The following is a 53,048-nucleotide window of genomic DNA, read 5'->3' as shown; positions in this document are numbered from 1 at the left end:
AGAACACGTTCTCATTTACAATTGTGACCTGGCTGAGTGTAATATGTTCCTTGTTAGAAATAATGGGTTTATCTTCAGACAGGCTTGAATGATGTCTCTACCCAGGGAGGGGAAAGACCTTGGGTTGGTTGCAGATAGTTTAACAGGTGGCAGACAGTAAGGAGAACGCTAACTATACTGCCATTGTATCCGAGAGGAGGATGGACATTAAAACCTATGACATCATCTTTATTATATAACCTGATGTAAAATGTATTATGATCAGTACTCTCGAGAATAAACGCTATTGATTGATTGATTTTAAGACTGGTTTCTGTCCATTTTATGCTGATAAGTATCTTACAAATTCTTATGTATGGGCAGAGTGTTTTAATTGAATTGGTTGATAAACATAGGAATTAAATTCCTTTAACAGTGGGGTGCTGGCCCAGGTGGGGCCAGAGGGGGAGAGAGTGGTGGCGTACTTCAGCAAAACATTGGACAAACATGAGCGCCGCTACTGTGTCACCCGGCGGGAGCTCTTGGCTGTTGCGGCTTCCGTAAAACACTTCAAGTACTACCTGGGTGGCCTGTCCTTTACTGTAAGGACTGACCACTCTGCTCTCCAGTGGCTCATGTCTTTCAGAGAGCCAGAGGGGCAGGTGACACGCTGGTTGGAGGAGCTTCAGCCGTATGACTTTACAGTGGTGCACAGGGCAGGGGCACGCCACACCAACGCCCTGTACTGTAGACGGCTGCCGCCACTGTGAGCGGAGAGATGGACGGGAGAGAGAGCTGTGTGCAGAGGAGGGGGTCTGTGCCACAGTGTGTCGGGCGAGCGGGCCTGTCTGCTGTGAGCTGCAGACTGTCGACGTGGCTGATTTGGGGCAGCAGCAGCGACGGGACACAGACCTACAGCCAGTGCTAGTGTGGGTAGAGGTGCAGGTGAGGCCACCTTGGGAAGAGGTTACAGCGCTCTTACTCGCGACCAAATGTTAGTGGTCAAAGTTTGAGCGACTGCGGCTGACTGATGGCGTGCTACAGCGGGCATGGAAGGAGTCAGCTACGGGAGAGGAGAGGTGGCAGGTGGTGGTTCCAAAAGCATTGCGGGAGGCTGTGCTCCAGAGTACTCATGGGGGGGTGGGGACTGGACACTTTGGGGTCACAAAAACACTGCGCTGCCTCCGTCAGGGCTTTTACTGGGGGCAGCACAAGAGGGATGTGGAAGACTTTTGCCGCCGCTGTGATAACTGCACAGCGAGAAAGGGCCCCCCAGGCCGCTCTCATGCTCAGCTCCAACAGTTCCCAGTGGGGGCTCCCATGGAGAGGGTGGGAGTGGATGTAGTTGGACCGTTCCCCACCACAGACAGTGGAAAGCGCTGGCTTCTCATGGCCATGGACTATTTCACAAAATGGCCCGAGGCCTATGCTCTGCCTGACCAGGAGTCAGAGACCATCGTCAACGCCCTGACGGCGAGGATGTTCATCAGGTTTGGAGCTGCAGAGTCCATCCACAGCGACCAAGGCAGAAACTTTGAGTCCTGTGTGTTTACCACCATGTGTGAGAGGCTGGGTATGCACAAAACCCGCACTACTCCTCTCCATCCTCTCCATCCAAGTGATGGCCTTGTGGAGCGCTTCAACAAAACGCTTGGACAGCAGCTGGCCATCGTCTCTGCCAAACACCATTGTGACTGGGACAAGCACCTACCTATGGTCCTTATGGCATGCCGCTCCGCCGTCCAAGACTCCACCTCCTGCACGCCTGCCCTCCTCATGCTGAGGAGAGAGATCCGCAACCCTGCGGAGATGGCGTTTGGTCGGCCCCTGGATAGCCCTCATGTTCCCCCGGGGCCGGAGTATGCCCGAAGACTCCAGGACCGCCTGGAGACAGCCCACACCTTCGCCAGAGAGCAGCTGGTGAATGCAGGTGTGAGCGCAGAAAAGGAACTATGACGTGCCCACCCGGGGATGGCACTTTGTGGCTGGGGAGCTGGTCTGGGTCTACAGCCCCCTAAGGAAAAAAGACAGATGCCCCAAGTTGGACAGTCACTGGGTGGGACCCTGCAGCGTCCTGGAGAGGGTAGGGGAGGTTGTTTACCGTGTGCAGCTTCCTCCCAGGGGGAGAAAGGTGGCACTGCACCGGGACAGGTTAGCCCCATACAGAGGGGCCTCTGCTCCCCAAACCCCAGGGACGTGTGCAGCTTCTGTGTAAAGTTGGGTTAATAAACCGTCAATTCGTAAACTCAACCCTCTGTCTGAACAATTGTTCCTTTATGATCTAGTCAGGTCATTATAGTATGGAACTGCTGAAAGATAGCCATGTCACTCTGGTGATTGTTTGCACTGTCTGCAGCTTGATCAATGCACGTTTCCTACAGGCAGCACACTCTTTGGCTAACGTCCATAGCTAGTTTACCTTGGTCATTGAATCGCTTGTCCACACGGTAAGAAATATATTTCACACAGGTTGACTCTTCGACGTGTGAGATATGCTTATTGACCTCTTCAATTGTTTCAAAGACAGCTTTGTCGCTCTTTTTTGTTTATAATCTGCTACCAATGCATATAAACAGTCATATAAACATTCAAAAATGTCGCTAGCTAAACTAAAGCGGTAATGTTTGCGATTATTTAATTGTTTCACGACCCGCCTTCTTCAAATTGTGGTTTCTCATTGATGTAACGCGAGATCCGTCATTAAAATGGAAACAAACGATTGGCTTCTATTCGAAACTAATCAACCATTTTCTTACACGTTATTAGATTGCGACTCAACCACGTTGAGGACAACAGACGCTTGACGGTACCGAATTTAAAATCTTTTTGTAGCAATTTTCGTCAATGTTTCAACAGAATACAATTCGGGTTACAAATCGTATATTTTGCCACTGGCATAGAAGTTATACTTTGTCGAGATCATGAACTTAGTTATCAAGGACAAGACTACTGCATGTACAACCGCTTGCATCAGGGACCAGTCAATGGTCCTCTTCACAGTCAAGACACAGCAGTGGTCCGATTTAGCCAGTTGCTTTCAGGCAGTATCTAAGAGATGTACCTCTAGATAAACAATTCTCTACCACAAATCACGTCTGCAGCGATTCCATTGGGAAGATTCAGTCAAAGCATTACCACTTGGTTTACACATGCAAGGTAATGGATGAGATTTTAAATGGAAGATCAGTCTTTTTCACATCATGTATCTACAGTGACAGTCATAGCATGATTTGGCAATCAAGATTTGGTTGGTGAGGTGATCAAAACACTGGTACTCAGGGCCCGTATCCACAAAACATCTCAGAGTAGGAGTGTGATGGATTTTTATTTGTATTTAACTTTTATTTAACTAGGCAAGTCAGTTAAGAACAAATTCTTATATACAATGACAGCCTAGGGTCAGTGAACAAAGCCCGCGAACAGGAATATTCCAAGTTTAGACAGAAGGGGGGAGTCAGATCGCTATGATCGCCAGGAACTTTACTTTTGGTGTCTATTTTTAATTGTTGCGCTACTGGTGCTGCCTGTTGATGTTAGGTAGGCAGCTACAGTAGCTGAATGATGTTAACATCTTCGGGTTTTGTTTCATTACATGTATTTTATTTCATCTGGGTGCTTGTGTCACCTACTAACACCCTGGTACTACCCGTAGCTCCCGTTCTCCTCAGTCCGAGAAAACAGTGAGACAAAGGTATGTGTTGCTCATTACTCCTTTGTAGAAGTCCATAACGTGAAATAAATAAAACATCCCAAGGTTAATGCTGTATATATTGTTATAAGGGAGTGTGAGACTATTGAAACATGTAACTTTCAGAGTTTTATTGTTGTTATTAATATAGTTGACAGAGTGCTAAAAGTGCTGCTGTTGCTAGCTAGCATGCCTTTCTGTGATGCAGACGGTTAGATGAGCTGCCGGCTGGTGCTGGCGTTGCATTATGGGAGATGTAGTTTGGTCCTTTACGGTATGAATGTAATAGAGGCGATTTCACACGGTGTAACTTCTTTATGTTGCAGTGTTTTTGTACATGAGTTGTTGTATTTTGGTACTGTCAACACTGAAAGCACCAAGCAATGTATTGGGGATGTGAGACAGGATATGTGTTTTACCTTTCTTCATGCTCCTGTGTAGAACAACTTGTCAGATGGTGCATTGGAGACTGATGTGTTCCTGTCCTGTCTTTTCACAATACTATTGCAGGTATGGTTCTATTGTCTAAGAATTAAGATGATACATTCTTTGTATTAAGGACTCGTTATTATTTTATAGTATACATTATGGCTTTATGTATGAGTGTGATGTGTGAGTCCGAGAAAACACAGAGAGAAAGAACAACTTGTCAGATGGTGCATTGGAGACTGATGTGTTCCTGTCCTGTCTTTTCACAATACTATTGCAGATCAACATAAAAGCCTAAAAGAGAGCCGTGGTGTCGCTCTTCATTTCTTGGTCTTCCTGTGGTACATAAGAGACCCGCTACATATATATATGTACATGTGTTACGCACGCCTCTGAGAAGAGGGAACGCAACTCCCTGCTACAACTCAACTCTCTGAAGTGCAAGAGGTATGGACTGTAGGTGCGAGCAAGGATGACACAAAAGCAGATTTTACCGTTTACTTGGATTTATTTTCTTACACGGTAATATGGGGAAAAGGGGCTGGACGGAACCAAAGCAAAGAAAGTAAATGTCAAAGTTCCCCCTCTCCTATCTAACCTGCCTACCCACTTAACTTACCTAACTTAGCACCGTCTGGTGCCCTAACCAAAATACAGGGGGTGGTCCGCCCAGGTCTTACCTAGTGTGCCTAGACAGTAAATATACTACGGGTATATGTATGCCCGCGGGCCTCTTGCCTAAGCACTCCCAAAGTGCCTTCTCCTTCCCCCCTGGGAACACATGAAACAGAGTAATTATTAATGATTTCACAAACACTCAAACACAGGACATAGAAAAACTGCTACCAACAACAACAGTACATACCACACTTTCTGATACACAACCAACACTATATCACAATCTAATTTCTCTCTCTCTCAATCTCCAAATCTCTACTCCTTATCTCAAATCTCTACTCCTTATCTCAAATCTCTACTCCTTATCTCAAATCTCTACTCCTTATCTCAAATCTCTACTCCTTATCTCAAATCTCTACTCCTTATCTCAAATCTCTACTCCTTATCTCAAATCTCTACTCCTTATCTCAAATCTCTACTCCTTATCTCAAATCTCTACTCCTTATCTCAAATCTCTACTCCTTATCTCAAATCTCTACTCCTTATCTCAAATCTCTACTCCTTATCTCAAATCTCTACTCCTTATCTCATCTCTCTCCTCTCAATCTCTCTTGGGCAGAACACTGGCTTTTATCTTCAGGTGGCAATGGTGATTAGAGTCAGCTGCTTCTTGACGAGGGGGCGGGGTCAGCTCCAATCACCAATTAGCCTGGGGTTGACCAATCAGCTGGTTGGGGAGTACTTCAGGAAGCCATCTCCTGAAACACACACACTAAAATACAAAACAGAACACAGAAACGTAACAACATGTATGGTTGTCGTTATTGTGATTTGTGTTTTGTCCTATATTTATATATATATATTGTAATGAAACAGGCAGGGAGCAGGTCTCGAACCCTCGACCTTCTAACCCGAAGTGCAGCACGCTATCGTCCAGCACGCTCGTCCGGCAGAGTCGATTTCCGCGCTTATAAACCCAGGGTCGTTACAATATATATATATATATATATATAAATAAATATAGGACAGGACAAAACACACATCACAATAACAATCCATCACGCAAAGCAGCCACGACTGTCAGTAAGAGTGTCCATGATTGAATCTTTGAATGAAGAGATTGAGATAAAACTGTCCAGGTTGAGTGTTTATTTGCAGCTTGTTTCTGTCTCCTGCTGCAGCAAACTGAAAAGATCAGTTTAGCCTTTTAGATAATAATGAATACGATTATATGGATAGTTTATAAAGTTCAGATTCACCCTGACTCTTCTAATAAACTGTATCATTATTTGACTGTAAATGATCTGTATGCAGGTGTGCTCAACCAGGTCAACGAAGAGGATGTCTAAGGTAGCTTATCATAAAGGTGTCCTAGTGACCTGCCCAGGATGTGAAAAACACCACATTATTGCTGACAACTTGGGTTGGTTCTCTGATCTGAAGGGAAAGAGGTTGGTGGCCAAGTTAATGTTGGTCTGAACATTTTACATGCATGCATTCTACAGTCGTGGCGAAAGGTTTTGAGAATGACACAAATATTAATTTTCACAAAGTCTGCTGCCTCAGTTTGTATGATGGCAATTTGCATATACTCCAGAATGTTATGAAGAGGGATCAGATGAATTGCAAAGTCCCTCTTTGCCATGCAAATTAACTGAATCCCCCAAAAACATTTCCACTGCATTTCAGCCCTGCCACAAAAGGACCAGCTGACATGTCAGTGATTTTCACGTTAACACGGGCGTGAGTGTTGACGAGGACAAGGCTGGAGATCACTCTGTTGTGCTGATTGAGTTCGAATAACAGACTGGAAGCTTCAAAAGGAGGGTGGTGCTTGGAATCATTGTTCTTCCTCTGTCAAGCATGGTTACCTGCAAGGAAACACGTGTTGTCATCATTGCTTTGCACAAAAAGGGCTTCACAGGCAAGGATATTGCTGCCAGTAAGATTGCACCTAAATCATCCATTTATCGGATCATCAAGAACTTCAAGGAGAGCGGTTCAATTGTTGTGAAGAAGGCTTCAGGGCGCCCAAGAAAGTCCAGCAAGCGCCAGGGCCGTCTCCTAAAGTTGATTCAGCTGCGGGATCGGGGCACCGCCAGTGCAGAGCTTGCTCAGGAATGGCAGCAGGCAGGTGGGAGTGCATCTGCACGAACAGTGAGGCGAAGACTTTTGGAGGATGGCCTGGTGTCAAGAAGGGCAGCAAAGAAGCCACTTCTCTCCAGGAAAAACATCAGGGACAGACTAATATTCTGCAAAAGGTACAGGGATTGGACTGCTGAGGACTGGGGTAAAGTCATTTTCTCTGATGAATCCCCTTTCCGATTGTTTGGGGAATACGGAAAAAAGCTTGTCCGGAGAAGAAAAGGTGAGTGCTACCATCAGTCCTGTGTCATGCCAACACTAAAGCATCCTGAGACCATTCATGTGTGGGGTTGCTTCTCAGCCAAGGGAGTGGGCTCACTCACAATTTTGCCTAAGAGCACAGGCATGAATAAAGAATGGTACCAACACATCCTTCGAGAGCAACTTCTCCCAACCATCCAGGAACAGTTTGCTGACGAACAATACCTTTTCCAGCATAATGGACCACCTTGCCATAAGGCAAAAGTGATAACTAGGTGGCTCGGGGAACAAAACATCGATATTTTGGGTCCATGGCCAGGAAACTCCCCAGACCTTAATCCCATTGAGAACTTGTGGTCAATCCTCAAGAGGCGGGTGGACAAACAAAAACCCACAAATTCTGACAAACTCCAAGCATTGATTATGCAAGAATGGGCTGCCATCAGTCAGGATGTGGCCCAGAAGTTAATGGACAGCATGCCAGGGCAGATTGCAGAGGTCTTGAAAAGAAGGGTCAACACTGCCACTATTGACTCTTTGCATCAACTTCATGTAATTGTCAATAAAAGTCTTTGACACTTATGAAATGCTTGTAATTATACTTCAGTATTCCATAGTAACATCTGACAAAAATATCTAAAGACACTGAAGCAGCAAACTTTGTGGAAATTAATATTTGTGTCATTCTCAGAACTTTTGGCCACAAGGATATGTATTATCCCTATTTATAGTGATTTGCACAGAAGAGAAATGGAACTGCAGTCATAAGTGAATCCCGTATTAATAGGCTGTAACGTTTGTGTGGACTAAAGGGCCCTACACACTTCACGCAAATGCAGCTTCATTTTCTCACACAGTTGTAGGTACTTGAGTTTTGGAACAAACTATATACGATGCTCCTTCGCTCTGTTTGCATGAAGTGTGTAGCCTCCTTAAGACGAGTATTATTCCTGAATATTTTTATTTATTATTCATGTTTTTTTCCCTACAGGAACATTGAGGAAATCCTTGCAGCGAAAGGGGAGAAAGTGAAGAGGGTAGAAGAAGAGGCGGCCTTCGAGATTGTTATAGATGAGTCCGGCAAGGATACAAAACAGACTGCTCAAGATGCAAAGAAACCTTCACCAGAGTCTGATGACTCAGGGAAATCATGACTAACGCTCTGTGGGTGTGTGTGCGCGCATACATGCATTTGTCGATGGACTGATCACAACAAGGACACCATTCTCTATGAGGGAGAAATAGCTATTACTAAGTAAATGCAACACTTCTTTTGATATTTCTATCTCCATATTGTTTTCATAAGATATTGATCATTTTTTATCACACTATTTTATACCAACTGAACACTACTGCCAGAATATTAATTGGGTTTACACCAATCTTACTACTACTGCACTGATCACAATCAAACAGAAAAGGCTGATGCTTGCAATTCATTTTTATTGTAAAGTTGCATGATATAAAGCAGGAAGAATTAACATCCAAAAGCCCATTTAGGGCCATGGCAAACTGTCTATCATAGACCCTCTCCCTCTTCCTCCATGGTGTCCTCCAGGAGCTCATGAAAGCAATGCTGTCAATCCACATGGAAGCAGAACATAGAGTGCTCCTGTAAAACAATTATCCCATCAGGAATGAATCAAACAGTCATTGAACGAATGAGATTCACAGTAATACATTTGTCTGAGAATTTTCAATCATGAACCCCAGTTCTGGAGCCCCTATCCTCTCATCACAAGCCCAAGCACTTACCTCATCTGCTCTTCTGTGTTTTCCTCTTCCTGCGTCCCTCCCTTTCATCCTTTCCTATTGATGCTTCAACAGATAAAGTGACCTCATATGCCACAATCTGTTTCAGGAAAAAAACATCCGAAAGCCCACTCACATGAGGTGAATAATCACATGAGATCAGGAATTGTAGTGTTTGAGTTGAAAGACATTGCATAAATGCACGTCTATCAACACTAATACAGTTGTCTACAGAGAACAGGCGTTGATAGTAAACACTTACCTAATGTAGTCATCCAGCTGTGCTCCTCCTCCAACCCTCCCATCATTTCCAATTGATGCTTCAACAGATCTGTTTCTTTGGCTGCTCTTTTCATCTATCTCAGACTTGAACAGGCTTGGAAAGAGGACAAAAGGAAACCAAAGCAACTTTAAAAGAGAAGTAGAAGAGGCAGACTTCAGTTCTTTTTGACATGTCTGTTGGCTCTTTTTCCTGTGCTCTTGGTCTTCTCCTTTTCTGCTCATCCTTAGTTTTTTAGATAGTTATTTTGTCCATCGGAATTCTAGTTCAATCTCCTCTCTTTTACTCTTATAAAATGTTTTCACCTCTTTTTTCTGGGTCTCTGTTTATCTTGCCTCCCCCCTTGTGTTTTTCATTACTTTCTTTTGATCCACTCAGCTGTGAACCAATCACTGATGAAGGGGTGTAGACTTCGACTATCAAACTTTGACTTGCCTCAACAAAAAAATTGGTGAAAAAAACCTACCGAACACCAAAATGAACAAAAACTTCACAAAATGTATAAGCTTAAACTGTTTCGACTGGGAAGCATGTGACAGCCTTTTAGGAAGGTGGACGAGCAAAATCCCCCATCGTAGTACGGATGAAGCCTGAGCTGGAATGTGAAGCTAACTGAAGCTGTCACGTTCCTGACCTGTTTTCCCTTGTTTTGTATTTCTTTAGTTGGTCAGGGCGTGAGTTGGGTGGGTTGTCTATGTGTGATTTTCTATGTTGGGTTTTTTGTGTTCGGCCTGGTATGATTCTCAATCAGAGGCAGCTGTCAATCGTTGTCCCTGATTGAGAATCATACTTAGGCAGCCGGGGTTTCACGTGTGGTTTGTGGGTGTTTGTCTACCGTGTTAGTGTTTTCACCACACGGTACTGTTTCGGTTTTTCTGCACTTTGTTTATTGTTTTGTATTTCAGTGTTCAGTTTTCGGTTTTAATAAATCATCATGAGCACGAAGCACTCTGCATATTGGTCCAATCCTTCTCGCCTCTCCTCGTCCGATGAGGAGGACGAAATAGACAATCGTTACAGAAGCTGGCTAGATTTAATAGACCCTGAGTAGATCTAGCTTGCTTCTTGCTATACCACTCTGGGAACACCCTGGACTTACGACATGGGCTCTATGCTACATTATGGACAGTACTGTTCACTACTCTATACTATGGATGCACATGACCACTGTCTATACTGCACTATACATGAACACTAACACTGTCTACATGGTTTCCCACAGCAGATATTTATTTTCTGTCATTGGGGAGCCCACCATCATAGCCAAGATCCACAACAAGATATCAGAGATGGGCCAGAGAACACATAGGACTGAACTAAACATCCAGAAAGTCTGACCGCTCTACAACTGTGGCTGTATGACATGCCATACTCTTTTTGACCAGACGGCATCAGATACATGGCCTACACATACTAAGACAGAGGAGCGCTGTTTTGCTGTCTCAGATGCTTTTTTCTGAGGTTGATGTGTCTTTCTGTCAATAATGTACAACTGCAGCCCACATTTCGGGGTGTTCCTGCATGAGGGCATTCCTGCATCTGCTACATTATGCACAGTACTGTTCACTATATGCTATGTATGCACATTAACACTGTCTATACTGCACAATCTGTTGTTGAGGTTGATGACTTAAAAACAAGTGGTCACACCTGCATCTGTTCTGGTGACACAGGAGTTTGAAGTGGAGGGAGTACAGGGCTTAGCATGTCAAGGAGGCTAAAAAAAGATTTTGACTTGGAAAAGTTGAATATTTTCAGGAATTGGGTAATTGGTTAAGGGAGGAGGATTGGAGGAAAGAGAGAGGAGGTTGAATAGACTGAGGGAGGCAGAGTATGGGTTTGTATCTGTTGAAGATAGCAATGACAAGGGAGAGGGTATGACGAGGAAGATTGGTATCAAGTTCAAACAGAGTGGGCCGGACACCAGTTTGAGTTCTGGAGGTGAAATGGAAGGGGTAGAAGGTGTTGTGGAAGTTGGGTGGAAAAGATGGTGGGTGCTGTTGAGTCGGTGAAGGTAACCCTGAGTGGAAGTGTCTGGTGCGAGAGAGGCAGGTTTAGGTGGCCAGGGTCATTGTAGTGGAGAAGATGTTGTATGCAGAGGAAGTGGAGGGTTGATGAAGGGTGAGGGATTCTGAGAGGATCCCTGTGAATAGTAGATCTTTGCCAGAACAGAGGGATAGGCCAATGAGTGATATATGTTTCAGTGAGGTTGGCTTAGCATTCATAGCAATTGTTATCAGCTGTACCGCAGAGATGACACATAAGTCATAGAAAATAGATGTTGTGGTGGCAGCTGCAGAGAAGAACTTGGGGGTACGAGATTCGATTTCAGAAGAGTTACAGTAGTAGTGTCTCGCTCTCTCGGGTCGTTGGCCTGGGGTAGGATAAGACAGGGTTAAAGTAGTGGAATAAGGTGATGGGTTTTAATGAGTGTAGGGTTAGTTAGTAGGGTCATTAAATATATATTTGTATGGATTTTTTCACGTTTCCCCTTATACCAATTTGTATAACAGAGTGTAATGGATTCATACAATAGTTCAGTAGAGGGCGATAATTCAACATATTGGATGCCAACCGTCTTTAAACCTCACCGAAGAAGAAGGAGAATGCACCTGTTCTTTTGTGATTGTTGCCCTGCCCACTATTTGACTGGAAGGAGAGCTATTGCACACATTTGTTTGTGAGGTTTCTTTGATTGTTTCTTTTTTCCAAATCTTGGGGGACAATTGTTGCTGCAACATGGTTTGGTTTCTGATTCTCATCTGGTTTGTCCAAGGTAGGACCAGTCATTTTGTTTTTGTGACATCCTGCTTTTGAGTGTTTTCCATTTGATGTAGGGCAGGCGAATCGGTTCTTCATGTTATGTAACATGTATTATGTTACCTTTGTGTATTTCAGTGGGCAGTGTTCCGATCACCAATTTCACAAATGCTACTACTTCAAATGCTACTATCCCTGCCACAGGTAGGCAGGCCTGCATTTGGGACCAGTCATTTTGTTAGGTGATAGGCTGAAAGCTAGGCCTGTTATCTGTTTTCCATGTTATTATTTAATGTAGGCCAGCTGTACTGCAAAACTGTTATTGTACTGTTCCACTTTGTAATATTTAATTTCTTTGTTTCAGTAGACAATTCTAAAACCCCCATCAACAATTCTACAAATGTGACTTTCTCTGCCACAGTTAGGCCTATACTGTGATTTTCAAGTCAGTCACTTGGGATGATGGGGCCCAAAGAAACAATTCAATCTGTTGTCTTCAAGTTTATGGCTTGTCTATCAATAAACATAATGATATTACAAAATGAGTTTGTTCCCAATTCCTTTTAGGATCTACTGCCTCAATGGGGACACGCCACAGACAAAATGATTGGGTTAAAATGCCTGAAACTAGAGAAGGTAACGCATTCATTAGATGAAGAGCACAATCCTGGACCTCTACCATGAGGTCTGGACTTTAATGGCACTGGAGGTAGTGACTTGTAACTAGTACATGTCATGTCAGTGTGGTTGTTTCAGACCCTTTCTCTCTGTTACAGAGGACTTACAGTTTGACCTTGCTATCATGGAGGGAGACATTCTGGTTTCGTTGAGTTTATTATCCTTGCTTTCTGTCCTGTTACTGCATCTTTTAGGCTGATGAATCAGATTGATACCACCTTCTGGTATACACAGTCTGAAGCTAATGACTGCAAAATCATTCAAGCCAGATTGTTGAACAGAATTACATTTGAACTTGCTCTACCAGTTGTCCATGGTGTTGGTCCTTCAGATGGTTGAAATTTGAGCCAATATATCCACAGGAAAATATACAATGCATGCATACTAACTGAAGTGCCAGGCGATAGAAATTTCAACTTCAGTACCGCCACAGTTGTGTTAACAGTACTTTCCTGTGGATATTTTTAACCTTCTGAAGGATCAACACCACGGACCACCATTAGAGTAAGTTTCAATGTCATTTCATTCAACATTCTGTCTTGTAAAGAAACCTTAAACGATTTTGCAGTCATTAGTTTCAGTCTGTGTATACCAGAAGCTGGTACAGTGCCTTCCGAAAGCATCATACCCCTTGACTTATTTCACATTTTGTGACCGTCTGAATTCAAAATGGATAAAATACAAATTCAAACCCATCTACACAAAATACCCCATAATGACAGTGATAATGTTTTAGAAATGTTTGCTAGTTTATTGAAAATGAAATGCAGAAATATCTCAACTATTCGCATCCCAGAGTGAATACTTTGTAGAAGCACCTTTGGCAGCGATTACAGCTGTGAGTCTCTCTGGGTAAGTCTAAGAGCTTTCCACATCTGGATTGTGTAACTTCTCAAAATTATTCAAGCTGTCAAATTGGTTGTTGATCACTACTAAACAACCATGTTCAGGTCTTGCCGTAGATTTGTCAATACTGTAACTCGGCCACTCGGGAACATTCTGTCTTCATGGTAAGCAACTCCAGTGCAGATTTGCCCTTGTGTTTTAGGTTATTGTCCTGCAGAAAGGTGAATTATGCTCCCAGTGTCTGGTAGAAAGCAGACTAAACCAGGATTTCCTCTAGGATCTTGCTTGTGCTTAGCTCATTCCGTTTCTTTTTTTATCCTGAAACTCCCCAGTCCACAACGATTACAAGCATACCCATAACATGATGCATCCACCACTATGCTTGAAAATATGAAGTGGTACTCAGTAATCTTTTGGATTTGCCTGTCATTACACTTTGTATTCAGGACAAAAAGATAATTGCTTTGCCACATTTTCTGCAGTATTACTTTAGTGCCTTGATGCCATCAGGATGCATGTTTTGGAATAATTTTATTCTGTACAGGCTTCCTTTTCACTGTCAATCAGGTTAGTATTGTAGAGTAACTAAAATGTTGTTCCATTCTCAGTTTTCTCCTATCACAGCCGTTAAAGGCTAACTGTTTTAAAGTCACCATTGGGCTCATGGTGAAATCCCTGAGCGGTTTCCTTCTTCTCTGGCAAATGACTTCGGAAAGACACCTGTATCTTTGTATGGACTGGGTGTATTGAAACACCATCCAAAGTGTAATTATTAACTTCACCACGCTCGAAGGGATATTCAATGTCTGCTTTTTTACCCATCTACCAATAGGTGCCTTATGCAAGTTATTTGAAAACCAATAGGTTGCTGTAGTTAAATCTGTTTGAAATTCACTGCTTGTTCGAGACCTAACAGAGAATTGTATGTGTGGGTTACAGAGATGAGGTAGTCATTCAAAATTCATGTTAAACACTATTGCACAGTGAGTCATGCAAATAATAGATTTATTGTGTGACGACAATCTCAATTTAAATCGTAGTGGGCGTTGCCAATGGCACGGTTTAGTTTATTTTTGGTGATTTTATTTATTTTTGTTCTAAAGGATCTTAAAATATATATACACTGCTCAAAAAAATAAAGGGAACACTTAAACAACACAATGTAACTCCAAGTCAATCACACTTCTGTGAAATCAAACTGTCCACTTAGGAAGCAACACTGATTGACAATAAATTGCACATGCTGTTGTGCAAATGGAATAGACAAAAGGTGGAAATTATAGGCAATTATCAAGACACCCCCAATAAAAGAATGGTTCTGCTGGTGGTGACCACAGACCACTTCTCAGTTCCTATGCTTCCTGGCTGATGTTTTGTCACTTTTGAATGCTGGCGGTGCTCTCACTCTAGTGGTAGCATGAGACGGAGTCTACAACCCACACAAGTGGCTCAGGTAGTGCAGCTCATCCAGGATGGCACATCAATGCGAGCTGTGGCAAGAAGGTTTGCTGTGTCTGTCAGCGTAGTGTCCAGAGCATGGAGGCGCTACCAGGAGACAGGCCAGTACATCAGGAGACGTGGAGGAGGCCGTAGGAGGGCAACAACCCAGCAGCAGGACCGTTACCTCCGCCTTTGTGCAAGGAGGTGCACTGCCAGAGCCCTGCAAAATGACCTCCAGCAGGCCACAAATGTGCATGTGTCTGCTCAAACGGTCAGAAACAGACTCCATGAGGGTGGTATGAGGGCCCGACATCCACAGATGGGGGATACAGCCCAACACCGTGCAGGATGTTTGGCATTTGCCAGAGAACACCAAGATTGGCAAATTCGCCACTGGCGCCCTGTGCTCTTCACAGATGAAAGCAGGTTCACACTGAGCACATTTGACAGACGTGACAGTCTGGAGACGCCGTGGAGAACGTGCTGCTGCCTGCAACATCCTCCAGCATGACCGGTTTGGCGGTGGGTCAGTCATGGTGTGTGGTGGCATTTCTTTGTGGGGCCGCACAACCCTCCATGTGCTTGCCAGAGGTAGCCTGACTGCCATTAGGTACCGAGATGAGATCCTCAGACCCCTTGTGAGACCATATGTTGACACATGCACATTTGTGGCCTGCTTGAGGTCATTTTGCAGGGCTCTGGCAGTGCACCTCCTTGCACAAAGGCGGAGGTAGCGGTCCTGCTGCTGGGTTGTTGCCCTCATATGGCCTCCTCCACATCTCCTGATGTACTGGCCTGTCTCCTGGTAGCGCCTCCATGCTCTGGACACTACGCTGACAGACACAGCAAACCTTCTTGCCACAGCTCGCATTGATGTGCCATCCTGGATGAGCTGCACTACCTGAGCCACTTGTGTGGGTTGTAGACTCCGTCTCATGTTACCACTAGAGTGAGAGCACCGCCAGCATTCAAAAGTGACCAAAACATCAGCCAGGAAGAATAGGAACTGATAAGTGGTCTGTGGTCACCACCTGCAGAATCAATCCTTTTTTGGGGGTGTCTTGCTAATTGCCTATAATTTCCACCTTTTGTCTATTCCATTTGCACAACAGCATGTGCAATTTATTGTCAATCAGTGTTGCTTCCTAAGTAGACAGTTTGAATTCACAGAAGTGTGATTGACTTGGAGTTGCATTGTGTTGTTTAAGTGTTCCCTTTTTTTTTTTGAGCAGTGTAGTCTACAAAACATTAGGAACACCTAATATTGAGTTGCACCCCCCTTTGCCTTCAGAGAAGCCTCAATTTCAGGGCATGGACTCTACAAGGTGTCAAGCATTCCACAGGAATGCTGGCCCCATGATTTCCTCAATGCTTGCCACCATTGTGCCCAGTTGGCTGGTAGTGGATCTCTAATCCAAAATAGCTCGTTCCATCTCATCCCACAGATGCTTCATTGGATTGAGATCTGGTGACTGGGCAGGCCACTGCACTAAGCTGAATTCACTGTAATCTTCGTGGAACCATTCCTGGACAATCCTAGCCTTTTGGCATGGGGCATTATCCTGCTGAAAAAATCAATTCACAGATGGATACACTGCTGCCATGAAGGGATGCACCTGATTTTCAATTATGTTCAGACATTCAAAAGTTATCATGGGGCCCAACGTGTGCCATAAAAAGGCACCCCACAGCATCACACCACCACTACCACTCACCAGCCTGCAATGTTGACAAATATCATGATGGATGCATGTGGTTTTCTTCATACCCTAGTCCTCACATCAGCGTGAAATTGCAAAAAAAACGGGATTCATCAGACCAGATGTTTATCCAATTCTCCTGTGTTTCCAGTGTTCCATTAGTCCACTGCAACAATTTTTTTTGCTGAAAGAAGTGGAACTCTGTAAGGTTGTCGGCTGCCATACCCCATTTGTGTCAAGGTTCTACGAGTTGAGCATTTTTTGGGTCTTTGGGCACAAATGTTTCACTGGACTGTCAATTGACTATAACTGTAGCCCGTCTGTTGCTCTGAACAATTCGTGTCACCCATTTTCGACCACTGGACTGCCATTGGCTGGATGTCCTTTGGGTGGTGGACCATTCTTCACACACGGGAAACTGAGTGTGAAATACGCAGCAACGTTGCAGTTCTTGACACACTCAAACTGGTGAGCCTGGTCCCTACCATACCCTGATCAAAGGTATATTGCTCCAATCTTTTTTTTTCTTCTACATACTTAGTCTGGTTTTAGTCATTTAAGTTAATACTGAAATAGTTTTACCATTTTAGAATTTAAAAACATTCATAGGGGAAATGCAGAAATAACAATTTAATTAATCTGAGGCCTATACTCTCTAGCGACAGCTGGATTTAAGACTAGGTGTTTTGTCCTACAGGAAGACCGATTTAGCTGTGAAGTCACTTTGGCCTGAGAATGAAGGCGTCACTTCTATCCCCTACAAGATCAACGATTATCTGGGTGAGTGTCGAATACAGTAGGAGAGATGAACACTGTAACACTAGATGTTTTCTAATATAGTGAGAATGATATGCACCGTCTAATGGTAGATCGTCTCTGATCCATACAGTGGACAGAAAGGAAACTATACTAGCAGCGTTCAAGATGATTTCAGACCAGACGTGTATCCTCTTCCACGAAAACACCAATGAGATGAACTACATCGAGTTCATCTCTGGGACAGGGTGAGTCCAAAGTGGGCACATTAACACATTCTCTCCTTCCCAGCAGTTTACAGTTAACTCACAACCTCTCCTTCCTTTTCCTGTGTTCAATCCTTTATTTTTCTCTCTTCCTGTCATATCCTCTCTTTCTCCTCCATTTCTCTCCTCCCGCTTCTCTCACCTTTATCTTTCTTCACTTAACTCTAGCTGTGCGTCGTATGTAGGTTTTCAGGGCGGGGCCCAGTCTCTGTACTTCGGTAGAGCCTGTAGCGTGGGGAACCTGTGTCATGAGCTGATGCATGCACTGGGCCTGCACCACGAGCACACACGGCCAGACCGTGACCAATAGGTCACCATACAGTGGGACAATGTGGTCCCAGGTAACTCACAACATACTAAACCACCTCACGGGCATTGCATGTGGATCAGGGGCAGGGCTGGTCAATTTGTCCCATGGAAGAGCTGCAGTGTGCAGGCTTTTGTACCAGCCCAACACTAACATACCAGATTCAGCTTTTTGTGGTCTGGAGTGAAGACCGTATAGAATAACTATTGACATTTAGTATTTTATTAGGTACTGCCTAAGCAGCAGCTACTCTTCCTGGGGTCAACACAACATGAAATGCTATATAACATTTAATAGACAGTACAGCACAAGGACAGAACAACATTAGTTTAAAATAAGTATAGTCTTTCATACATTTATGCCTTAACGTTCCATTTATCATGTACTTATTAAAACGGAAATACTGCAGCCATTCATTTCCCCATCCATTGCAACCCTTTTCTCTACTGTTGAAATGTCTTTGTCTAAGCAGGTCCTGATAGCCTAATATCATAGCAGCCTTGAATCCTGACATCCTAATCTCACAGCACCAGTTCTGTAAACACCAGAGAGAATCTTACACCAGTAACCATCAGTGTTCTTCAGTTTGAGACCAATACTATGCATAACTATGGATTTTATAGACTCATTTCCAATGATGTAGAATTTAACTGAATTTGTTTACTCCTGCGAATTTCCCCTGGCGTGACTGCAGCAACCTTGTTCACTAAATTTACCTGACGCGAATAACTCTACATTGTCATCTACAGTTACCACCTGTAATGGGTATCCTGGTGTAAAATATACCTTTTACAGTTGCCACCCGTAATGGGTATCCTGGGATAACATGTAAGCTCGTTTTTGAGGGCAGTGTTGTTACATTACCACCCGCAATGGTTTTCATTAGGTAAGATTAAATATTCATGCCTTGAATCCTGTAGAGTTTCCTCCTGCTAGAGGTTCAACCTAATGGTTTCCATCTCAACTTGTCTACATTTCCATTTTCATTCCCTTATATCACATTCACACCCAGCAGTGTCCACCAGTCACATCTGCCTCTTGTAACTCTTAACTTCCAGGAAAAGAAGATAACTTTAAGGTGAAGAAAGGAGACACTCAGGACCTGCCCTATGACTACGACTCCATAATGCACTACGGAACGTCAGTCACACTCCTCTCCTCCTTATTCCCACTAAAGTCCTAATTTTACTCACCTTGTTTTTAAACTGCTGGCAATAAGTAAATATTAGTTTTACTGGGCCTGTGTACAGTATCCAGCTCCAGTAACATTTCCCGGTGCGTACCAAATGGTTCCCTATTTAGGTCACTTTTTTACCTGGGCTCTGGTCAAACTATGTGCACTATATTGGGAATAGGGTGGCATTGTGACGCAGTCCTTGTGTTAAAGTAGCAAGTCCTCTAATCCCCCATTGTTGGGTTTCTCCTGGCAGATACTACTTCTCATCAAACCGGAACCCCACTATTGGCTCCAAGAAGAGTGGAGTCCAGATTGGACAGAGAAATCACCTGAGCCCCCTGGACATAACACGCCTTAACAAACTCTATCAATGTGGTAAAGACATGCACACACAGAGACAGGAAAAATATCAGAGTTTGGCTGCCTTTTTAAATGCAGTCATTCTCGTGCTGTATTCTAACCGTGTTCATGTCCTGTCTTTCACAGAATAACAATGCACAGTTTAGCATTTATTACGCCATCGAAGATTTCAACACCGCTGCTGTCGACTGAAGATTCCATCACAAATGGCACTGACATTTTAACTTCTCAACAATGAATAAGTTGAACTAGTCCCTTAAAGCTTTCTGATGTATTATACGTGTGTTCAGCAGCAGGCAGTAGTTTAATTTGTCCTGTGTGCTCTTGCTGCCTTGAATTAGGCCTATTCCACTGGACTTGTCTTGGAAATGAATAAAATGACCTCGACTGAAAAGAATCCAGTCAGTGTGATGTTTCTTGCAGTGTTCTATTTCATTCTATAATGGACCTTCTCAGCTATGCTCATCATACATCCCAAGGTGGGATCAGAGATTAAGTAGATCTAGCACAGCAGGAGAGACGACTTAAATTAATGGTGATTAAGGTATAAAACTTGGCTGACTAGCTAGGCAACAAATTATTTAAAAACGATGACGCTGTAACACAGGACTTAGACAGCAGGGATCATAGACTCACCAAAATCAGAATGTCGCCCTCTGGAAGGGTGTACTACGAAAAAGGTTTGAGTTGACGAGAACTTCGGTAAACTCTTGAGCTCAATTCAGGATAACCGGTACCATGAACGTGGCCCACCTTTTAGCATGAAATACACAAAGATGTATACACACACTACCGTTCAAAAGTTTGCGGTCACTTAGAAATATCCTTGTTTTTGACAGCCTGGTGGTATGCAGGGTGGTATAGTGCTGGCTGTAAGTAGGCCTTGGTATGAAGGCTGTGTGGTTCCATGGTGTTTGTACTTGCATACTATTGCTTGTACAGATGAACGTGGTACCTTCAGGCATTTGGAAATTTCTCCCAAGGATGAACCAGACTTGTGGAGGCTTACAATTTATTTTCTGAGGTCTTGGCTGATTTATTTTGATTTTCCCATGATGTCAAGCCAAGAAGCACTGAGTTTGAAGGTAGGCCTTGAAATATATCCACAGGTACACCTCCAATTAACTTAAAGTATGTCAATTAGCCTATCAGAATCTTCTAAAGCCATGACATTATTTTCTGGAATTTTACAAGCTGTTTAAAGGCACAGTCAACTTAGTGTATGTAAACTTCTGAACCACTGGAATTGTGATACAGTGAATTATAAGTGAAATTATCTGTAAACAATTGTTGGAAAAATTACTTGTGTCATGCACACAGTAGATGTCTTAACCGACGTGCCAAAACTATAGTTTGTTAACAAGAGATTTGTGGAGTGGTTGAAAAACAAGTTTAATTGACTCCAACCTAAGTGTATATAAACTTCCGACTTCAACTGTACATAGTTGTACAGAGGCCCATTATCAGCAACCATAACTCCTGCTTTCCAATGGCACATTGTTAGCTAATCCAAATGTATCATTTTAAAAGGCAAATTGATCATTAGAAAACTCTTTTGCAATTACGTTAGCACAGCTGAAAACTGTTCTGATTTAAAGAAGCAATAAAACTGGCCTTTAGACTAGTTGGGTATCTGGAGCATCAGCAATTGTGGGTTCGATTACAGGCTCAAAATGGCCAGAAACAAAGAACTTTATTCAGAAACTCGTCAGCCTATTCTTGTTATGAGAAATTAAGGCTATTCCGTGCGAGAAATTGCTAAGAAACTGAAGATCTCGTACAACGCTGTGTACTATTCCACAGAACAGTGCAAACTGGCAATAACCAGAATAGAAAGAGTGGGAGGCCCCGGTGCACAACTGAGCAAGAGTACATTAGAGTGTCTAGTGTTAGAAATAGATGGCTCAACTGGCAGCTTCATTAAATAGTACCTGCAAAACACCAGTCTCGACGTCAACAGTGAAGAGGTGACTCCGGGATGCTGGCATTGTAGGCAGAGTTGCAAAAAAAAAGCCATATCTGAATGGCCAATAAAAAGATTAAGATGGGCAAAAGAACACAGACACTTGGCAAAAGAACACTGACACTGGACAGAGGAACTCTGCCTAGAAGGTCAGAATATTCATTGGGTTTACACCAATCTTACTACTACTGCACTGATCACAATCAAACAGAAAAGGCTGATGCTTGCAATTCATTTTTATTGTAAAGTTGCATGATATAAAGCAGGAAGAATTAACATCCAAAAGCCCATTTAGGGCCATGGCAAACTGCCTATCATAGACCCTCTCCCTCTTCCTCTATGGTGTCCTCCAGGAGCTCATGAAAGCAATGCTGTCAATCCACATGGAAGCAGAACATAGAGTGCTCCTGTAAAACAATTATATCCCATCAGGAATGAATCAAACAGTCATTGAACGAATGGGATTCACAGGAATACATTTGTCTGAGAATTTTCAATCATGAACCCCAGTTCTGGAGCCCCTATCCTCTCATCACAAGCCCAAGCACTTACCTCATCTGCTCTTCTGTGTTTTCCTCTTCCTGCCTCCCTCCCTTTCATCCTTTCCTAATGATGCTTCAACAGATAAAGTGACCTAATATGCCACAATCTGTTTCAGGAAAAAAACATCCGAAAGCCCAATCACATGAGGTGAATAATCACATGAGATCAGGAATTGTAGTGTTTGAGTTGAAAGACATTGCATAAATGCATGTCTATCAACACTAATACAGTTGTCTACAGAGAACAGGCGTTGATAGTAAACACTTACCTAATGTAGTCATCCAGCTGTGCTCCTCCTCCAACCCTCCCATCCTTTCCAGTTGATGCTTCAACAGATCTGTTTCTTTGGCTGCTCTTTTCATCTATCTCAGACTTGAACAGGCTTGGAAAGAGGACAAAAGGAAACCAAAGCAACTTTAAAAGAGAAGTAGAAGAGACAGACTTCAGTTCTTTTTGACATGTCTGTTGGCTCTTTTTCCTGTGCTCTTGGTCTTCTCCTTTTCTGCTCATCCTTAGTTATTTAGATAGTTATTTTGTCCATCGGAATTCTAGTTCAATCTCCTCTCTTTTACTCTTATAAAATGTTTTTACCTCTTTTTTCTGGGTCTCTGTTTATCTTGCCTCCCCCCTTGTGTTTTTCATTACTTTCTTTTGATCCACTCAGCTCTTTACTGCTAATCTCATTGACCTTTTATCCCATGGTCCTTCCTGATTCTGTCCATCAGAACTTGAATTCTGTATCTTCTACTGACCTCCTGATAAACCACTCTGGTCTCCCTTCCTCCTCTCTCATGTTTCCTCCTCTTCACCCTCATGCCTGGCTTCCTTAAAATATTTTCCTCCTTTTGCTTATTTTCTCATTTTTTTTGTTAGTATTTTCTTTTGTCACCTACTCAAAAGTTGTCAATGCCTCGTCCGCCGCTTTCTTCTGCTTCTTCCTTGTTCTCCTCTTCGCAGACTGTGCGTGAGCGGTCTCTGGACGCTGCTCCCTCTCTTCCCTCCGCACAGAGGCGTCAGATGTAGACGCTGTGACCTCGTATGCCACCACCTGTTTTGCTCTCTGTGTCTGCCCTTTTTTCTGACACAGCGCACGCCTCTTTTCTCTTTCAATCTGTGCATTCCTCTCTTCTCTCTCATACAGTTTCTCCATCTCCATCTTGAACCTGGCCTCGTGATCTTTTATTCTTTGAAGCTCTGCTCTCTTCTTATCCTCGTCCCGTATCCTTGTCTGCCTTTTCTGTTCCTCCTTCTCTTGTTCCTGCTGTATCTTCAATCTCCTTTTCTGTTCCTCTTTCCTCCTCTTCTCTTCTTTCTCTCGTGCCTTTTGCTGCATCTCCAACACCTTCATTCTCTCCTTTTCCCTGTTCCTCTCCTCCTCCATCCTCTGTTTCTCAATCTTTTTTAACATCTCTGCCCTCTTTTTCTCCATCTTTTTCTCTTCCTCTGCCCTCTTTTTCTCTTCTTTTGCACGGGCCTTCTGTTGCATCTCCTGCTTCTTTCTTTCTTTTTTCTCTCTCTTTTTCTCCTGCTCTTGTCTCTTTTTCTCATGTTCGATCTTTAGTTTCATCTCTGCCTTCTCCCTTTTCCTCTGCTCCTCTAACTTGTTTTTTTCCATATTTTCTTGCCTTTTCCTTTCCTCCTCATTCAATTTCTTCAATTTCTTCTGTCTCTTTTCCCACTTTTTGAGCTCTTCGTCCCTGGCTTTTTCCTTCCTCCTTTCAATCTTCATCATCTCTTCATTTCTCTTAGCCTCGTCCTTGAAAAATTTGATCCTGTCTGCGTAGCTCATGGCATTAAGTTCTTCTTTCCCTCGGCTTGCCATCATAGACAATGCGTTGGCGGTTGCATATCTCCCTTCCATTTTACCACTATCAATCTCCTTCCTGTCCCTCTCACCATAAGGTTCCCTGTGTAGACATCTCTGCTGTTGTCCACTCATGCTCTCCACACTTTCACTACTCCCCTCCTGACTTGTGACCTCACTCACACTCTGAGATACATCATCCTCAGACGAGCACGAGGGAGTCACAGCCTTCTCAGTGATGACGCGGAGCGCCTTGATGTAGTCAGCTTCTGTGTTCACCCTGTGAGCGAGCGGGCACAGCTCCTCGTAAATAGACATCCATGTGAGTGACTCCTCACAAACGTCGTCAGGCAGGTATAGATCAGATGATTGCCTCTTGAGCACATTCACAACGTCTGCCAGGTCCTGCTGGGTTTCCCCCTGAGTGTCCTCTTGGGCGGCCACTGGCGTGGCGTCTGGGCTGTCCGGGCGCTCGGGGGCTGTGGCAGGGGTATTGGAGTGTTTTACTGCAGAGGAGCAGGAGGCCTCAGTGTCATCGTTCTTGTCATCGTTGTTTACCCCTTTCTTCAGAATCTCTTCCTTTCTCTTTTGGGCCATCCTCTCTTTCAGCTGTGCTTTATACATATTCGCAATTTCTGCGCCTCTCCGTTGAACTTCCTCAGACATTTCCTCAGACGATGTAATTTCTGGCCTATAGACCTCTTCCTTGACCTTTTCCTGGCCAGTCAATGAGGATCTGGGGTGGACATGCGGATGGGTCTGTCTCATCCGGGCAGGAGGGCCGGAAGCCAGGAGGTGGGATGGGACAGCAAATCGGTGTGAAGCGTGTGGGTGTGACTTCTTGGACTGAGAATGAGGCCATTTATTAGGGGAGGTGCAGCTCTGTGTGTCCAGAGGGGGAAAGATTGAGTGTTTCTTAGATGGGTCCTTCTGGGTGCCGGCAGCATGCTGGTCAGGCTCCGATTGGCTGTTGGCGAGGTACCTGTGGAGGTTGTACCTGTGGAAAGCTGGCAGTGTCGGGGAGACGGGACAAAGAATGGAGGAGGTGGAGCGCTGCTTGATCACCCCTTTATCCACCCCAATCTGTATGATGACAGACACATTTGTATTACTTAATAGCTTGATGGTCATTGATATTACTATCTAAAAACATTTACATGTGTATGGGTAATAAATATCATAGAGAAAACATGTTTTATTACTGTGTATTAGCCTATTAGGAAAATGAACTTTTGGAATCATTCCAATTCAGAAATTCTTCCATTCTTTTTCAACTTTATTCTAAGAATGCAGACCTTCCTAAGAATACTACCATTGCAGAATGCAGACCTTCTTAAGAATACTACCATTGCAGAATGCAGACCTTCTTAATAATACTACCAGTGCAGAATGCAGACCTTCCTGAGAATACTACCAGTGCAGAATGCAGACCTTCCTGAGAATACTACCAGTGCAGAATGTAGACCTTCTTAAGAATACTACCAGTGCAGAATGCAGACCTTCTTAATAATACTACCAGTGCAGAATGCAGACCTTCCTGAGAATACTACCAGTGCAGAATGCAGACCTTCCTGAGAATACTACCAGTGCAGAATGCAGATCTTCCTGAGAATACTACCAGTGCAGAATGCAGACCTTCCTGAGAACACTACCAGTGTTCAGTTTTTAACTTGCCTTCTTATTCAACTATTCTATCTATTTAGATATCATTTCTGTGTATCAGGATTGGGAACATCTAAAGCAACTACAGTATATCTACTTATATGAAAGTCTGATTAAAGAAAACTGCTCTTGTTACCTCCTCCAAGAGTTGGTGCAGCCTAAATATTTCTCCATACAGCGCCTTAATCTCCCTCATGTTTCCTCGCTCAGTTCTCCATGTCTGTCTAGCCAATCTCCAATGGGCGAGGTCAAGGTCATGGATATCCTCCCGCATGCCTAGTTCAACCTGGGTTCCCTTCTCATTTAGCCTCTTCTTTTCCCTCTTCTTCTGGGTTGAATTGGTGTTCTCCTTGCCCTGCCTACACACCTTTAGGGCAGTAGGGATATTGAGAATAGAACATGGTATATTTTATTTTACTCATTGGATTATTATGTGCCTTCCATTGTATTTCATTGATGTACAATATCAATAAGGTATAATGTTGACACTAGATCAAGCCGTAGTTAGTACAAAGTTTACACTAATTGGCCATACATGATTAGTCTGGACCACTTTAGTGGGTTGTAGATTTAGCCTGCAGATGGGACTTACATTAAGGCTGGGGAGTTGTGAGGAGTTGTGAGGCTGGTGTGTTCTGGGCCTGTGGAGTTCAGTAGTTTCTGTGCAGAAATCGTCCTGTGCAGTCCGCTTTGCCCATGGCTAGAAATGAAAATGATGACAAACATGCAGTCAGTAATGAGGTTATCGTGATACAAGTTTGTTATTTTCAATCCTAGAAAAGCTCATAGGCCTATATGTCAAAGTGATGATTTTAAATCACTGGAGTTTTGACTATGAGGGTGGTGAGAGAAAAGAGATTCTAACCATTCTTATGATGATCCTTGGGAAGGAGAACTTTCCCATAGTTCCTTCAATTACAGTAATCCTGAAAAAGATACAACATGGCTTCAAAATATTATTATTTAAATCATCTAAATTAAATTGTTTCACAAAGTAGGCCTTTTCACACTAAATCACAAGTGGTCACAACTACTTACCACCAATCGCTTCAAAAATAACCATCCAAAAAATAGAAATGATTTTGACCCTGAATTGAACTTGTAAGTGTTGCTGTAATGTGACAGTAACGCTATGTCAAACCATTTAGGCTGTCATCATATCAGAATACAATCATTTATGACATCACAATTGTGATGTAATGTGGTGCCATGGGAGACATTTACATTACATTTAAGTCATTTAGCAGACGCTCTTATCCAGAGCGACTTACAAATTGGTGCAATCACCTTATGATATCCAGTGGAACAACCACTTTACAATAGTGCATCTAACTCTTTTAAGGGGGGGGGGGGGTTAGAAAGGATTACTTTATCCTATCCTAGGTATTCCTTAAAGAGGTGGGGTTTCAGGTGTCTCCGAAAGGTGGTGATTGACTCCGCTGACCTGGCGTCGTAAGGGAGTTTGTTCCACCATTGGGGTGCCAGAGCAGCGAACAGTTTTGACTGGGCTGAGCGGGAACTGTACTTCCTCAGAGGTAGGGAGGCGAGCAGGCCAGAGGTGGATGAACGCAGTGCCCTTGTTTGGGTGTAGGGCCTGATCAGAGCCTGAAGGTACGGAGGTGCCGTTCCCCTCACAGCTCCGTAGGCAAGCACCATGGTCTTGTAGCGGATGCGAGCTTCAACTGGAAGCCAGTGGAGAGAGCGGAGGAGCGGGGTGACGTGAGAGAACTTGGGAAAGTTGAACACCAGACGGGCTGCGGCGTTCTGGATGAGTTGTAGGGGTTTAATGGCACAGGCAGGGAGCCCAGCCAACAGCGAGTTGCAGTAATCCAGACGGGAGATGACAAGTGCCTGGATTAGGACCTGCGCCGCTTCCTGCGTGAGGCAGGGTCGTACTCTGCGAATGTTGTAGAGCATGAACCTACAGGAACGGGTCACCGCCTTGATGTTAGTTGAGAACGACAGGGTGTTGTCCAGGATCACGCCAAGGTTCTTAGCACTCTGGGAGGAGGACACAATGGAGTTGTCAACCGTGATGGCGAGATCATGGAACGGGCAGTCCTTCCCCGGGAGGAAGAGCAGCTCCGTCTTGCCGAGGTTCAGCTTGAGGTGGTGATCCGTCATCCACACTGATATGTCTGCCAGACATGCAGAGATGCGATTCACCACCTGGTTATCAGAGGGGGGAAAGGAGAAGATTAATTGTGTGTCGTCTGCATAGCAATGATAGGAGAGACCATGTGAGGATATGACAGAGCCAAGTGACTTGGTGTATAGCGAGAATAGGAGAGGGTCTAGAACAGAGCCCTGGGGGACACCAGTGGTGAGAGCGCGTGGTGCGGAGACAGATTCTCGCCACGCCACCTGGTAGGAGCGACCTGTCAGGTAGGACGCAATCCAAGCGTGGGCCGCGCCGGAGATGCCCAGCTCGGAGAGGGTGGAGAGGAGGATCTGATGGCTCACAGTATCAAAGGCAGCCGATAGGTCTAGAAGGATGAGAGCAGAGGAGAGAGAGTTAGCTTTAGCAGTGCGGAGCGCCTCCGTGACACAGAGAAGAGCAGTCTCAGTTGAATGACTAGTCTTGAAACCTGACTGATTTGGATCAAGAAGGTCATTCTGAGAGAGATAGCAGGAGAGCTGGCCAAGGACGGCACGTTCAAGAGTTTTGGAGAGAAAAGAAAGAAGGGATACTGGTCTGTAGTTGTTGACATCGGAGGGATCGAGTGTAGGTTTTTTCAGAAGGGGTGCAACTCTCGCTCTCTTGAAGACGGAAGGGACGTAGCCAGCGGTCAAGGATGAGTTGATGAGCGAGATGAGGTAAGGGAGAAGGTCTCCGGAAATGGTCTGGAGAAGAGAGGAGGGGATAGGGTCAGGCGGGCAGGTTGTTGGGCGGCCGGCCGTCACAAGACGCGAGATTTCATCTGGAGAGAGAGGGGAGAAAGAGGTCAAAGCACAGGGTAGGGCAGTGTGAGCAGAACCAGCGGTGTCGTTTGACTTAGCAAACGAGGATCGGATGTCGTCGACCTTCTTTTCAAAATGGTTGACGAAGTCATCAGCAGAGAGGGAGGAGGGGGGAGGAGGGGGAGGAGGATTCAGGAGGGAGGAGAAGGTGGCAAAGAGCTTCCTAGGGTTAGAGGCAGATGCTTGGAATTTAGAGTGGTAGAAATTGGCTTTAGCAGCAGAGACAGAAGAGGAGAATGTAGAGAGGAGGGAGTGAAAGGATGCCAGGTCCGCAGGGAGGCGAGTTTTCCTCCATTTCCGCTCGGCTGCCCGGAGCCCTGTTCTGTGAGCTCGCAATGAGTCGTCGAGCCACGGAGCAGGAGGGGAGGACCGAGCCGGCCTGGAGGATAGGGGACATAGAGAGTCAAAGGATGCAGAAAGGGAGGAGAGGAGGGTTGAGGAGGCAGAATCAGGAGATAGGTTGGAGAAGGTTTGAGCAGAGGGAAGAGATGATAGGATGGAAGAGGAGAGAGTAGCGGGGGAGAGAGAGCGAAGATTGGGACGGCGCGATACCATCCGAGTAGGGGCAGTGTGGGAAGTGTTGGATGAGAGCGAGAGGGAAAAGGATACAAGGTAGTGGTCGGAGACTTGGAGGGGAGTTGCAATGAGATTAGTGGAAGAACAGCATCTAGTAAAGATGAGGTCAAGCGTATTGCCTGCCTTGTGAGTAGGGGGGGAAGGTGAGAGGGTGAGGTCAAAAGAGGAGAGGAGTGGAAAGAAGGAGGCAGAGAGGAATGAGTCAAAGGTAGACGTGGGGAGGTTAAAGTCACCCAGAACTGTGAGAGGTGAGCCATCCTCAGGAAAGGAACTTATCAGGGCGTCAAGCTCATTGATGAACTCTCCAAGGGATCCTGGAGGGCGATAAATGATAAGGATGTTAAGCTTGAAAGGGCTGGTAACTGTGACAGCATGGAATTCAAAGGAGGCGATAGACAGATGGGTCAGGGGAGAAAGAGAGAATGTCCACTTGGGAGAGATGAGGATCCCAGTGCCACCACCCCGCTGACCAGAAGCTCTCGGGGTGTGCGAGAACACGTGGGCAGACGAGGAGAGAGCAGTAGGAGTAGCAGTGTTATCAGTGGTAATCCATGTTTCCGTCAGTGCCAAGAAGTCGAGGGACTGGAGGGAAGCATAGGCTGAGATGAACTCTGCCTTGTTGGCCGCAGATCGGCAGTTCCAGAGGCTGCCTGAGACCTGGAACTCCACGTGGGTCGTGCGCGCTGGGACCACCAGGTTAGAGTAGCAGTGGCCACGCGGTGTGAAGCGTTTGTATGGTCTGTGCAGAGAGGAGAGAACAGGGATAGACAGACACATAGTTGACAGGCTACAGAAGAGGCTACGCTAATGCAAAGGAGATTGGAATGACAAGTGGACTACACGTCTCGAATGTTCAGAAAGTTAAGCTTACGTTGCAAAAAATCTTATTGACTAAAATGATATAGTACTGCTGGCTGGTGAAATAGGCTAGCTAGCAGTGGCTGCGTTGTTGACTTTGTTTGAAAGTGTAGCTGGCTAGGTAACCTCTAACTGGCTAGGTAACCTCGACAATTACTCTAGACTACACAATTATCTTGGATACAAAGACGGCTATGTAGCCAGCTAAGATCAAACAAATCAAACTGTTGTACTGTAATGAAATGAAATGTAATACTACCTGTGGAGCAAAGCGGAATGCAACTACTCGCTCCAACCCGGAAGTGGAGACCACACCCACCCTGACAGACAGCAAACACCAGATCCACATAGGCCTGTTAACCAATTTATCCACTTCTATGTTTGAAATACAGTATATTTAGTACTAGTCAGCTCATAAACATAGTAAAAACCCTACTGTAGCAATGTGTATCACTTCACAGCTACTGTCCATGATGCATCATGAGTGGTTGTCCTCTGATGGGACACTATTCCCTACATAGTGTACTACTTTTGACCATGGCCGATAATGTACTTTATAGGGTTGATTTGGGATGCACATAGGACTATGTAAAAAGTACCTTTGTTCGTCCTCACAATCAATTTTGCGTTGACATTAATTCATTTTTGCTAAGTGAAAATTATGGGACAACAACAAAGAAATGTATTCATAAGAAAAACTGTACATGTTGTAAAATCAATGTAGATTCCAGTAGTAAATGGTAGACATTGTACAACAAGGTAACTCGTCAGGATGTGGCAGAGTATGAAAACCTTTGCACTGTCTCTGATGCAGGTGTTTTTTCTCCCCTCATTATGACATCACTGTGACGTCATATGGGGGACACTTTGCCCGAGTTTGGCATCTCCGGGGATAATGTGCAGACCACTTTCACGCATATGCACTAGCGCAATCATTGCATTTCCTCCTGCATGAATGCATAATTGCAACATTACAGAATTTTTACAATTGTCACCCTATGGGACTCCCAATCACAGCCGAATGTGATACAGCCTGGAATCAAACCAGGGACTGTAGTGACGCCTCTTGCACTGAGATGCAGTGCTTTAGACCGCTGCGCCAATCGGAAGGCCAATATGAACGCAACTTCAAAGAATTAACTGAGTTACAGTCCATATAAGGAGGTCAATTGAAATGAATTCATTAGTCCCTAATCTATGGATTTCACATGACTGTACAGGGGTGCAGCCATTGGGTGGGCCTTGGAGGGCTCACCCACTTGCAGCCAGGCCCAGCCAATGTAGCCTAGCGGTTAAGAGCGTTGGGCCAGTAATAGAAAGGTTTCTGGTTAGAATCAGCCGACTAGGTGAAAAATCTGTCTGTGCCCTTTGAGCAAGGCACTATACCCTAATTGCTCATTTAAGTCACTCTGAATGAGAACTTCTGCTAAATTACTAAAATATAAATACAATCGCAATGGAGGCAATAACTATGTATCCAAATTAGTGACTCTGGCTGCGTTTAGACAGGCAGCCCAGTTCTGATCTTTTTTTCACTAATTGGTCTTTTGACCAATCAGATCAGTTCTGAAAAAGATCTGATGTGAAAAGATCAATTAGTAAACACAGCCTTGTTGGTGGTGAAAGGAGTCTCTGGAAAGACTCCAGGCTCTGGTCTGATGACAACATTTTCAGTGGCTTTCTGCTCTTCCCATGTAAGGATAACGTACCACAAAGCTATTATGAATTTTCATTTTTCTTGAATCCGTGGAAAACTCTGCATGTGCGTTCCTGAATTGTATAATAAAGGCTTGTCAAGTCTCTTTCTATCATGCACAGAAACAGGCACTGACACACAATCATCCAAACTGAAAGCTACAGACTGGGATTTTGGAAACTATTCAATTGTCATTTCAATTCTTGATATTTACTCATTGATTCTAGAAGAATATAACATATCAATGCATCATGTGCTCAGCACAACTGTCGGTTTATCCTTACCCAACATATTCACTTGCTTGATTTTGGGCATCAGGAGACTGAAAGCAATATATACTGAAAGCATGAATGTTGACATGCAGAATGTTTTGGGACTATATCAAAAAGTAGACTAATGAAACAATAGTCAGTAAAATGCCCCTTTAAACAAGTGTTTCAAAGAGGGTGCATACAAACTGCATACAAACTGTTCATAAATTGCATTGAAAACATACAGCTAACACCACAAGCCCCAATGGCCTTATCTCAGAAGACAATCCAAATATCTGATGAATAGGTGGGAATGATGGAGTGCAACACAGCCTTCTCACCAGCAGGTTGACCAGGTCTATGTTGCTGTAGTGTTCCTCTGCGATGACCTGAGCCATGACGGCATGGATGGTTTTCTCTGTGGGGAAGAAGCGCCTCAGCGGGGTCGTGTCTCGGAACAGCTCCGTCCACACGTACTGGACCATCTGGTTCTTTACCTCCTTCACCTTCCTCACCCCCTGCTGCACCAACGCTCGGATGTACAGTGGGGCAAAAAAGTATTTAGTCAGCCACCAATTGTGCAAGTTCTCCCACTTAAAAAGATGAGAGAGGCCTGTAATTTTCATCATAGGTACACTTTAACTATGACAGACAAAATGAGAAAAGAATATCCAGAAAATCACATTGTAGGATTTTTAATGAATTTATTTGCAAATTATGGTGGAAAATAAGTATTTGGTCAATAACAAAAGTTTATCTCAATTCTTTGTTATATACCCTTGGCAATGACAGAGGTCAAACGTTTTCTGTAAGTCTTCACAAGGTTTTCACACACTATTGCTGGTATTTTGGCCCATTCCTCCATGCAGATCTCCTCCAGAGCAGTGATGTTTTGGGGCTGTTGCTGGGCAACACGGACTTTCAACTCCCTCCAAAGATTTTCTATGGGGTTGAGATCTGGAGACTGGCTAGGCCACTCCAGGATCTTGAAATGCTTCTTACGAAGGCACTCCTTCGTTGCCCGGGCGGTGTGTTTGGGATCATTGTCATGCTGAAAGACCCAGCCACGTTTCATCCTCAATGCCCTTGCTGATGGAAGGAGGTTTTCACTCAAAATCTCACGATACATGGCCCCATTCATTCTTTCCTTTACACGGATCAGTCGTCCTGGTCCCTTTGCAGAAAAACAGCCCCAAAGCATGATGTTTCTGTTAAGTTCATGTTTTAAGTATCCCTGTATTTCTGTTATTACGGGGCTATCACTCAGTCAAGAGTGCGCATGCGCAGGAAGTCGAGTGGTTGTTGGACCTAGCCTCGAGTGTGATGGCTACTTGTATTGTGTTCATATAGTATAGTAAACTTTGTTAAACTGGAACTTTGTCGTTGTGTCATTTCGAGTTAACATTGGTAGCAGAAGATGGCTTCTAACTACAACGTGCCACCTCGCTTCCACGAGAAGAGGTCGTACGAAAGTTGGAAAAATGAACTGGGAATCTGGATACGCGTTACTAATCTGGATGCGAAAAAGCAAGCACTTGGTCGTATTATCGCTCGAGGGAAGAGCGAGAGATACAGCACTGGAAATATCCGTTGAGGATTTGAACAAGGATGATGGTATGGGAACTTTGATCACAGCACTGGATTCTGTATTTCTTAAAGAAGAGAAAGACCGTGCCTACGAGGCATATTCAAACTTTGACAGTGTTACGAGAGATATTTCGGTTGCAATGGCGGACTACATCATTGATTTCGAACAGAGATACAATAGAATGCGCAAGTACGACATGGTTCTCCCAGATGCAGTGTTAGCGTTCAAGTTACTAGATACTGCCTGTCTAGATGGTAGGGAGAAACAGTTGGCTTTGACTGCTTGTACTGTGCTGACTTTTGCATCTATGAAGTCGGCACTAAAAATAATATTTGGTGAAAAGACGTCTGTCGCGCCAATAACGGATGGAATGCAAGTGAGTGACGCAGCATATTACACTGAGCAGCAGAGAAAAGGCGCCAACAAGTCACGTTCTCAAGACAACCAGAAGAGGGCGCCATTTCCCGGCACAAATCCACTGGACAAATATGGAAGGAGATCAAAATGTGCAATTTGTCAAAGCACTTACCATTGGGTTAAAGACTGTCCTCATAAAAATGAACAAGTTAAACTAACAGAGGAAAATGTACACACAGAGATAGAGCAGTGTAACATTACACTGTTTTCAAATGAATCTCCTTCTGATACTGAGATTTTTATAGTTGAATCCTTGGGATCTGCTGTGATTGATACTGCATGTACACGGACAGTGTGTGGTGCAAAATGGCTTGATAGCTATGTCAGTGAACTAAATATGAAAGAAGTACAAAATATGATTGACACACCAAGCAGCAGAGCTTTCAAATTTGGAGATGGGAGAGTTGTCCATTCTACCAAGAGAGTTAAGATACCAGCAAAAATTGGTCAGACTAAGTGTCACATTGAAACAGAGGTGGTCCCTACAGATATCCCCTTACTATTAAGCAAAGCTTCCCTCAAGAAGGCAGGGGCTGTACTAGACATAAAAAATGACCTGGCAGTGATGTTTAAACAACCAGTGACTCTTGAACTTACTACCTCAGGCCACTATTGTGTAAACATTTTAGACAAAGACCTCACACAGAGTCCATGCAAAAATGAGATTCTGACTGACACAGAGAACATGACCACTAAAGAAAAACACAAAGTATTGTTAAAGCTTTACAAACAGTTTGGACATGATACAGTTGACAGACTTCAGAAGTTACTCAGCAGTTCAGGGAATAATGATGATGAGAAGTACGAAACTGGAAACAAAGTGTACTACAAACGAGTTGACTGTCAAGAGTGGAAAGGACCGGGAGTAGTCATTGGTCAAGATGGTGTGGTGATATTTGTGAGGCACGGAGGCATGACTGTCAGGGTGCATCACTCAAGATTGCGGAAAGTAAATGATCAACAAGATAGAGGGGCTGTTGCTGAGAATCAGTCTCCTAATGAAAATGACAAAAAGGACACAGTAACAGACACAAACCTACCAGATGTCGCATCCAATGATATGGACACCGAAACTGACACAGGAAATGGAGTAGAGACCTTCAACCATGCCACAGGTAATACTGTTGAGTGTTCAAATGAGGAAAACATTCAACAGCCACATGTGTTAAGAGAACATGGTTGTTCCAATCTGAAAACTGGACAAACTGTTAAATACACGGACAGAGAAAGTGGTATTCCACATACAGCAACCGTCATTGGACGAGCAGGAAAAGCAAAACACAAGAGCTGGTACAACTTGCAGTACTCTGAACCAGCTACACTTTCTGGTACAACAGGGTCAGCTGACCTGCCACTTGTAGATAATATCAGAATTGAACTAATGGAAAATCGAGAAAAACAGAATGACATTCAAAATGATGATGTACTTGAAACAAAGGACGTGTCATTTGACTCAGCTAAGCTAGATGAGCTCAGTAATTGGAAGAAAAATGGAGTGTTTGAGGAAGTCAAAGACATTGGCCAAAAGTGCGTCTCAACAAGGTGGGTGTGTACCCTTAAAGAATCCTTAACTGGAATAGTGCCCAAAGCACGTCTAGTGGCTAGAGGTTTTGAGGAGCTGGCTGCTAAAGAACTCCCAAAAGACTCACCGACATGCACCTCAGAGTCACTCAGATTGCTGATGTCAGTGATCTGCCAGAAAAAATGGAAACTTAATTCCATAGACATCAAATCTGGATTTTTGCAGGGAACAGAGCTGTCAAGGGACATTCACATCCGACCTCCGCCTGAAGCTAAAAGCGAAGGAACACTGTGGGGGAGAAAGAAAAAAAAGTGTGTGTATGGACTGGCAGATGCATCACTCTACTGGTACAACAAAGTCAAGGCAACAATGCTGAATACAGGTGGAAAAATGTCACAAGTGGATCCCGCAGTCTTCTATTGGCTTGATCAAAACTGCAATGTGACTGGAGTACTTGCCTGTCATGTTGATGACTTTATCTGGGGTGGCTCACAGACCTTTGCTTCAACTGTGATTCCACACCTCAAAGCTGGTTTCTAGGTTGGCCGTGAGGAGCATGATCATTTTTGTTATGTTGGCATAGAGTTTATTACAGTTGATGGAAAAATACTGATGCAACAGGAGAGCTATATCAAGAATCTTCAACCTATCCACATGGATTCTTCAAGAGCCGTACAAAGGAATTCCCCTCTGTGGAATTGAAGCTGGTCAATTGAGGTCAAAGATAGGACAAATTTTATGGGCTGCGAGACAGAGTAGACCTGGTTTGATGGTTGCAACTTGGCATCTAACACAAAACACGCCACTGTACAAACCATTCATGAGGCAAACAAAGTTGTTCGTAAACTGAAATCACAAAAAGTGACTAAAGTTTCAGCATGTTGGAAAAGATGACTCTTTGAAACTAGTTGTCTTCAGTGATGCTTCGCTAGGTTAACACTGGTGGGACAAAACGGCACTTTCTACCTGTAGTTTGTGTCACTGTCAACTACTCATTAGTTGATGCTGGGAAGTCAACCAAGTCTGTCAGAAAAAAGACTTTGAGATTAGCAGCAACAAGGAACTTATTCAAGCACAGAGAATCCAGCGGATTCTGTGGTCAACCACAAAGGAAAAGCTTGCTGACTGTCTGACTAAAAAAGGAGCATCCGGTCTTGTGCTCCTACAGGCTCTCGCTCCTACAGGCTCTCAGTAATGGAAAGTGGCAGCTTGAGTAATACAAATAAAAACTGTCACACAACCCATTTGTAATGGGGAATCTTGAATAATACTTGGACATTTAATTATGTTATGTTGTTGATGTTTTATTTGTCTTTAAAGAAAAGGGGGAGATTGTTAAGTTCATGTTTTAAGTATCCCTGTATTTCTGTTATTACGGGGCTATCACTCAGTCAAGAGTGCGCATGCGCAGGAAGTCGAGTGGTTGTTGGACCTAGCCTCGAGTGTGATGGCTACTTGTATTGTGTTCATATAGTATAGTAAACTTTGTTAAACTGGAACTTTGTCGTTGTGTCATTTCGAGTTAACAGTTTCCACCCCCATGCTTCACAGTAGGTATGGTGTTCTTTGGATGCAACTCAGCATTCTTTGTCCTCCAAACACGACGAGTTGAGTTTTTACCAAAAAGTTATATTTTGGTTTCATCTGACCATATGACATTCTCCCAATCTTCTTCTGGATCAGCCAAATGCTCTCTAGCAAACTTCAGATGGGCCTGGACATGTACTGGCTTAAGCAGGGGGACACGTCTGGCACTGCAGGATTTGAGTCCCTGGCGGCGTAATGTGTTACTGATGGTAGGCTTTGTTACTTTGGTCCCAGCTCTCTGCAGGTCATTCACTAGGTCCCCCCGTGTGGTTCTGGGATTTTTGCTCACCGTTCTTGTGATCATTTTGGCCCCACGGGGTGAGATCTTGCGTGGAGCCCCAGATCGAGGGAGATTATCAGTGGTCTTGTATGTCTTCCATTTCCTAATAATTGCTCCCACAGTTGATTTCTTCAAACCAAGCTGCTTACCTATTGCAGATTCAGTCTTCCCAGCCTGGTGCAGGTCTAGAATTTTGTTTCTGGTGTCCTTTGACAGCTCTTTGGTCTTGGCCATAGTGGAGTTTGGAGTGTGACTGTTTGAGGTTGTGGACAGGTGTCTTTTATACTGATAACAAGTTCAAACAGGTGCCATTAATACAGGTAACAAGTGGAGGACAGAGAAGCCTCTTAAAGAAGAAGTCTGTGAGAGCCAGAAATCTTGCTTGTTTGTAGGTGACCAAATACTTATTTTCCACCATAAATTGCATAAATTCATAAAAAATCCTACAATGTGATTTTCTGGATTTTTTTCTCATTTTGTCTGTAATAGTTGAAGTGTACCTATGATGAAAATTACAGGCCTCTCTCATCTTTTTAATTGGGAGAACTTGCACAATTGGTGGCTGACTAAATACTTTTTTCCCCCACTGTAACCTTTGACCCTGTCGTCCATCTGATCTGCACCCTGAGGGAACGAGGAGAGAGTGGCTTTTGTTAAGTAGGGAGAAAATACCCCTAACCACTGTTACAGGGTCAGATACTTGTATTCCACAGGGAATTTTAAGAGATCAAGGTTTTATTACATCTGTCTACGGAACAGACATACAGACACTAGTTATGTAGCCTAAAGAGAGTCCAATGCAATAGATCCCATGGTCATAGTATAGTAATAACATAGTAATACCTTTCCAATAGGATGGCCCTTGTGGTCAGTGACACTGGGTATTTTGAGGAAATACTGTATCTTCCACTGCACCGAGGCTGGGTCTGTCTGGAGAGCTTGTTTGATGGAAATAGACGTAACCCTCCTCAACCGTGTGTGCAAGGGTATGAGGTTATTGAGGTAGATATGTACACATAGGTAGGGGTAAAGTGACTAGGCAACAGGATAGATAATAAACAGTAGCGTCAGCGTATGTGATGAGTCAAAAGAGTTAGTGCAAAAAGGGTCAATGCTGATAGTCTGGGTAGCTATTTGATTAACTATTTAGCAGTCTTAAGGCTTGGGGGTAGACGCGGTTCAAAGTCCTGTTGGTTCAAGACTTGTTGCATTGGTACCGCTTGCCGTGCTGTAGCAGAGAGAACAGTCTATGGCATGGGTGGCTGGAGTCTGATCATTTTAGGGGCTTCTTTTGACACCGCCTGGTATAGAAGTCCTGGATGGCAGGTAGCACTGCTCCAGTGGTGTACTGGGCCGTACCCACTACCCTCTGTAGCGCCTTGCGGATACAAAGTTGATGCCATACCAAGCTGTGATGCAGCCAGTCAGGATGCTCTCAATGGTGCAGCTGTAGAACTTTTGGAGGATTTTGGAGAAAATTAGTGGTAGGTAAGAATGGAATTGTTGAGATTGGTTGTGGTTGTTGAGATTGGTCAACCACCTAGAAGCATTGATGGAACCAGGGTCGTATTCATTAGGCACCATATGGAAGAACATGTAATGAAATAGGGAGGGACAACCTCTACTCCAATAAGAAAAGCTCCTTTACGTTTTCAGTTGCACAATGCTTTTTAACGCTTTTCCATAGTGTGCCCTAATGAATTCGATTCAGGTTTAGATGCAAAATACATCCTAGCTACAGATTGTTACACCTGATAATGTGATCTAACCAAAGACTTAAGGATGAAGACAGCATTGCCAATATAAGGTTGGTGGAAAATTCTCTGTGCTACACCAAACGGTATCTAACCTGTAACTCCCAGTAATGGATACCAAAAATATTTTGTTAGATCACATTATCTGGTGTAACAATCTGTAGCTACATGGAACACTTAAAAGCCATTTCAGAATATCATAAATAGTAGCACCCTTTGATCCTCAAGTTCCTGCCTCTTCTTGAATCCACACTTAGCCTGGCCCCTGTGGCATCCCATCAGTTTGTGTCCGATAAACATGAAGGGTACGCTGTCAAAGGGGATAGAGGGAGTACCCTTGCCGTACTTCCATTCCCAGAATAACAGGTTCTTGTCGTCCTGTGGTGTCCAACCTGTTTAGCAGAACACATTGAAAGAGCCATTAGTCCAGAGGTGTATTCATTAGTCTGATTTGCAGCAAAACATTTTCTGTTGCAAACGTTTTGTCAACGGAAGCCGTTTACTTTCTAGGAACCAAACGGAACTAAAACGGGGAGGGACTTACCTGAATGTGTCCTTGCAAAGCGTTTTATGTTTGGAGTAAACCGTTTCCGTTGCAAACTGCAACACAAAAACGTTTGCAACGGAATCCGACTAATGAATACACCAGTAGTTTGTGGAGGTTACATCACTACATAAGAATATTAATCAATCAATGTAGGTAGCTAAATAGTATTGTAGCGACCCGCACAGACAGCGGAATGTTATGTGGTAGGCTATTAGTGGGTTGTGTTGTACTTGCCAGTGTTCGCGGGGTCCGACATGCCAATCAACCTGCTATCTGCCAATCACGGGGATGCTTGGAATGTTCTGATCCCGGGCATCCTGGTGGTTTGGACAGAGTGGCGTGGAGGGGGGTTGGGCAGGGGGATGGAGCATTGGAAGTTAAGACCAGGTTTAGCCATTGTTCTCTCTCTTACGTCTGGCCTTCACAAGAGAAGGTCACGGTTGGCTTGTGGGGTATCTTTCGTTTAATTGGCGTGGGCTACTGCCAAACAGTAGCCTGTGTAAAGTTGGGTTAATAAACCGTCAATTCGTAAACTCAACCCTCTGTCTGAACAATTGTTCCTTTATGATCTAGTCAGGTCATTATAGTATGGAACTGCTGAAAGATAGCCATGTCCCTCTGGTGATTGTTTGCACTGTCTGGAGCTTGATCAATGCACGTTTCCTACAGGCAGCACACTCTTTGGCTAACGTCCATAGCTAGTTTACCTTGGTCATTGAATCGCTTGTCCACACGGTAAGAAATATATTTCACACAGGTTGACTCTTCGACGTGTGAGATATGCTTATTGACCTCTTCAATTGTTTCAAAGACAGCTTCGTCGCTCTTTTTTGTTTATAATCTGCTACCAATGCATATAAACAGTCATATAAACATATGACATATCAAAAATGTCGCTAGCTAAACTAAAGCGGTAATGTTTGCGATTATTTAATTGTTTCGCGACCCGCCTTCTTCAAATTGTGGTTTCTCATTGATGTAACGCGAGATCCGTCATTAAAATGGAAACAAACAATTGGCTTCTATTCGAAACTAATCAACCATTTTCTTACACGTTATTAGATTGCGACTCAACCACGTTGAGGACAACAGACGCTTGACGGTACCGAATTTAAAATCTTTTTGTAGCAATTTTCGTCAATGTTTCAACAGAATACAATTCGGGTTACAAATCGTATATTTTGCCACTGGCATAGAAGTTATACTTTGTCGAGATCATGAACTTAGTTATCAAGGACAAGACTACTGCATGTACAACCTCTTGCATCAGGGACCAGTCAATGGTCCTCTTCACAGTCAAGACACAGCAGTGGTCCGATTTAGCCAGTTGCTTTCAGGCAGTATCGAAGAGATGTACCTCTAGATAAACAATTCTCTACCACAAATCACGTCTGCAGCGATTCCATTGGGAAGATTCAGTCAAAGCATTACCACTTGGTTTACACATGCAAGGTAATGGATGAGATTTTAAATGGAAGATCAGTTCTTTTTCACATCATGTACAGTGGGGAGAACAAGTATTTGATACACTGCCGATTTTGCGGGTTTTCCTACTTACAAAGCATGTAGAGGCCTGTAATTTTTATAATAGGTACACTTCAACTGTGAGAGACGGAATCTAAAACAAAAATCTGGAAAATCACATTGTATGATTTTTAAGTAATTAATTTGCATTTTATTGCATGACATAAGTATTTGATCACCTACCAACCAGTAAGAATTCCGGCTCTCACAGTCCTGTTAGTTTTTCTTTAAGAAGCCCACCTGTTCTCCACTCATTACCTGTATTAACTGCACCTGTTTGAACTCGTTACCTGTATAAAAGACACCTGTCCACACGCTCAATCAAACAGACTCCAACCTCTCCACAATGGCCAAGACCAGAGAGCTGTGTAAGGACATCAGGGAAAAATTGTAGACCTGCACAAGGCTGGGATGGGCTACAGGACAATTAGGCAGCAGCTTGGTGAGAAGGCAACAACTGTTGGCGCAATTATTAGAAAATGGAAGAAGTTCAAGATGATGGTCAATCACCCTCGGTCTGGGGCTCCATGCAAGATCTCACCTCGTGGGGTATCAATGATCATGAGGAAGGTGAGGGATCAGCCCAGAACTACACGGCAGGACCTGGTCAATGACCTGAAGAGAGCTGGGACCACAGTCTCAAAGAAAACCATTAGTAACACACTACGCCGTCATGGATTAAAATCCTACAGCGCACACAAGGTCCCCCTGCTCAAGCCAGCGCATGTCCAGGCCTGTCTGAAGTTTGCCAATGACCATCTGGATGATCCAGAGGAGGAATGGGAGAAGGTCATGTGGTCTGATGAGACAAAAATAGGGAGGGACAACCTCTACTCCAATAAGAAAAGCTCCTTTACGTTTTCAGTTGCACAATGCTTTTTAACGCTTTTCCATAGTGTGCCCTAATGAATTCGATTCAGGTTTAGATGCAAAATACATCCTAGCTACAGATTGTTACACCTGATAATGTGATCTAACCAAAGACTTAAGGATGAAGACAGCATTGCCAATATAAGGTTGGTGGAAAATTCTCTGTGCTACACCAAACGGTATCTAACCTGTAACTCCCAGTAATGGATACCAAAAATATTTTGTTAGATCACATTATCTGGTGTAACAATCTGTAGCTACATGGAACACTTAAAAGCCATTTCAGAATATCATAAATAGTAGCACCCTTTGATCCTCAAGTTCCTGCCTCTTCTTGAATCCACACTTTGCCTGGCCCCTGTGGCATCCCATCAGTTTGTGTCCGATAAACATGAAGGGTACGCTGTCAAAGGGGATAGAGGGAGTACCTTTGCCGTACTTCCATTCCCAGAATAACAGGTTCTTGTCCTCCTGTGGTGTCCAACCTGTTTAGCAGAACACATTGAAAGAGCCATTAGTCCAGAGGTGTATTCATTAGTCTGATTTGCAGCAAAACATTTTCTGTTGCAAACGTTTTGTCAACGGAAGCCGTTTACTTTCTAGGAACCAAACGGAACTAAAACGGGGAGGGACTTACCTGAATGTGTCCTTGCAAAGCGTTTTATGTTTGGAGTAAACCGTTTCCGTTGCAAACTGCAACACAAAAACGTTTGCAACGGAATCCGACTAATGAATACACCAGTAGTTTGTGGAGGTTACATCACTACATAAGAATATTAATCAATCAATGTAGGTAGCTAAATAGTATTGTAGCGACCCGCACAGACAGCGGAATGTTATGTGGTAGGCTATTAGTGGGTTGTGTTGTACTTGCCAGTGTTCGCGGGGTCCGACATGCCAATCAACCTGCTATCTGCCAATCACGGGGATGCTTGGAATGTTCTGATCCCGGGCATCCTGGTGGTTTGGACAGAGTGGCGTGGAGGGGGGTTGGGCAGGGGGATGGAGCATTGGAAGTTAAGACCAGGTTTAGCCATTGTTCTCTCTCTTACGTCTGGCCTTCACAAGAGAAGGTCACGGTTGGCTTGTGGGGTATCTTTCGTTTAATTGGCGTGGGCTACTGCCAAACAGTAGCCTGTGTAAAGTTGGGTTAATAAACCGTCAATTCGTAAACTCAACCCTCTGTCTGAACAATTGTTCCTTTATGATCTAGTCAGGTCATTATAGTATGGAACTGCTGAAAGATAGCCATGTCCCTCTGGTGATTGTTTGCACTGTCTGCAGCTTGATCAATGCACGTTTCCTACAGGCAGCACACTCTTTGGCTAACGTCCATAGCTAGTTTACCTTGGTCATTGAATCGCTTGTCCACACGGTAAGAAATATATTTCACACAGGTTGACTCTTCGACGTGTGAGATATGCTTATTGACCTCTTCAATTGTTTCAAAGACAGCTTCGTCGCTCTTGTTTGTTTATAATCTGCTACCAATGCATATAAACAGTCATATAAACATATGACATATCAAAAATGTCGCTAGCTAAACTAAAGCGGTAATGTTTGCGATTATTTAATTGTTTCACGACCCGCCTTCTTCAAATTGTGGTTTCTCATTGATGTAACGCGAGATCCGTCATTAAAATGGAAACAAACAATTGGCTTCTATTCGAAACTAATCAACCATTTTCTTACACGTTATTAGATTGCGACTCAACCACGTTGAGGACAACAGACGCTTGACGGTACCGAATTTAAAATCTTTTTGTAGCAATTTTCGTCAATGTTTCAACAGAATACAATTCGGGTTACAAATCGTATATTTTGCCACTGGCATAGAAGTTATACTTTGTCGAGATCATGAACTTAGTTATCAAGGACAAGACTACTGCATGTACAACCTCTTGCATCAGGGACCAGTCAATGGTCCTCTTCACAGTCAAGACACAGCAGTGGTCCGATTTAGCCAGTTGCTTTCAGGCAGTATCGAAGAGATGTACCTCTAGATAAACAATTCTCTACCACAAATCACGTCTGCAGCGATTCCATTGGGAAGATTCAGTCAAAGCATTACCACTTGGTTTACACATGCAAGGTAATGGATGAGATTTTAAATGGAAGATCAGTTCTTTTTCACATCATGTACAGTGGGGAGAACAAGTACTTGATACACTGCCGATTTTGCGGGTTTTCCTACTTACAAAGCATGTAGAGGCCTGTAATTTTTATAATAGGTACACTTCAACTGTGAGAGACGGAATCTAAAACAAAAATCTGGAAAATCACATTGTATGATTTTTAAGTAATTAATTTGCATTTTATTGCATGACATAAGTATTTGATCACCTACCAACCAGTAAGAATTCCGGCTCTCACAGACCTGTTAGTTTTTCTTTAAGAAGCCCACCTGTTCTCCACTCATTACCTGTATTAACTGCACCTGTTTGAACTCGTTACCTGTATAAAAGACACCTGTCCACACGCTCAATCAAACAGACTCCAACCTCTCCACAATGGCCAAGACCAGAGAGCTGTGTAAGGACATCAGGGAAAAATTGTAGACCTGCACAAGGCTGGGATGGGCTACAGGACAATTAGGCAGCAGCTTGGTGAGAAGGCAACAACTGTTGGCGCAATTATTAGAAAATGGAAGAAGTTCAAGATGATGGTCAATCACCCTCGGTCTGGGGCTCCATGCAAGATCTCACCTCGTGGGGTATCAATGATCATGAGGAAGGTGAGGGATCAGCCCAGAACTACACGGCAGGACCTGGTCAATGACCTGAAGAGAGCTGGGACCACAGTCTCAAAGAAAACCATTAGTAACACACTACGCCGTCATGGATTAAAATCCTACAGCGCACACAAGGTCCCCCTGCTCAAGCCAGCGCATGTCCAGGCCTGTCTGAAGTTTGCCAATGACCATCTGGATGATCCAGAGGAGGAATGGGAGAAGGTCATGTGGTCTGATGAGACAAAAATAGAGCTTTTTGGTCTAAACGCCACTCGCCGTGTTTGGAGGAAGAAGAACGATGAGTACAACCCTAAGAAAACCATCCCAACCGTGAAGCATGGAGGTGGAAACATCATTCTTTGGGGATGCTTTTCTGCAAAGGGGACAGGACGACTGCACCGTATTGAGGGGAGGATGGATGGGGCCATGTATCGCGAGATCTTAGCCAACAACCTCCTTCCCTCAGTAAGAGCATTGAAGATGCGTCGTGGCTGGGTCTTCCAGCATGACAAAGACCCAAAACACACAGCCAGGGCAACTAAGGAGTGGCTCCGGAAGAAGCATCTCAAGGTCCTGGAGTGGCCTAGCCAGTCTCCAGACCTGAACCCAATAGAGAATCTTTGGAGGGAGCTGAAAGTCCGTATTGCCCAGCGACAGCCCCGAAACCTGAAGGATCTGGAGAAGGTCTGCTTTGTAAGTAGGAAAACCTGCAAAATCGGCAGTGTATCAAATACTTGTTCTCCCCACTGTATATATATGTAGCGGGTCTCTTATGTACCACAGGAGAACCAAGAAATGAAGAGCGACACCACGGCTCTCTTTTAGGCTTTTATGTTGATCTGCAATAGTATTGTGAAAAGACAGGAGAGGAACACATCAGTCTCCAATGCACCATCTGACAAGTTGTTCTACACAGGAGCATGAAGAAAGGTAAAACACATATCCCGTCTCACATCCCCAATACATTGCTTGGTGCTTTCAGTGTTGACAGTACCAAAATACAACAACTCATGTACAAAAACACTGCAACATAAACAAGTTACAACATGTGAAATCGCCTCTATTCCATTCATACCGTAAAGGACCAAACTACATCTCCCATAATGCAACGCCAGCACCAGCTGGCAGCTCATCTAACCGTCTGCATCACAGAAAGGCATGCTAGCTAGCAACAGCAGAACTTTTAGCCCTCTGTCAACTATATTAATAACAACAATAAAACTCTGAAAGTTACATGTTTCAATAGTCTCACACTCCCTTATAACAATATATACAGCATTAACCTTGGGATGTTTTATTTATTTCACGTTATGGACTTCTACAAAGGAGTAATGAGCAACACATACCTTTGTCTCACTGTTTTCTCGGACTGAGGAGAACGGGAGCTACGGGTAGTACCAGGGTGTTAGTAGGTGACACAAGCACCCAGATGAAATAAAATACATGTAATGAAACAAAACCCGAAGATGTTAACATCATTCAGCTACTGTAGCTGCCTACCTAACATCAACAGGCAGCACCAGTAGCGCAACAATTAAAAATAGACACCAAAAGTAAAGTTCCTGGCGATCATAGCGATCTGACTCCCCCCTTCTGTCTCAACTTGGAATATTCCTGTTCGCGGGCTTTGTTCACTGACCCTAGGCTGTCATTGTAAATAAGAATTTGTTCTTAATTAACTGACTTGCCTAGTTAAATAAAAGTTTAATACAAATAAAAATCCATCACACTCCTACTCTGAGATGTTTTGTGGATACAGTCGTGTACCAAAGGTTTTGAGAATGACAGAAATATTAATTTTCACAAAGTCTGCTGCCTCAGTTTGTATGATGGCAATTTGCATATACTCCAGAATGTTATGAAGAGTGATCAGATGAATTGCAAAGTCCCTCTTTGCCATGCAAATTAACTGAATCCCCCAAATCCCCCTGAGTACCAGTGTTTTGACCACCTCACCAACAAAATCTTGATTGCCAAATCATGCTATGACTGTCATTGTAGATACAGTGGGGAGAACAAGTATTTGATACACTGCCGATTTTGCAGTAAAAAAAAAAAAACTGATGTCATGCAATAAAATGCAAATTAATTACGTAAAAATCATACAATGTGATTTTCTGGATTTTTGTTTTAGATTCCGTCTCTCACAGTTGAAGTGTGCCTATGATAAAAATTACAGACCTCTGCATGCTTTGTAAGTAGGAAAACCTGCAAAATCAGCAGTGTATCAAATACTTGTTCTCCCCACTGTATGTACATGTATGGTTGTCATTATTGTGATGTGTGTTTTGTCCTATATTTATATATATATTGTAATGAAACAGGCAGGGAGCAGGTCTAGAACCCTCGACCTTCTAACCCGAAGTGCAGCACGCTATCGTCCAGCACGCTCGTCCGGCAGAGTCGATTTCCGCGCTTATAAACCCAGGGTCGTTACTATATATATATATATATATATAAATAAATATAGGACAAAACCCACATCACAATAACAATACATCACGCAAAGCAGCCACGACTGTCAGTAAGAGTGTCCATGATTGAATCTTTGAATGAAGAGATTGCGATAAAACTTTCCAGGTTGAGTGTTTATTTGCAGCTTGTTTCTGTCTCCTGCTGCAGCAAACTGAAAAGATCAGTTCAGCCTTTTAGATAATAATGAATACGATTATATGGATAGTTTATAAAGTTCAGATTCACCCTGACTCTTCTAATAAACTGTATCATTATTTGACTGTAAATGATCTGTATGCAGGTGTGCTCAACAAGGTCAACGAAGAGGATATCTAAGGTAGCCTATTATAAAGGTGTCCTAGTGACCTGCCCAGGATGTGAAAAACACCACATTATCTGCCCAGGATGTGAAAAACACCACATTATTGCTGACAACTTGGGTTGGTTCTCTGATCTGAAGGGAAAGAGGTTGGTGGCCAAGTTAATGTTGGTCTGAACATTTTACATGCATGCATTCTACAGTCGTGGCCAAAGGTTTTGAGAATGACAGAAATATTAATTTTCACAAAGTCTGCTGCCTCAGTTTGTATGATGGCAATTTGCATATACTCCAGAATGTTATGAAGAGTGATCAGATGAATTGCAAAGTCCCTCTTTGCCATGCAAATTAACTGAATCCCCCAAAAACATTTCCACTGCATTTCAGCCCTGCCACAAAAGGACCAGCTGACATGTCAGTGATTTTCACGTTAACACAGGCGTGAGTGTTGACGAGGACAAGGCTGGAGATCACTCTGTTGTGCTGATTGAGTTCGAATAACAGACTGGAAGCTTCAAAAGGAGGGTGGTGCTTGGAATCATTGTTCTTCCTCTGTCGACCATGGTTACCTGCAAGGAAACACATGCCGTCATCATTGCTTTGCACAAAAAGGGCTTCACAGGCAAGGATATTGCTGCCAGTAAGATTGCACCTAAATCAACCATTTATCGGATCATCAAGAACTTCAAGGAGAGCGGTTCAATTGTTGTGAAGAAGGCTTCAGGGCGCCCAAGAAAGTCCAGCAAGCGCCAGGACCGTCTCCTAAAGTTGATTCAGCTGCGGGATCGGGGCACCACCAGTGCAGAGCTTGCTCAGGAATGGCAGCAGGCAGGTGTGAGTGCATCTGCACGAACAGTGAGGCGAAGACTTTTGGAGGATGGCCTAGTGTCAAGCAGGGCAGCAAAGAAGCCACTTCTCTCCAGGAAAAACATCAGGGACAGACTAATATTCTGCAAAAGGTACAGGGATTGGACTGCTGAGGACTGGGGTAAAATAATTTTCTCTGATGAATCCCCTTTCCGATTGTTTGGGGAATACGGAAAAAAGCTTGTCCGGAGAAGACAAGGTGAGCGCTACCATCAGTCCTGTTTCATGCCAACACTAAAGCATCCTGAGACCATTCATGTGTGGGGTTGCTTCTCAGCCAAGGGAGTGGGCTCACTCACAATTTTGCCTAAGAGCACAGCCATGAATAAAGAATGGTACCAACACATCCTTCGAGAGCAACTTCTCCCAACCATCCAGGAACAGTTTGCTGACGAACAATACCTTTTCCAGCATAATGGACCACCTTGCCATAAGGCAAAAGTGATAACTAAGTGGCTCGGGGAACAAAACATCGATATTTTGGGTCCATGGCCAGGAAACTCCCCAGACCTTAATCCCATTGAGAACTTGTGGTCAATCCTCAAGAGGCGGGTGGACAAACAAAAACCCACAAATTCAGACAAACTCCAAGCATTGATTATGCAAGAATGGGCTGCCATCAGTCAGGATGTGGCCCAGAAGTTAATTGCCAGCATGCCAGGGCAGATTGCAGAGGTCTTGAAAAGAAGGGTCAACACTGCCACTATTGACTCTTTGCATCAACTTCATGTAATTGTCAATTAAAGTCTTTGACACTTATGAAATGCGTGTAATTATACTTCAGTATTCCATAGTAACATCTGACAAAAATATTTAAAGACACTGAAGCAGCAAACTGTGGAAATTAATATTTGTGTCATTCTCAGAACTTTTGGCCACAAGGATATGTATTATCCCTATTGATAGTGATTTGCACAGAAGAGAAATAGAACTGCAGTCATAAGTGAATCCCGTATTAATAGGCTGTAACGTTTGTGTGGACTAAAGGGCCCTACACACTTCACGCAAATGCAGCATCATTTTCTCACACAGTTGTAGGTACTTGAGTTTTGGAACAAACTATATACGATGCTCCTTCGCTCTGTTTGCATGAAGTATGTAGCCTCCTTAAGACGAGTATTATTCCTGAATATTTTTATTTATTATTCATGTTTTTTTCCCTAAAGGAACATTGAGGAAATACTTGCAGCGAAAGGGGAGAAAGTGAAGAGTGTAGAAGAAGAGGCGGCCTTCGAGATTGTTATAGATGAGTCCGGCAAAGATACAACACAGACTGCTCAAGATGCAAAGAAACCTTCACCAGAGTCTGATGACTCAGGGAAATCATGACTAACTCTCTGTGGGTGTGTGTGCGCGCATACATGCATTTGTCGATGGATTGATCACAACAAGGACACCATTCTCTATGAGGGAGAAATAGCTATTACTAGGTAAATGCAACACTTCTTTTGATATTTCTATCTCCATATTGTTTTCGTAAGATGTTGATAATTTCTTATCACACTATTTTATACCAACTGAACACTACTGCCAGAATAATCATTGGGTTTACACCAATCTTATTACTACTGCACTGATCACAATCAAACAGAAAAGGCTGATGCTTGCAATTCATTTTTATTGTAAAGTTGTATGATATAAAGCAGGAAGAATTAACATCCAAAAGCCCATTTAGGGCCATGGCAAACTGCCTATCATAGACCCTCTCCCTCTTCCTCCATGGTGTCCTCCAGGAGCTCATGAAAGCAATGCTGTCAATCCACATGGAAGCAGAACATAGAGTGCTCCTGTAAAATAATCATATCCCGTCAGGAATGAATCAAACAGTCATTGAACGAATGGGATTCACAGTAATACATTTGTCTGAGAATTTTCAATCATGAACCCCAGTTCTGGAGCCCCTATCCTCTCATCACAAGCCCAAGCACTTACCTCATCTGCTCTTCTGTGTTTTCCTCTTCCTGCCTCCCTCCCTTTCATCCTTTCCTATTGATGCTTCAACAGATAAAGTGACCTCATATGCCACAATCTGTTTCAGGAAAAAAACATCCGAAAGCCCAATCACATGAGGTGAATAATCACATGAGATCAGGAATTGTAGTGTTTGAGTTGAAAGACATTGCATAAATGCACGTCTATCAACACTAATACAGTTGTCTACAGAGAACAGGCGTTGATAGTAAACACTTACCTAATGTAGTCATCCAGCTGTGCTCCTCCTCCAACCCTCCCATCCTTTCCAATTGATGCTTCAACAGATCTGTTTCTTTGGCTGCTCTTTTCATCTATCTCAGACTTGAACAGGCTTGGAAAGAGGACAAAAGGAAACCAAAGCAACTTTAAAAGAGAAGTAGAAGAGGCAGACTTCAGTTCTTTTTGACCTGTCTGTTGGCTCTTTTTCCTGTGCTCTTGGTCTTCTCCTTTTCTGCTCATCCTTATGTTATTTTGATAGTTATTTTGGCCATATGTCCATCGGAATTCTAGTTCAATCTCCTCTCTTTTACTCTTATAAAATGTTTTAACCTCTTTTTTTCTGGGTCTCTGTTTATCTTGCCTCCCCCTTGTGTTTTCCATTACTTTCTTTTGATCCACTCAGCTCTTTACTGCTAATCTCATTGACCTTTTATCCCATGGTCCTTCCTGATTCTGTCCATCAGAACTTGAATTCTGTATCTTCTACTGACCTCCTGATAAACCACTCTGTTCTCCCTTCCTCCTCTCTCATGTTTCCTCCTCTTCACCCTCATGCCTGGCTTCCTTATAATATTTTCCTCCTTTTGCTTATTGTCTCATTTTTTTTGTTAGTATTTTCTTTTGTCATCTACTCAAAAGTTGTCAATGCCTCGTCCGCCTCTTTCTTCTGCTTCTTCCTTGTTCTCCTCTTCGCAGACTGTGCGTGAGCGGTCTCTGGACGCTGCTCCCTCTCTTCCCTCCGCACAGAGGCGTCAGATGTAGACGCTGTGACCTCGTATGCCACCACCTGTTTTGCTCTCTGTGTCTGCCCTTTTTTCTGACACAGCGCACGCCTCTTTTCTCTTTCAATCTGTGCATTCCTCTCTTCTCTCTCATACAGTTTCTCCATCTCCATCTTGAACCTGGCCTCGTGATCTTTTATTCTTTGAAGCTCTGCTCTCTTCTTCTCCTCGTCCCGTATCCTTGTCTGCCTTTTCTGTTCCTGCTTCTCTTGTTCCTGCTGTATCTTCAATCTCCTTTTCTGTTCCTCTTTACTCCTCTTCTCTTCTTTCTCTCGTGCCTTTTGCTGCATCTCCAACACCTTCATTCTCTCCTTTTCCCTGTTCCTCTCCTCCTCCATCCTCTGTTTCTCAATCTTTTTCAACATCTCTGCCCTCTTTTTCTCCATCTTTTTCTCTTCCTCTGCCCTCTTTTTCTCTTCTTTTGCACGGGCCTTCTGTTGCATCTCCTGCTTCTTTCTTTCTTTTTTCTCTCTTTTTTTCTCTTGCTCTTGTCTCTTTTTCTCATGTTCGATCTTTAGTTTCATCTCTGCCTTCTCCCTTTTCCTCTGCTCCTCTAACTTGTTTTTTTCCATATTTTCTGTCCTTTTCCTTTCCTCCTCATTCAATTTCTTCTGTCTCTTTTCACACTTTTTGAGCTCTTCGTCCCTGGCTTTTTCCTTCCTCCTTTCAATCTTCATCATCTCTTCATTTCTCTTAGCCTCGTCCTTGAAATATTTGATCCTGTCTGCGTAGCTCATGGCATTAAGTTCTTCTTTCCCTCGGCTTGCCATCATAGACAATGCAGTGGCGGTTGCATATCTCCCTTCCATTTTACCACTATCAATCTCCTTCCTGTCCCTCTCACCATAAGATTCCCTGTGTAGACATCTCTGCTGTTGTCCACTCATGCTCTCCTCACTTTCACTACTCCCCTCCTGACTTGTGACCTCACTCACACTCTGAGACACATCATCCTCAGACGAGCACGAGGGAGTCACAGCCTTCTCAGTGATGACGCGGAGCTCCTTGATGTAGTCAGCTTCTGTGTTCACCCTGTGAGCGAGCGGGCACAGCTCCTCGTAAATGGACTTCCATGTGAGTGACTCCTCACAAACGTCGTCAGGCAGGTATAGATCAGATGATTGCCTCTTGAGCACATTCACAACCTCTGCCAGGTCCTGCTGGGTGTCCCCCTGAGTGTCCTCTTGGGCGGCCACTGGCGTGGCGTCTGGGCTGGCCGGGCGCTCGGGGGCTGTGGCAGGGGTATTGGATTGTTTTACTGCAGAGGAGCAGAAGGCCTCAGTGTCATCGTTCTTGTCATCGTTGTTTACCCTTTTCTTCAGAATCTCTTCCTTTCTCTTTTGGGCCATCCTCTCTTTCAGCTGTGCTTTATACATATTTGCAATTTCTGCGCCTCTCCGTTGAACTTCCTCAGACAATTCCTCAGGCGATGCAATCTCTGGCCTGTTGACCTCATCCTTAACCTTTTCCTGGCCAGTCAATGAGGACCTGGGGTGGACGTGCGGATGGGTCTGTCTCATCCGGGCAGGAGGGCCGGAAGCCAGGGGGTGGGATGGGACAGCAAATCGGTGTGAAGCGTGTGGGTGTGACGTCTTGAACTGAGAAGGAGGCCATTTATCAGGGGAGGTGCAGCTCTGTGTGTCCAGAGGGGGAAAGATTGAGTGTTTCTTAGATGGGTCCTTCTGGGTGCCGGCAGCATGCTGGTCAGGCTCCGATTGGCTGTTGGCGAGGTACCTATGGAGGTTGTACCAGGGGAAAGCTGGCAGTGTCGGGGAGACGGGACAAAGAATGGAGGAGGTGGAGCGCTGCTTGATCACCCCTTTATCCACCCCAATCTGTATGATGACAGACACATTTGTATTACTTAAAAGCTTGATGGTGATTGTTATTACCATCTTAAAACAATTACATGTGTAT

The 53,048-nt window shown here is 43.8% G+C and overlaps 2 protein-coding genes, 3 long non-coding RNA genes and 1 pseudogene across 5 annotated transcripts; 2 read left to right on the top strand and 4 right to left on the bottom strand.

The window, feature by feature from the left end:
- Positions 1 to 8,565: 8,565 nt before the first annotated feature.
- On the bottom strand, positions 8,566 to 9,316 carry LOC129836064 (uncharacterized). The gene is made up of 3 exons (XR_008756605.1): positions 9,075 to 9,316; positions 8,816 to 8,912; positions 8,566 to 8,672 (listed from the first exon to the last, which is right to left on the bottom strand). It is a non-coding gene; the product is annotated as an uncharacterized LOC129836064 (long non-coding RNA).
- Positions 9,317 to 11,014: 1,698 nt separating this feature from the next.
- LOC129836192 (uncharacterized) lies at positions 11,015 to 12,318 on the top strand. Its single transcript, XR_008756622.1, has 3 exons — positions 11,015 to 11,868; positions 11,991 to 12,056; positions 12,217 to 12,318. It is a non-coding gene; the product is annotated as an uncharacterized LOC129836192 (long non-coding RNA).
- Positions 12,319 to 17,229: 4,911 nt separating this feature from the next.
- LOC129836191 (high choriolytic enzyme 1-like) lies at positions 17,230 to 19,730 on the top strand (annotated as a pseudogene).
- Positions 19,731 to 21,563: 1,833 nt separating this feature from the next.
- On the bottom strand, positions 21,564 to 32,916 carry LOC129835954 (golgin subfamily A member 6-like protein 25). Its single transcript, XM_055901647.1, has 7 exons — positions 32,038 to 32,916; positions 26,220 to 26,280; positions 25,947 to 26,054; positions 25,491 to 25,721; positions 22,157 to 24,775; positions 21,898 to 21,994; positions 21,564 to 21,752 (listed from the first exon to the last, which is right to left on the bottom strand). Exons 2-5 carry the CDS (start codon positions 26,256 to 26,258, stop codon positions 22,778 to 22,780), a joined length of 2,376 nt encoding a protein of 791 aa, XP_055757622.1. The 5' UTR covers positions 26,259 to 26,280; positions 32,038 to 32,916; the 3' UTR covers positions 21,564 to 21,752; positions 21,898 to 21,994; positions 22,157 to 22,777.
- A 16,519-nt stretch (positions 32,917 to 49,435) lies between these two features.
- LOC129835990 (uncharacterized) lies at positions 49,436 to 50,570 on the bottom strand. The gene is made up of 3 exons (XR_008756589.1): positions 50,348 to 50,570; positions 50,089 to 50,185; positions 49,436 to 49,943 (listed from the first exon to the last, which is right to left on the bottom strand). It is a non-coding gene; the product is annotated as an uncharacterized LOC129835990 (long non-coding RNA).
- Positions 50,571 to 50,618: 48 nt separating this feature from the next.
- LOC129836138 (golgin subfamily A member 6-like protein 22) lies at positions 50,619 to 53,033 on the bottom strand. Its single transcript, XM_055901966.1, has one exon. It carries the CDS (start codon positions 53,024 to 53,026, stop codon positions 50,978 to 50,980), a length of 2,049 nt encoding a protein of 682 aa, XP_055757941.1. The 5' UTR covers positions 53,027 to 53,033; the 3' UTR covers positions 50,619 to 50,977.
- Positions 53,034 to 53,048: the final 15 nt, after the last annotated feature.

The sequence above is a fragment of the Salvelinus fontinalis genome, chromosome 37 (genome assembly GCF_029448725.1).
Source record: "Salvelinus fontinalis isolate EN_2023a chromosome 37, ASM2944872v1, whole genome shotgun sequence".
NCBI lineage: Eukaryota > Metazoa > Chordata > Actinopteri > Salmoniformes > Salmonidae > Salvelinus > Salvelinus fontinalis.
This window is presented reverse-complemented; position numbering and strand designations above follow the sequence as displayed.

Bases quoted from the DNA above. Each gene is read 5' to 3' on its own strand.
- LOC129835954 (XM_055901647.1), bottom strand. From the start codon at position 26,258: ATGGGAAAGTTCTCCTTCCCAAGGATCATCATAAGAATG. The intron at 26,055-26,219 runs GTTAGAATCTCT...TTTCATTTCTAG, and splicing joins CAAGGATCATCATAAGAATG to CCATGGGCAAAGCGGACTGC. The intron at 24,776-25,490 runs GTAACAAGAGCA...GTCATCATACAG, and splicing joins TGCACCAACTCTTGGAGGAG to ATTGGGGTGGATAAAGGGGT.
- LOC129836138 (XM_055901966.1), bottom strand. From the start codon at position 53,026: ATGGTAATAACAATCACCATCAAGCTTTTAAGTAATACAAATGTGTCT.